Source organism: Tenrec ecaudatus, chromosome 7, assembly GCF_050624435.1.
Source record: "Tenrec ecaudatus isolate mTenEca1 chromosome 7, mTenEca1.hap1, whole genome shotgun sequence".
Taxonomy (NCBI): domain Eukaryota; kingdom Metazoa; phylum Chordata; class Mammalia; order Afrosoricida; family Tenrecidae; genus Tenrec; species Tenrec ecaudatus.
Window position 1 is genome coordinate 153,103,777 of NC_134536.1, and position 72,089 is coordinate 153,175,865.

At 42.9% G+C, this 72,089-nt stretch overlaps 1 protein-coding gene across 1 annotated transcript; it reads left to right on the forward strand.

The window, feature by feature from the left end:
• The first annotated feature begins 21,228 nt into the window (after positions 1-21,228).
• On the forward strand, positions 21,229-56,551 carry PXDC1 (PX domain containing 1). Its single transcript, XM_075555263.1, has 5 exons — positions 21,229-21,775; positions 45,344-45,435; positions 46,241-46,358; positions 50,630-50,741; positions 55,286-56,551. Exons 1-5 carry the CDS (start codon positions 21,520-21,522, stop codon positions 55,401-55,403), a joined length of 696 nt encoding a protein of 231 aa, XP_075411378.1. The 5' UTR covers positions 21,229-21,519; the 3' UTR covers positions 55,404-56,551.
• Positions 56,552-72,089: the final 15,538 nt, after the last annotated feature.

Below are 72,089 nucleotides of genomic sequence, written 5' to 3' on the forward strand. Positions count from 1 at the left end.
TTTTTTGGGTTATACTCCCTCATAGGTATACACGTGTGAGGAAAGTCGATCATTACATTACAGAGTGCTTATAAGCCCGCTTTCAGTTTATACTCTGATCCTAAAAGGAAACTTAAGAACTATCTAGAAAGAACAGGCTTCATTTATCATCTATTTATTTATTTGTTTATCTATCTATCTATCTATTTATTTATTTATTTGGGGACCTCTTATAACAATCCACACATCCATTGTATCAAGCACATTTGAAGATATGTTGTCATTATCTTTTTAAAAACATTTTCTTCCTACTTGAGCCCTTGGTATCAGCTCCTGGTTTTTACCCCTTCTTCCTCTACCATCCCACACTCATGAACCTTTGATAAATTATGAATTATTATTATTTTCATATCTCACACCATCCACTGTCTTCCTTCTATGCATCACCCTGGGGAGGAAAGGGAGCTATACATTGACCGTTGTGATCGGTTTCCCCTTTATCCCCAATCTTCCCCCTAGCCTCATGGTTTCACTACTCCCATTACTGTTCCTGAGGGGTTTATCTGTCCTGCAGTCCATGTGTCATGAGCTCTTACCTGTGCCAGTGTATATGCTCTGGTCTAGCTAGATATGTAAGGTAGAACTGGGGTCATGATGGTGGGGTTGGAGGAGGAAGCATTAAAGAACTAGAGAAATGTTTTTTGGGTTTTTTTGGTTGGTGCTGTACTGTACCCTGACTGGCTCATTCATTCTTTGTGACCCTTCTGAGAGGGGATGTCCAATTATCTACAGATGGGCTTTGGGTCTCCATGCTGCTCCCCCCCCCCATTCACATCAATATGATTGGGGTTTTTTTTTTTGGTCTTCCTGGTGCCTGATACTTGATCCTGTCGACACCTCATGATCACACAGGCTGGTGTGCTTCTTCCATGTTGCCTTTGTTGCTTCCCTGATAGATGGTTGCTTGTTTATCTTTAAGTCTTTAAGACTCCCAGACACTCTATCTCTTAGTAGGCAGCCACCATCAGCTTTCTTTACCACATTAATTTATGTACCCATTTTGTCTTCAGCAATCCTGTCATGAAGGTGAGCATCACAGAGTGCCAGGCTATTAGAACAAAGTGTTCTTGCATTGAGAGAGTACTTGAATATAGACCCAATGTCTGTCTGCTACCTTAATACTTAACATATAAATAATATGTGGGTAGACCTATATCCCCATTGTTACATAAAATATATTCACATATGAACATGCCTGCGTTTATACCTCTATAAATGTCTTTTGCCTCCTGGTTCTTTCATCTATCTCCTTTTACTTTCCTCCTGTTCCACTATCATGTTCAACCTTCATTTGGCTCCCAGTAATTCCTTTCAGCTATATTGCACTTGATGAAGTCCCACTAGGCATTCTATGCCCTCCTCACCATTGATTTTATATCTCTTGTTGCTCCCTTGCACCTGGGCTTGTTGGCTCCCCTCTTTTTTTCCCCCACCTCCACAATTTCTTCCCTGAACCATCAGTCCTGTTGTTTTCTCCTCAGGATTATGTATCCTGCCTGTCTGCTATACATAGACATGAAAAAAAGAAAGGAGAAGAAAACGTGTAAATATTCCCAGGTCTGTCTGTTGACCCTTATTTCCTATTGAGTCTAATAATGCCCCCAAAGTCTATTTTTGGAATTTCTTATCAGGGGAAGCCAGCCCCTAACACATCATTATGGGTCCGGTAGGTGCAATTGTACAACAATAATAAGTAAAGATCATAGTAAAGTTATAGAGAGGATGAGAGATATAACAGAAGTATTGAAATAAATGGAGTCAGTCACCATTCATGGTAGCAGGCTCACCTCAGCCCCACTTGATGGTCCATGTGGAGGGAGAGAGAGAGAGATTTAATGATAGCCCAGGCCTTTTATATTCTCTGGGGACATGCAAGCCCCCTAATTACAAGTGAGGACATACGTCACTGGAAGGGGCTGTCCTATAGGTAATCCAGTAATGAGAGGGGGGTGGTCTAGGGACATACACGCAATAGGAAGGGGAGGGATTGGGGTTATACATGTGACAAGATGGGCAGACCCTAGGTTTAGGATGGCGGCTTAACTTTGACCTATTCCCTAGATCTCCATAGGAACCATTATCAGTAGGGTGTAAACCCCACCTACTGGAACCAAATAGATGACTGCAGGCATCCATTGTCTTTAACAGCAGGGAGTGGGGCCTGCCATATAGTCTGGCAACTGATCGCCCTCTGGGAGGACTTCTGTGAGCATCTGACCTCCCCCCACAATTTCTCAGGAACTTCATTGCTTTGTTCACTTGCTGCTCTGTTGCACTCTCTTTGTGTTTTGCCCCAGTGTGTGTGTGTGTGTGGGGGGGGGAAGGCAGGGGGGTCAGACCGGACCCATTCCTGCACTGTCTCCAGTAGTGACTTCTCTGTTAGTTTTCTACTTTATGCCAGTGTGTTGCCTTCAAGGCTTGGCACACCAAGTTGAGGCCTGGTGATCCTCTCCTTTTCCCGTGGAGACATAAACAATGCCCTCCCCATGGGTGGGTTAGTTCCCTGTTCCCCCAATTCCAATGTCCTCCCCCCTCCTTTTTTTTAGTTGACTGCCATATGTATCCCTGGCTTGGGTCTGACCCCTGCCAGAATGAACAGCCTTCCTATCAGAAGAAAGAGTGCCCTCGAATGTGTAGATGTTGCTATGTCAAATTTTAAGCTCTAAGATCAAATTCTGCCTTTATTTTAAGCCAGAATCCTATGTAAAGTTGGAAACTTAGATGGGAACCAGTGTCCTACCCAGCACTATTTTGGGCTCTGTGTTGTGCCTTCTTCTTCCATTGCCAACAACATATCTTTGTGAAACAGGGTTTTCCAGCTTGTTGGTTATCAAGTCTAAATACTGAAGTAGACTTGTTGTAGAAGAGGATCTTCGTTGTGCTCTTGCAAACACTGCCCTGAGAATTTCTAAACTGGTGATGAAGCTATCTCAACCTTCCCCCTGATGTTGGCTTTTTATGCATACTGTTGCAAAATGTAGCAACGTAGTTTACTGTTGTTATATTAAGACTGTTACTCATGCAACACCATGCTTCGAGACAAAATTTCATTTATTTGTAATTAGAAATAAATATTTCACAATATATAATTGCATATTGTTTTTTTGATTAATCACTATGCTTTAATTATGTTCAATTTGTAACAATGAAAATATATCCTGCATATTATATATTTACATTATCATTCATAACAGTCGCAAAATTATAGTTATGAAGTAGCAATGAAAATAATTTCATGGTTGGGGGTCACCACAACATGAGGAACTGTATTAAAGGGTCTCAGCATTAGGAAGGTGGAGAACCACTGCTCTAAAACATAGGTTACTAAAATTATCTGGCCTATTGCCCCCTTTAAAAAAATGTTTTTCTCAGTGCCCCCTGGCAATTAAAAACTTTTGTATGATATCCCTTTATCCAGGATAAAGTATAGGTATCTGCTTTTGTAGCCACCCCTCCCTGGATCATTTCAGTGACCCCCCCAAGGGGTAGGATTTCTCACTTTTGGAAACACTTCTTTTTTTTTTTTAATGTTTTATTAGGGACTCATACAACTCTTATCACAATATATACATACATCAATTGTATAAAGCACATCTGCACATTTATTGCCCTCATCATTTTCAAAGCATTTGCTCTCCACTTAAGCCCTTTGCATCAGGTCCTCTTTTTTTCCCTTCCCTCCCCGCTCCCCACTCCCTCATGAGCCCTTGATAATTTATAGATTATTATTTTGTCATATCTTGCCCTATCCGGAGTCTCCCTTCACCCCCTCTCTGTTGCCCGTCCCCAAGGACACATGTAGATCCTTGTAATCGGTTCCCCCTTTCCAACCCACTCACCCTCTAATCTCCCAGCATCGCCCCTCACACCCCTGGTCCTGAAGGTTTCATCCACCCTGGATTCCCTGTGCCTCCAGCTCCCATATGCACCAGTGTACAACCTCTGCTCTATCCAGACTTGCAAGGTAGAATTCAGATCATGATAGCTGGTGGGGAGGAAGCATTAAGGAACTAGAGGAAAGCTGTATTCTTCATCGGTGCCACATCACACCCTGTTGGAAATACTTTTTTTAAATTTTTTAACTCTTGTGGAGTTGTTTCTTTATTGAGAGGGTTGGGACACACCAGGGAATGTCCATTTTAATCTTCCTGGACTGTTTTTTAAATTTTTTTCTTTTCTTAGTGCTGTTGCTCTTGCTGCTAGCAGCCGCCTCCTCGGGTCCACTGCTGGCGGGCTCCCCCTTTGTGGGGAGCTTCTTCTTTTTCTTTGGGATGCTCCCGCCATTTGCTGCCATCTGAGGGTCACAGGCAGGCTCCTCTCTGGGGAGAGGTTTCAGTTTCTTCCTCTTGGGGAGTGGTGTCCCTCTGGGTCACTGCTGACCAACTCCTCCTTAGATCCCTTCTTCTCAGAAATACTTCAGGGGACAAAAAAATCCTCAAGAAACCAAATGAAAAAGATGTAGATGACATCCTGGAGCACAAAGAAAAGGATAAAGATGTGCATCAACTCCAATGAGAGGAAGAGATTGAATGAAAACAGTGAACAAGAATGGTAAACTGTCAACTGGCACAACATGGCAATTTAGAATTATTGCAATCACAGCAGAACCAGATAACTAGCTCCACTTATCCAGAATTGCACCAGCACCCACATCAGTGATTGGTGACTACAGAAGTGTGACCTTCCTACTTATCTTGCACAACCTCCTGGTGACCCGAGGTGTTGCAATCCAGTCACCTGGTGTGGTAGTTACATACCGTATATACTTGAGTATAAGCCAACCTGAAAATCAGCCAAGGCACCTAATTTTACCATAAAAACGGCATAAAAATGTGCTGGAAAACTTGGCTTGTACACGAATATATCCAGTAAGCTGTTGTCAATTTGAGATTGAAGAGTGAAGCGGCGGAGTTTAGCCTGTCAATCAGGTCGCAGCTTGATGACCTCATTTGGAGGCGCTAAGGAGATAAATAGCTCGCTGGCTTACTCTGTGCGAGATATGCTTGCTGACAAGACGCATGGTGCTACGCTAGAGCCCTGGGGCTGAAGGAACCATGTGAACACCCCTGCCAGCGCTGAGATGCTGTGTTAGTCTGGGTCCTTTAGAGAAACAAATCCACAGACACTCATGTACAAGAGAGAGTTTTATATAAAGGGTAAGTGCGCATCAAGAAAACATCCCAACCCAGTGCTGCCCAAGCCCACAAGTCCAACATTAACCCATTAATCCATATGTCCAACACCAATCCACAAAGTCTTCCATCTCACAAAACAGATGCAATGACGCCGACTGCAGGAGGAAAGCTGAGTCAGTGAATGTGTAAGCATCTCAGCGCTGGCAGGGGTTTCCACATGAGTGCTCCAGCACCCAGGACTGCATTGGGATAGATCCATGTGATTTATCCTTAAGGATGTCTTGCAGGAAGTCAGCCTTGCAATCTGAAGCAGGGAACTGCTAAGGCAGCTGCACCCTGGTGCCACCATCACAAAGCAAGAGACCCGAGAACTCAAAAGGCGAGGCTCACTGAGCCATTTATCCCTCCGCCCTTCAATTAACTCCACATGTGTTTATCGGCCAGGTTGGCACAATAAACTAACTCAGATCCTCAAATGCCACTCAATCCACAAGCCTTTCCACCCACTGGCCTGTGATCTTCCTACATTTGGCATCATTGTATGTGTTTCGTGAGTCTGAGCAAGAATTTATAAATTCGTATCAGACATTTGGGCTATTATTGGACTTACGGAATTAATCTGGACTGGGCTGGGATGCTTTTCCTTTCTTTTTAAAATTCTGCAGAAGAGATACCTCTTCCCCACCTGCACTCCTGTGAACAGAACCTGCCCCAGCACCTCAGTTGGACGTATATGTTTCCACGGAGCGAGCACTGGCTGAGCTTCTCTCTAGCCGTGTTTGGTAGCTAGTAGTTTCACCAGAGGTAGACTGGTTTTTGTTTTGTTCTTTAAAGCTTCCCCTTTCTCCTTTTTACTTCTCACCCCTCCCTTTTGGTTTTTTAATCGCATGGAGGAAGTCACCACCTCCCCCCATAACTCCGAGTCAGTCACCTCCACTTCCTTCCCTCCATCAAGGACAGTGCATGTGCCTCTGGATTGAGCTTGTGGTCCCACCGCAATGTGTTGGACAGCTGGCATTTATTTACCTGTTTTCCTTCTCAGCTCTTTCTTCTCCATCTCTTGTCTTTTTCTTCTTCTCCCCATTATTATTATTTTAATCCAACTGATGGGTGCTCCACCTATCACCACCTCTGTTTTCAATAGTGCCTGCCCTGCTCCATTAAGTGGTGTGTTCTCTTATAAGCACAGTGCTTATATCCACCACGGCTGTATTTGACTATTGCTAATACCACGGCTACATTATTTTTCTATTTTTCTTTGTCTTCTTCTTTTATTTCCCCCTGCCTTGTCTTTTATTTTTCACTGTTTTCTTCCCTCCTTTTCCTCAGCATTCATGAGCCGGCAACCTTCTAGCCACCACATTAGTCACTCCATGCACCTGAACCAGTGCCACTGCCCATGGTGACATGTGGTGACCAACATCGGTTCAGTCTGTTTTCAACTGTATGCATGATCAGCCATGAGAGACCTGTACACAAGCTCAACTGCTAACAAATCCACCCGGTGACAAGTGATGGGCACCCTACAGCTGCCAAATGGGCGACCAGAATAACATGCTTGTTCTGCTGCCCACTTATATGAAAAATAATAATAATAAGGTGAAGCAAACCAACATATGAAGGAGTACCAAAAGAAAAAAAAGGATTTTTTCTCCAAAAGCTATGTATTTAGATTTTTTTTTCAAACAAAGCAACCTTATAACCTTCAAAGTACTCTCCATTGCACTTAATACATTTGTGAAATCTGCAATTCCATTCTTGGCAACATTTTCCAAACTTATCTGTTTCAATGGCTGACAGCACCTCCCTCATTTTTTTTCTTCACCTCTTCTATGTCATCAAATTGCTGTCCCTCTGCATTTGGGAAAACAAAAAGAAGTTGCATGCAGCGAAGTAGGTGAGTAAAATGCATGGGGCAAGAGAGACATGCTATTTTTTTACCAAAAAAAAAAAATGGCACAATGAGATGACTACATGAGCAGGTGCATTGGTGTGGTGGCAAAATCAGTCCCCCACCTGTCACAAATCAGGCCTTTTTGTTGCACAGTGTTATGCAATCTTTTCAGAACCTCTAAATAGAAAGCTTGATTAAGAGTCTGACCTTGTGGAATGATCTCCAAATGCACTATCTTCTTCATATAAAAAAAACCAGATAAACACTGCCTTAATTTTTTATTTCACTTGAGAAGCTTTTATTTGAGTGAGGTGATGATGGGGCCTTCCACTGGCTTGATTGGTATTTGCTTTCAGAGGTGTAAGCATATGAGTAGCACCATGTCTTGTCACCAGTAATGACCTTCGGGAGAAAATGTGTGGGTCACTTCAGAGCTGTTCTTTCAAAGCACAGCATGTTTCCACTTGACGTTATTTTTCCTGGTCAGTCAGAACCAGAGGCATAAATTTCATAGTGACTCTTCTCATTCCCAAATCTTCCATTAAAATTTACTTAACCAAGCTCCAAAATAGTCCAGATAACTTCCTCATCTCTTCAATGATTCATTGTCAGTCTTTGGGAAGTTTTCATTCGTTTGGGAAGTTGTCTGATGTCCAGAATGAGGTTTGTTATCAATCAACATTTCACCTGTTTGAAACAAGAAAAACACTTGAGTTTTCCCCATAATGCTGTCCTTGTAAGGTGTGTTCAACACCACAACAGTTTCTGTGGCATTTTTCCCAAGCAGAAAACAAAATTTCACAGCCTCATGTTGTTCTCTTAAATCAGCCATCAGAAAAAATGAGGTTAGAGCAAAACTGCTTTTAGGAAAAAATTCACTGTGACCAGAGAGGATCTGCCCAGGTGACGCCATTGGGATCACTAACTCAGAACAAGTTGCTTCATATTCACCTAGTGAGAAATACACACACCATGAACGATGTGCCCAGACAGGAGGAAAGTCAAGGGAACTAGAGGAAAGAGCTGGGAGGCAAATGGAATTTAAAGAGGTCTAGACAAAGACATGTACATATGAAAATATATATATATGAGGATGGAGATATAGATCTATGTGCCTATATTTATAGGTTTAGTATTAAGGTGGCAGAAGGACATTGGGACTCTACTCACATACTCCCTCAATGCAAGAATACCTTCTTCTATTAAATTGGCATTCTGTGATGCTCACTCTCCCAACACAACCGCTGAAGACAAAGTGGGTGAATAAGCAAATGTGGTGAAGAAAGCTGATGGTGCCTGGCTATCAAAAGATATAGCATCTGGGGTCTTAAAGGCTTGAAGATAAGCAAGCTGCCATCTAGCTCAGAAGCAACAGAGCCCACATGGAAGAACACGCCAGCCTGTGTGATCATGTGGTTCTGAAGGGATTAGGTATCAGGCATCAAAAACCAAAAAATCATATCATTGGGTGCACACCTCCATGATACAATCATTGAGGACAAACGGGTGCATAAGCAAATGTGGCGAAGAAAGCTGATGGTGACCGGCTATCAAAAGAGATAGTGTCTGGGGTCTTAAAGGCTTGAAGGTAAACAAGCAGCCATCTAGCTCAGAAGCAACAGAGCCCACATGGAAGAAGCACACCAGCCTGTGCGATCACGAGGTGTCAGAGGGATCAGGTATAAGGCATCATCAGAACAAAGAAATCTTACCATAATGAATGAAGGGGGAAGTGCAGAGTGGAGACCAAAGCCCATTTGTCAGCCTCTGGAGATCCCCTTGCAGAGGGGTCTAGAGGAGGAGATGAGTCAGTTAGGGTGTGATGCAACACTGATGAAGAATACAGCTTTCCTCTAGCTCCTAAATGCTTCCTCCCCTCTCCCCCTCACCCCCACTACCATGATCCAAATTCTACCTTGCAAGTCTGGATAGAGCAGAGGATGTACACTGGTGCAGATAGGAGCTGGAGGCACAGGGAAACCAAGGTCGATGATACCTTCAGGACCAGGGGCGTGAGGGGCGATACTGGGAGGGTAGAGGGAAATGGGGTTGGAAAGAGGGAACCAATTACAAGGAACTAACTACCTGTGACCTCCTCCCTGGGGGATGGACAACAGAAAAGGGGGTGAAGGGAGACATCGGATAGGGCAAGATATAACAAAATAATAATTTGTAAATTATCAAGGGCTCATGAGGGAGGGGGGAACAGAGGGAGGAGGGTAAAAAGAGGACCTGATGCCAAGGGCTTAAGTGGAGAGCAAATGCTTTGAAAATGATGAGGGTAATGCATGTATAGATGTGCTTTACACAATTGATGTATGGATTGTGATAGGAGTTGTATGAGCCACTAATGAAACATATTTTTAAAAAAGATTTAAATAAATAAATAAATTTAATTTGAAAAAAAAAATGTGTCTAGCGGAACATTTTTTTCTTTCTTTTTTGGGGGGTGTGTGTGGGGGTACCCCTCATACATTCAACAAATATATATGCTAACAAAACACTGTCTCAGAACAGAAAACTTCAAATCACTCCCACAAACAGGACAAGATGTATCAAACAAGGAACCAAAACACAGGAGCATAAAGTCATCCAGAGGGAGAAATGCTATCAGAACTATATGAAAAGGAATTCAAAAGAATTTTATTTGGGAATCTTCAAGGAATTGAGATAAAGTTTGAGGAAATGACAAACAAAACTCTAGAAGAATTAAATACAAAAACAAGAACAAATCAACAAGTAGAACATTAGAAATCATACAACAACAGCAGATAGATATTCAGAAGATTACTACTAAAATTTCAGAAATAGATAATGAGTTAGAAGGACACCTTCCACTAATGAGCCTGGAAGACATGATGATAAATGAGATTAGTCAAAAAGAGCAAAAATATTCTTTGGTTACTATTATAAAACGTCAAGAAAAGGTTTGCATGCAAGAATAAACATTCTTTGATGTTTCCCAAGAAGTGAGGCGATTTTACTATCAGGTAAACCCATATTAACTTGAGTGAAGGGAAGCAGACACATATTAAGGAGCAATCAGTACAAAATAATCAGGGCAAAGGAAGACACTGGGGGGGAGCACGAGTGTTTAAGATAATAAATGTATGTAAACTTACACACACAATACTGCATTAGCAGTAATAATCTGAGTGGATATTAGGTACTTAAGCTGAACAGAGGTGGAGAGGTGAACAAGAATACACCGATGAACATATATAGATAGATTTGGCAGGATAGTCCTATATATGTGTGTACTTCAAAAATATCAGGGATAAATGAATTTTAAAGATATTGGAATTTTTCCATGAACTTTTTGAAATCCCCTTGTATGATTTTTATATGTGCTGCAAATATATACATGAATGTAAGAGAGTTTAGGAAATATAATTATAAAAACATCTTAGTCATAACCAAATACATGGAGGGAATGAGATATTGGACTTGGGAGATCAGGATCACAGTCTCAGAGGACAGCAAGGTCAACTGGCATAACAAAGTGCACAAGACAATGTTCTCTATCCCAGTTTGTTGATTAATGACTGGGGTCTTAAAAATACTGAGGGAGGGGGGAGCGGGGAGGCAGGGGGAAAAATGAGGAGTTGATGCCAGGGGCTTAAGTGGAACGCAAATGTTTTGAGGATGATGAAGGCAATGAATGTACAAATGTGCTTTACACAGTTGATGTATGTATGGATTATGATAAGAGTTGTATGAACCCCACAATAAAATGATTTAGAAAAAATTACTGTGGGCCACGGGGTGGATCACAAAGGGAGCGCAACAGGCCAGCAAAGGGAGCAAAGCAATGAAGTCTCCGAGGAATCCCGAAAATAGACTTTAGACTTGGAGGGCAGGACATGGCACCTCATCAGACTCGTTTGGAAGATATGCATAAGGGTCAACGGAGAGACCTGGAACTGTTTATAGGCCCTCTTCCTCCTCCTCCTCCTCCTCCTCCTCTTTCTTCTTCATGACTATCTATATAAGCTAGGCAAGATAAATAATCCCGAGGAAAACAACGGGATGGAAGGTTCCAGGGGGACAAGGGGTGGGGTAGGTGGGGGAAATGGAGGGAGGAGCCAACAAACTCAAGGACCAGGGAACCAAAAGAGATCAGATCTAAAATCGACAGCAAGGAGAATGTAGAATGCTTGGTGGGGGTCGATCATGGATAATGTAGCCAAGAATTACTGAGAGCCGAATGAAGGTTGAACAAGAAAGAGGAAAGAAGTAGGAGGCAAAAGACATTTATAGAGGTATAAATATAGGCATGCACATATGTAAATATATTAATATATAATGATAGTGCTCTCTATATTAAGTACTAAGGGAGCAGACAGACATTGGTCCTCAATATAAGTACTCCTTCAATGCAAGAACACTTTGTTCTAATAACCTGGCATTTCTGTGATGCTCACCTTTCCAACACGATCCCTGAAGACAAAATGGGTGCAAAGCTATTGTGTTGAAGAACGCTGATGTGCCTGGTTATTAAAAGATATAGCAAGGTGCCATGAGCAGGCAGTGCCATAGACAGGAGGACAACTAGGGAATTAGAGTCAACAAGGAGGTAGAGATCTTGGGGGTGTCAGAGCAACAGCAAACTAGCTAAGAGGAAGTTCTAAGAGGAGGAAATAGGGGGAAAGTGATGGTTGGGCAGGAGAAAGGTCAAAGGAAACAGAAGAAGGACCTAGGAAGCAAAGTAATGAATAGAGGTATAAGCACAGGTGTGTACAGATGCAAATTCATTAACCGAGGTGTTGGCCCATGTACATACATTTATATGGCAATACACTGAGGTAATGGACTGACTTTGGGCCTCTGTTCATACCCTCCTTCAATACAAGAACACTTTGTCCTAACAAATTAGCATTCTGAGATGCTCACCCTCTCAAAATAACCTCTGAAGACAAAACAAGTGCCTAAGCAAATGTGGTGAAGAAGATGGATGGTTCCCGGTTCTACATGTGACCTCCTCCCTGGGGGATGGACAACAGAAAAGTGGGTGAAGGGAGACAGGGCAAGATATGAAAATATAATAATTTATAAATTATCAAGGGTTCATGAGAGAGGGGGGAGTGGGGAGGGATGGGAAAATGAGGACCTGATGCCAGGGACTTAAGTGGAGAGCAAATGTTTTGAGAATGATGAGGGCAATGAATGTACAAATGTGCTTCACACAATTGATGTATGTATGGATTGTGATAAGAGTTATATGAGCCCCTAATAAAATGATTTTTAAAAAGCTTAAAAAAAGATATAGTGTCTGGGTTCTTAAAAGCTTGAAGTTAAACAAGCGGCTATTTAGCACAGAAGCAACAAGGCCACATGGAAGAAGCATGAGGAGTCATTGGGTCTGAGTAATAGGCATCAGAAGACACATAACAAACAAACAAAAACATATTGTAGAGGATGAGGTGGGGAAGAGCAGAGACCCAAAGCCCATCTGTAGACACTGGAACAATCCCCCCCACCGAGGGGCCACAGGGAAGGGATGAGTGCAGTAAAGCATCGATGAAACACACAATATTCCACTGGTTCCTTAAGTCTTCCTCACCCCCCCACCCCACCCCACTATCGTGACCTCAGTGCTGCTTTTCAATTCAGACTCGACCGGAGCATGTACACCGGTACAGAAAAGATATGGGCTCGCAACACACAGAAACCGGGAACACGAGTGGGAATGACGATACCAGACATGTAGGGAGAAGGCGGGGAGAGGAAGGGAGAAAGGGGGAACTGATCACAGTGATTGACACATAATCATGCATTCCTCTCCAGGGGGAAGAACAACAGAAAACACAGGGGAGGAGAGACAGTGGTCGGTATAAGATATGCAAATGATAAGAATTTATAATCTATCAAGGGGGTATGAAGGTAGTGGGGAGGGAGGGGAAAAAAGAGGAGCTGATACCAATGGCTCAATAGAAAGTAAATGTCTAGAAATTAATGAAGGCCACATGATATAGCATCTGGGTCTTAAAGGCTTGACGTTAACAAAGTGGCCATCTAGCAGGGAAGCAACAAAGCCCAAATGGAAGAAGTATGCCAGCCTGTGTGACCATGAGGTGTTGACAGGATCAGGTATCAGGCATCAGAAGATTGAAAGAAATCATGCTGATATGAACCAGTGGAATTGGAGTGGAGACCCAAAACCCATCTGTAGACAAGTGAACATCCTTTCACAGAAGGGTCACAAGGAAGGGATGAGTTAGCCAGAGTGCAGTATACCCCTGACAAAACACACATTCCTCTAGTTCTTTAATGCTCTACCGCCTCCCCCACTATCATGACCCCAGCTCTGCCTCATAAACACCACTAGATCAGAACATGTACACTGGTACAGTTAAGAGCTCTGAAGACATGGAATCCAGGACAGATTACCCCCACCCACCCACCCACCCACCCACCCACCAGGAACAGTAATGGGAGTAGTGATGCCATGAGGGTAGGTGGAAGGTGGGGGGAGAAGGGGGAGAAAGGGGGAACTGATTGCAAGGATCAATGTATAACACCCTCTTTCCCCCAACCTGAGGGGGACAAACTATGGAAACATGGGTGAAGGGAGACAGCAGACAGTGGAAGATATAAAAACAATAATAAAGTATTATTTATCAAGGATTTGTGGGGTGGGGGAGCTGATACCAAGGGCTCAAGTAGAAAGAAACTGTTTTGAAAATTATGGCAAAATATGTACAAATTTGCTCAATACAATTGATGTATGGATTATAAGAGCTGTAAGCTCACTCAATAAAACTACATGGTGACTGACTAACAATGCTGACTCTCCTGAAAGAGTTCACAACAGTAAGTCCAGAATAGAGCATCAGAGTAATGTAAAACAAAACTCAAAATCATTGAAAAAAAAAAAAAGACCAGGCTTACTGGTTAGAGAAAGACTAGTGAAACCTCAAGATTATGGCCATTAGAGACACCCTCCAGACCTTGACTTAACTTACCCTACAGCTCAACTTTCAGCCAAATGACAGAAAAGCCTTTACTGTGCATGACAACAAAAGTTATATACTTATTAGAACAATCAGCCATATGAAGGCCAAAAAGGCAGCATTTTCCCAGAGATAAAGCTCAGAAAGTATAATGGGATAGAAATGTTAAGGAATGGGAAGTGGGAAGAATATTGATACATTTGGGAGTTTGCAATCAGTTATAAAATGTGTATGAATTATCGAATGCAAAACTAATTTCCTCTGTAAATTATTACTTAAATCATAATTGAAGAAAAAAATAACAGTATCATTAAGACTTTAGATTTTTCTCTTATATTTGGGGTATTTTATCTATAGGTGTACATCTACCTAGCTTCTTACCTACCTATCTTTTTTTTGGTGTGAGTGGAGATAGTGAAAAAAATGTTTCCAATATCATAACACTTTACTACTGAGTAATTCAGCACGCAAAACCTAAAAACAATATATTTTTTAACAATTATTGGGTCCCATTGAGCCAGTTCCAACCCATAGTAACTCTGTGCATAACGGAACGAACACTGCCCAGTCCTGTGCCATCCTCACAATTGTTCTTATGCCTGGGCCCATTGTCGCAGCCACGATGTCAGTTCATCTTGCTGAGGACCCTTCTTCCTCTTTTTTGCTGCCCCTCTACTTCCCCAAGAATGAGGTCCTTCTCCGGGAACTAATCTTTCCTGATAATATGTCCAAAGTCTGTAAGACAAAATCTTGTCATCTTTGGTTCTCTGGCCACTCTTCTTCCAAGACAAATCAGGTTGTTCTTTAAGCAGTCCATGGTACTTTTAATATTCTTCTCCAGCACCACAATCCAAATGCATCAATTGTTCTATGATCTTCTTTATTCAATATCCAAATTTCACATGCACATGAGGCAATAGAAAGTACCATGAGTTGGATCAGACGCACGTTAGTCTTCAAAGTAGCAGTCTTGCTTTTCAATACTTAAAATACTTTTCAGACTTATCCAATGCAATGTGTCTTTTGATCTCCTAACTGCTCTTTCCATGAGCATTAATTGTGAATCCAAGCAAGACAAAAACATCGACGACTTCACCCTTTTCTCCATTTATCATGATGTTACCTTATTGGTCAGTTGTGAAAATTTTGGTTATATTTACATTGGGTCCTAATCCATACTGAAGGAGAATTCTTCAATTTCTGTATTACTGGCTTTAGTGCATAAATTTAAGGAATAGTTGTACTGATTGGATTTCCTTGTATGTGCATAGATATATTATTCTATCACAGACAACACTGTACAGCCAATGTCCTTGTGAGACTAATCACTGCCAGATGAGAGTCTTTGCATGTAGAGAGGTCCATACTAGAATGTGCTCAGTATTTTTCTTAAAAGCAGCACATAGATAAGCTTTTTGAACAACAAAGACAAACACATATACCCTGTAGTTAACCTTAGCCATTTGCTTTTGCTCATGACACAGTGGTACCCAAAACAGATAAAGCCCCTTTCTCAGTGGGTTAACATGCTGCTGAGAGAAAGACTCCAAAATATAATAACAACAATAATGCTATATTCTGTGAGGAACAATAAAATATGGTAAGAAGATAGAGTGTGGTAGGAAAGAATGTATTTGTTTTAGGTAGAGAGTTAGGGAGCTTCTCTCTGATCATGTATTAGATGTGAGCAAGATGAGGCAGTCATACAGGAGGATATGAGTTCACAGCTTCAGGCCAAAGAAGAATACACACGTCACTTCAAGTCCTGAAGTGAGCAATTTTGGTCGTATTATGGGATGAGCTGGGGTGATGGGGTGGTTTACATAGAGCTCTAGTAAGCCATACTGAAGGTCTGGATTTTAACATTATCTGCATATTAATCCTGTGTCTCCTTCTTGCAGGTCTGCTGCATTTCCTGAAACCATACATTTTAATGTATTTTTTTCATTGTATTTTGGTAAGTCATCTTAAAATGTTTGTGACATGTTTGATTCTACGTCTTGGATCTATATCTATGTGGCAGAAATTATTTACTTGTTTTGAGCTACCAATCATGGTTAATATGATCATCCTTTTCTCTTTAGAATATTAGGACTAGGTAGAATCCTAATAGTAATCAACCAAACTCACTACCATTGAGTCAACTCTGAAGGGACCCTATAGGACAGGGAAGAATTTACCCTGTGGGTTTCTGAGATTGTAAATGTTAATGAGAGAGACTGTAAGTGTTAATGGGAGTAGAAAGCCTTATCTTTCTCCCAAGAGGTAGTTTCAAACTGCCAACCTTGTGGTTAGCAGCCCAATGGTAACCTACTACACCACTAGGGCCCCATCTTAACAAACACATGCAGTGATGGTGGCTGCAGGTGAAAAGAACTGCCCATCTGGGTTTCTGATGTTGTTAACTCTTTCCTGGAATTGAAAGCCACCTTTTCTCCCCTTAAGTCTTTTATCCCCATTATTTACTCTAGCTAATTGTGATAGGTAGGTTTATGGTGCCAACATGGCCAATGAGCACGTGGGATTAATTGAAGGGCGGAGAGATGCCTTGTCTCTTGTTCTTTGATGATTTGCCTTAGCTTGTTCTCTGCCTCAGTTTGCAAGCTACACTACCTGTGGGACACCTAACCCGTGGACTGTGTCGCTGTAGTTCGAGGTTTCTTCAAGACCTGCTTCCCCACACTACTGGAGTATACATCACTTGAGCTGGGGACTATCGGACCCTGTCATCTGACTGCCTGTTGATGACCTGCCCTCAAGACTTGAAGGACTGCCAGTGTATTAGCTGTCTGACAGAAGTGAGTTGCACTGAGCCATTTGTACTGCTTTATAGATTAAGTAGCTGTTTATTTCTAATGTTATATATATAAAATCATTAGTGTCCTGGTTTTGTTTCTCTAGAGAACCCTGTCTTACATACTAATCCAATTGAGGTATCTGGTTTTCAGTTCTAACCTACAACCAGGGCTCCTCCGCTGTAATTCTACACGAAGCTTGGAAGGACACATGACCCAAAGAGCTCCATTTTCACGTTCTGTTATGTAACTTCAGGCTCGCTAATCAGTTTGATTTTACAACCTGAAACCTCTGTAAGTTCTCAGTACATTACTAATGCTTATTTACCATATGTCCTCAATTTTGTTTATAGCATACTTTCTGCCACATATTTTAATTTTCACCACGAGGTGGTTTTTGTTGTTGTTTGTTTGTTTGTTTTGTGTGTGTATTTTTTGCTTTTTAACTCTCAATTCTTGAAAAGTCAAACTGAGGCAAAAATAAATATGTAAAGCTTACGAAATAAGTTTAAGATTATACAATGAGAGTTATTCAATGGCTGAGCAGGCTCAGAAGGCCTAATACTAATTGCGGAATTTTTTCATTATCGTGTATCAGAAAATTCCTATGACCCAGAGTCATGCGGTTAGCATCCAGTATATTTACTTCCAGAGTCTCATAAGCCCCAAATCCCACTGCCATTAAGTTAATTCTGAATCACAGAGACCTGACCTATGAGTCTAAAAGTGTTGTAAATCTTTTAGAAAAAACTTCACCTTTCTTCTTTGGGTTTGAACTGCCAACCTTGCTTTAAGCAACCAACCACTTAGCTAACAGTGCTATCAAGGGTCCTTATCAGCCTCCCATATGAAACCCATTATAGAGGGTCATAGCAACTATATAGGACAGAGTAGAACTGCCAACAGCGTTTCTACTACTGCAAATCTTTACAGAGACAGACTGTCACACCTTTTTCTCACTGAGCAGTGGGTGAGTTTGGGCTACCAATGTTTTGGGTTAGTAGCCAAGTGTTTTACCCAAGACGCTACCTTTCTTAATGACAGATCGCTCAATTAGGTGGTCGTCTTCCTGAATGCTTGCCCTAGTGTAAATCGGCTGGCAGGACCACAATAAAGAGGTTGCAAGAGATCAGGCACACTAGACACCTATGGGAAAATCCAACATGGACCCCACACAATATTAGGCACCAGCACACAGGTGCACCTAAACTCAGCCAATAAGATTAGCCAATACCCTCAACCACACCTCCCCAGCCATTGGGGGTAAAAGCCGGCCACAGGAAGGCCCACCCCCTTTTCTCTCTTGTTCTGATGTGCTCTGCGCATGAGGGTGCACATGAACCTGTGTGCTCACTCACAGCCTGCTCAGTCTCTTGGGATTTCCTGCTCTTGGTTTCTGCTCGTGGCTCCACACACTGGTTCCGCACGCCTGTCCCCCTGTCCCGGTATTCTTTCCATGTGTTTTTCTACGCTCCCTTAAAATGGCCATTTTCAATCTCGACCTTTCCCGTGGCCCCCACCACGTGGCCCTACAGCCCTGCACACTTTCCGAAGACAGCGTGTACTTTTTGAGACTGGAATACCCGAAACATTCTTTTCCTCATATAAACGTATTTACAAAAGTGCCTCTGCCTCCTGAATTATTTGTGTTTTGAAGCGAGAACTGAGGTACACCCCTTCAGGACCAGGGGTGTGAGGGGTGATACTGGGAGGGTAGAGGGTGAGTGGGTTGGAAAGAGGGAACCGATGACAAGGATCTACATGTGACCTCCTCCCTGGGGGATGGACAACAGAAAAGGGGGTGAAGGGAGACGCCGGATAGGGCAAGATAGGACAAAATAATAATTTATAAATTATCAAGGGCTCATGAGGGAGGGAGGAGCGGGGAGGGAGGGAGAAAAAGAGGACCTGATGCAAAGGGTTTAAGTGGAGAGCAAATGCTTTGAAAATGATTAGGGCAAAGAATGTACAGATGTGCTTTATACAATTGATGTATGTATATGTATGGATTGTGATAAGCGTTGTATATATAAAAAAAAAGAACTGAGATATACCATGCCAGAAACCTAACACTTATGGGAAAATCATCACAAGACTATAATAAGGAGGTAAAACAAATTTACCTCTTTGGGGGCACATACAGCAAAGAGAAAAGAGAGACAGCCACATCATCCAGACTTTGACCAACTCTGAAAAGCCATATAAGATTTGTTATTTGTATACAGGTGGTAGTGATTTGGATCTTATAACAACCGAGATAAATATAAACAAGAATTTTTTCAAAACCGTTGTCAAAAGCTTTATGATAATAGTCAGGAAGGATCTTTTGTTGGCACATTGGGCCTGAATTGGCGAGGTTTAAGGGGATTGCTCTCTTTGAACTGCATATCTTGTTGTTGAAGGAGACTCCATTATATCTACCCTTATCCTGCGTGTATGTTCCTCTTCCATCTACCTTTCCCTAAATAACCTGCTCCTCCCTGTTTTCCTGGATTACCAAGGAGATTGCTCAGGGCTACTGTCCTTTCCTGTCTCCTGCAAACTTCACATTGGCAGTCAGAAAGTGATTTTGGGGTTCTTTTTTTTAATTTTATTTTTTTAAACAATTTATTAGGGGCTGAAACAACTCTTATCACAGTCCATACATATACGTACATCAGTTGTATAAAGCACATCTGTGCATTCTTTGGGGTTCTTATGATGGCATTTGGATTCTTTTAAGGCTTAAGATGAAACCGGGGTTCTGTCAGAGGTGCCTTTGCTTTTAGGCACTCACCCACACCGTCTACTCTTCACATCTTTTAAAATATAGGGCACAAATAATATGTGTATTATTATTATTATTGAACAACTTTTATATGAAAGTTATGGAAATGTAAAAATGCCCTTTTAATGTTTCCTTTCTTAACTTGTCTACTACTCCAGAGGTATTTTTTCTTTTTTCTTTTATTACCAGAGATATTTTTGTAAGTTTGGCCGGTCTATTTCCAAATTTGGAAATTGTATATATTTATGATGATGATAGCTGCCAGTGAGTCGACGCCAACAGAAGAAAGGATGCCCGATTCTCTGTCACCCTCCAAATCACTGGCATCTTCAAGTCCATCAGCTACTGTGACAGTTCATCTCATTAAAGAGCTCTGTCACTTTTCACTGGCTCTCCAAAGAAAATCTGATGTCTTCCTCTGAAGATTGATCTCTCTTCGGGACATGTTGAAACCAAGGTAAATAATGCTTTATTGTGTTCCATAAGGTTTTCATTGGCTAATTTTTAGAAACACATAACCAGGCATATCTTTCCAGTGTGTTAGTCTAGCTGGAAGTTCTGCTGAAACCTGGCTGACAGGTATTTTGAAACTTCTAGCATCAAAGCAACACGTAAGGCCCTAAAGTACAAACTGACATATATCTCTGCTATTCTGGGAATGAACTCAGCCAGCTTTGGGCCCACTGCATTTGGCATTTAAAGCAATCCAGTGCACGCACTCAGGTAGCCAGAGGCTTGAGGCCTACATCACACTGCGCAATTTGTTAGGCGGGACTGCAGGCATTTCTGGAACCTACTTCAGTGGGCTGAGCTCAACTGCTAGCCCCAGGTCATTGACTGAATCCATTAGTCATGCTGCAAAGATCTAAAGTAGGAAACCAAAATGGACATTTTTGTTTTGTCCTATACGATCACTCTGAGTCGCAACCAACTGGATGGCAGTGAGTTTGTTTGTTTTTGGTCTTCCAATGAGTAAGCTGTCACTTGTCATCTCTCCACTAAGCACAGCCGGTGTGAATTATGCTTGCCGTGAGCTCGTTTTTAGTTTGGGCAGTTGCCCTCATTTGGGAAAATTACTCAACCCTAGTTTGCCCACATCACTCAAGTTCACAAGCAGTTTCCAGTGCCCGCGGAGGTCCTGTCCAAGAAGAGCCACATCACCAACGAGGCTTCTTATCGCCTCTAAGAGGTGTCCACCAATTTGACCCCCATCCTCTGGAGTCACCTCTTCCCCGCATGGGTCTATCCAGTCTGTTGGTCTGTCCAGCAGGCACCGCAAGCTTGCCCGGGCTGGCTGCAGAGCTGGGGGGTGGGAAGGCGAGGCGGGGGGGGGGGGGCGAGCGCTCCTGCCTGGATCCTGGACCACGGACCCCATCGGGCCCTGTCAAGCGCTAGGACGCCCCTCTCCAGCCGGGGCCCTGAAGGTCCCCCGATACTGCACACCCCACTCCGGAGTCTCCGCCTCGGACCGGAAGACGCCTAGGGCGTCCCTCCCGGCCTTGGGCCCAGCTCAGCGCGGAGAGTTCCCGGGAACTTGCAAACGGAAAGAGGAAAAAAAAAAAAGAAAAAGAAACGCCTCCACCCAGAAAGCCCGTCCGCGCGGGCCCGCCCACCCCGCCCGCCAGGTCCAGTCACGGACGAGACGGAGGGAGGGACGGCGGGCGGCCCTGCGGCGCGGGCTCCGGCGGGCGCGCTCCGCTCCTGGGGGACGGACGGAGGAGGGGATGCTGCCCGCGGGGCCCCGACGTCGACGCGACGCCGCCCCGCGGTGGGAAGTGCCTTTATCCGGCGGCGACGCGGCCGGCCCGGGACAGGAGGCCTGCTCGGCCGGCCCCGCGGGCTCGGGGGCTGGCTGCGAGGCCCCGCGGGGGACGGTGCGGGTGCGGGTGCGGCTCGGGGGCGCCCCCGCGCGGCGGGGCATGCGCACGTCGCGGGCATGGCCTCGGCGGTGTTTGAGGGCACGTCGCTCGTGAACATGTTCGTCCGCGGCTGCTGGGTGAACGGCGTTCGCAGGCTCATCGTCAACCGGCGCGGCGACGAGGAGGAGTTCTTCGAGATCCGCACCGAGTGGTCGGACCGCAACGTCCTCTACCTGCACCGCAGCTACGCCGACCTGGGCCGCCTCCTGCGGCGTCTGCGCGACGCGTTCCCCGAGGACTGGCCGGCGCTCGCGCGCTCCCCGATGCTGCCAGGTGCGTGGCCCGTGGGTGGGGGGGGCCCGGGAGGGGGACGGGGTGGGCACAGGGGGGCTAGAATGCAATCGGGGTGCCGGCTAGGGGACGGGTCCGCCGCCTCCTTCTTCGTCTTGGGCTTGGGGCCTCCGCCCCCCCAATCCCCCCTCCCGCGAAGGCGCCCACCCGCACTCTGGACACCCCTGTGCTCTTGTCCCTGCTGGTGGGCGAGCAGGGGAGGAGAGGGACTTGGGCGCGGCCAGCCGGTGCGGGACCGTCGTTGTCCAGGGGGGGCGAGTCCTTCTGGCGAGGGACACTCCGTCGTGAGGCGGCGCCAATCCAAGTGACGTGGCCGGTGGCGGCCAGGCTGGCGGCCCCTTCGCTCCGCCGCGGAGGGTCGCCGGCGGGAGCCCCCCTCCTCCTCCGGACGAGTTAGTTGCCTGGGATCGCGGACGTGGCCCTGGGCCGCCCCGAGTAAGCTGCTGGAAAGTTGGAGGAAAGGTTTAAGTGCAGGCGCAGCGTCCAAGTTGAGAGTCAAGTCTCCGGAAGGGAGGCTTCCTATCCTGCCCAGTGACCCAAGCAAGATGCCACGCAGCTAGCCTCGCCCCCGGGCGGAGGGGCCAGGGCCCCACTCCAGGATGGGGCAGAGCCTTTGAGTTTGACTAGCTCGCGGCGACCCCCTTCCAGCCTGGGGACTGAGCCGGGCTCGCAGCACTTGCCCAAGCGCCTCTGTCCTGTTGGCCTCCCAAGGTCTGCCTGGTGGCAGCCCCAAAAGATGGAGCAGGAGAGGCAGCAAGAGGGCAAGAGACTAAAGCTGATGTGCAAAGAATGGTGGATGAGGCACCGCTGAATTCACCCTCCCTGGCGGGGATTCCGAGTGTGGCTCAGGGTAAATGTGAACTGTGTATTCAAGGTGATCAGACCTGGAATGTCTACTAGAGAGATTAAAATGAGTACTTGCTTAAGAATTACAGGCCTGCAATATAAAACAAAAAGTTTTATGCAAAGCAATGTGCCGCTTTGGGTACAAAATTACGGACATAATTAGACCGCCAGGGAGGTTTGAAAGACTGAAGAGAGGGGCCTCAGGGAAGAGGGAATGGGCAGGGCGTAAGTGGGCTGTGTGTGCTGCGTGTGTTTCTGCCGCCAGGTTCAGAGACAGGCATTTCATCTGTGCCACTGATCTCTACCGTTCTCTAAGCAGACCTGGTGGAACTTCTGGATAGAGTTTACTGGGTGAAATCTAGGGCGACTTAAAGGACAGCAAAGCAAGGCTCTGGAAAAGGCGTGACCTGTAAATAAAGGTGTCCCTTGTCTTTCTATGGAGTACTGGGATTCGCCCCCCCACCCCAATGTGAGCATTATGTGCATAATGCGCCCAGTTCCAGGAAAGAACCTATTCTCTTGGCATTTCTGAGCTGGAAGCCAGCAAGGGAGAAGGTCCTGAGCTGGAAGGTATGTCTTCCAGCTGTTCTTTCTCTTCACGTAAATTTAAGTTTGTCTCAAGTTTTCCTTAAATGTTCTCTTTAACTAATTGTGTTGTTATATATTTTTAATTTGCAATACAGGTTCATTTCAGGAAAACATAGATGAAAGTAGCTTATTAAAAAACAGCTGATTCGGTGGTTTAGGCCTTTCTAGAACAACGTGGAAACCAAACATTCCTGAGCCCTTGAAGTCAGACACATTCAATCCCCACTCCCCACACCCAAATCTTGCAGAGACACGTTGCAATTCTGACTTCCCATTCTGTTTTCCCCTGTCATTGGATCCCTGTTATCTGTGTTTTGGGGGTAAGGATTAAAGTTGTGGTGGAGTGTCTGGAGCACAGGAAAACAAAACAACCCAAATGGACTTTCCTTCCAGTTGAGTCTGGCTCATCGAGTGTCCACAGCTGTTCATCTTTAAGGAAGCCGACTGCCGCATTGGTTAGCACCTAAAGCATTTCATTATCACACGACCAGAGCTTGTTAGAATACAGTATCAAAAACAAATAGACAAACAAAAAATCCCCCGCTGCCTTCAAGCAGATTCTGATTCATAGATAGTGGCCTCGTGTAGGATTTCCAAAGTAGCATGTTTCCATTATGGAGCAGCTGGTGGGGTTTCAATGGCCAGCCTTTCAGTGAGCTGGACAAAAGCGACTCTGCGGTGCCATCAGGACTCCTTTAGAATATGGTACCAAACTCACCGTCCACCCTGGTGACACATCTATAGGTTTTTTAAATTATTGTAGTAAGGTATATCATTACTGATGACATGGATCTTGGGTATAAGCGGAGAATAACCGAAAGATGTTAACTTACGTCTTACTGATTATGCCAACGCATTTCACTTGTGGATCATAACAAATTATGGAGAGCCTTGAGAAGAATGGGAATTCTAGAACACTTCATTGTGCTCATGTGGAACTTGTACATGGATCAAGAGGCAGTTTTGCAGACAGAACAAGGGTTTAAAATCAGGAAAGGTATCCATCGGGGTTGTGTTTTTTCACCACACTTATTTAATCTGTATGCTGAGAAAATAATCAGAGAAGCTGGATTATATGGAGTGTGGTAGTAACATAATTTAATGTTCACTGGATAATAAGAATGAAGGGGTGGAGTGTAGCCTGTCAATCAGGTCACAGGCTGGTGACCTTCCTTGTGGGCATGGCCTTCTCATGAAGATTCTGGGACCTCCTCCCTGGAGGCAGAACACACTCTCTCTGCTTCACCTCTCTGATGAAGAGCCACATGGAACCACACTGATGGCAGCCAGAGCCCTGGAGATGCTTCTACTGCCTTTGGATCCACAAGGCTTTCCACCCACCAGCCTGTGATCTTCCTGCATTTGGCATCATTGCATGTGCTGCGTGAGTCTGAAGAAGAATTTACGGACTAGATCAGACATATGGGCTAATGTACTTGAATTTATGGATTTGATCTGAACTGGCTGGCATATTTTATTGATGCATAATTTCTTCTTGATATAAAGCTCTCTCTTACACATGAGTGTCTCTGGATTTGTTTCTCTAGTCAACCAGATCTAACACAGGGAGGAAGACTTCAATCAAGAGGCAATCAATCAGGAAGCAGCAATCAATAGATCAAGTGACCCATTGCATTGAGTAAATCTGCTACACAAGCTCTCTTTAAAGTGCTAAAGAGTAAGGATGTCTTAAGATATGCCTGACCTAAACCATGATGTTTTCAGTTGCCTTAAATACATGTGGGAGTTGGATGTTGAATAAGTTGGAAGTTGAATAAGGAAGGCTGAAGAAGAACTGGTATATTTGAATTGTTGTGCTGGAGATGAATATTGAAAATACCATGGACTGCTGAAAGGACAAACCAATCTCTCTTGGCCAGAGGGTTCCTGAGAGGCAAGGATGACGAGACTTGTCTCCCAAACTTTGGAAATCTTATTGGGAAAGACTATGCCCTGGAGAAGAATGAAGGACATCATGCTTAGTAAGGTAGAGGGGAAGTCAAAGAGGGAGGTCCTCCCTCAAGGAGATGGATGTACAGGGTGGCTGCAACAATGGGCTTAACTATAGGAACAGCCGTAAGGATGGTGCGGGGCCACACAGTGTTTCGTTCTGCTGTGCTTAAGTTCGCTATGGTCAGAGAACCAACTCAGTGGCACCTAGCAATAAGCATTGTGGTAAATTGTACAAAGTTCATGGGAAAAATTAAATTAAATATGATTTGTTCTGCATTGACTTTTTGGAGACCCTCCCTCTGTATAACAAAAAGTTCACACCATTTTTAAGTGTGAAATTCAGTGACATGATTTACATTCACTGTGTAGTACAACCATCACCCCTATTGATTTCTAAAAGCATTTTATCACCTGAATGAGAAGCTTTCTGTAGAACTGTCTAAGGCCTTGCATAAGGTATAACACAGTACTCCTGCTTCTTTTCCTGAACATGAGGCCTGTTTTCGGTCCAGGTCCTCTGAGCCTTCTGTTTGGTGAGATCAAGCAGGGTTGGTCTCAAAGACTGTGCTTGCTTCCATCTTCCCTTTTCCCTGGAATCTTGATATATCTTCATACCCTCTTCTTGATTGACTGGGATCTGCTGTACCCCACCATGTCCTTTTATGCCACCTGGCCCCAACCTGAGGGTAGGGAGATGCAGCCTTCCCACTGATACATTTTCTGGGCTACCCCTTTGTGCCTTTTCCACACTCTAATACTAGTGTGGCCAAAGACCAGACCAAACTCACAGCCATTGACTCAATGCTGATTCATAGTGACCCTGTAGGACAGGGTGGAACTGGCAATTTGAGTTTCTAAGACTGTAAATCTTTACGGAAGTAGAAAGCCCTATCTTCCTCCCACAGACCAGCTGGTGATTCCAACTGTTGACCTTGAGGATAGAAGCCCAGTGTGTAACCACTCCATCACCAGGGCTCCTCAGTGTCGCCAAGTCTCTGTTGTAAATCCACTTCAGCCCTGGTGGCTGCTTGGTGGGTTATGAGTTGGGCAACTAATTTCAATGCTAGCAGTTGGAGCTCACCAACTGCTCCGCAGGAGAAAGACCAGGCTTTCTGCTCCTGTACAGGTTTACAGTTTTAGAAACCAAAAAGACACAGTTTTATTCGGCCCTATAGGGTCTCCAGGAGTCAGAACTGATACAAAGGCAGTGAGTTTGGTTATTTTTAGTGTCTGCAACACCTCTGCCACATAAGAGGGTTTAACTTTAGACAGGGTAGCCAGGGAGTATGGACTACGGAGCAGAGTCATAAAGAATGGGCAGGAGTATTCCAGGCAGAGGGAAAAGCTCAGGTAAAAGTTGAAAGAAGGTAGGCAATCAGTGACATTGAGTCAATTCCTATGCATAGTGACCCTATAGGGCAAAGCAGAATTTGGGTTTCTGAGACGTGAAACCTTGACAGGAGCAAACAGCCATATCTTTCTCCCCCAGAACCGCTGGTGTTTAACGAGCTTCATAGTTAACAGCTCAACTACGCCGCCAGAGCACAGGACGGAGCAGATCGCGGCAGGCCTTACTGAGTCATCCTTCAGTTCTGGTCTCTCCCCACCCAGGGCCATTTGGTCAGTCTTTCTGAGCCACAGACCTAGTTTTGAATCATTGCTAGGCTCTTGGCCTGGGCTTTATGTTATTCCAGACCCCAGATAGCATGCTCTACTCTCCTAGCCCTGTACTGGGGTACCCCCCTGGCTGCGAAGTCAGCCTTTCAGTACAAGCAGCCTTGGGGTTGCCCGTGCACCTGGTCATTCCCTCTCCCCCTTCTGGTTTATATTTCTTTCTCAACCCCATGCCACTACCACCCGAGACGTTGCTCTGATTTTCGGCTCTCCATAATCCTAGCTTCTTTATCCTCTGTGAACGGTCAGTTTGCTGAGTTGGGTTTGTGATCCTAGATTTCATTCCATGAGATCTCAAACTGTGCCCCTGGGCTCCATGTGACCTGAATTAACTTTAAGAGACATGGTTTGGGAGCTAACTTCTAGGTCGTGGTGATTTTCCACCAAGTGTCCAACAAGGAAGCTTGTGCTCCGCTCCTCAGATCAGCTGTCCTTGCTGCCCTTTGGGTTGTTCCCAGAGGCACAGGTGTGCATTCTCTCTTTAAAACAAGTCTGGATTTTATATTTCCCTGCTCTCTGTTACAAAAGCACTTTTGCCGCAGGTGAAAGATAGTTCTGCTTTGTGAAGAGTCAAACGAAAATGCTAGAAAAGGGCTAGTGGAAGCTATAACGTATGTAAACCTTATAAAATGGTAGTAATTTAATCAATTTGTCACCTTTTATTGTCACTAGTTATTTTTAAATTGTAAAAAATACATATAACACAATGTTTGCTAATATAACAGTTTTCAATTAAACAATTAGTGATATCAATTTTATTAATCATGTGGCCACAATGACATTGTGAATTTTAATTAAACTACCTTAATTTATTTTTACTTTTTTATGAGTTTACAGAGCGGTTCATCATTTTTACATTCACCAATGTACGAATATTTTTCTTTTGTTAATATTGATTTTTAATCATTTTATTGGGGACTCTTACAGCTCTTATCACAATCCATCCGTTGTGTCACGCACATTTGTACATATGTTGCCATTATCACATTCAAAATATTTCTTCCTACTTGAGCCCTTGGTATCAGCTCATTTTCTCACTGCCCCCCTCCCTCATGAACTCTCGATAATTTATAAATTGTTTTTTTCATGTCTTAGAGCAACCACTGTCTCCCTTTACCCACTTTTCTGTTATGAACTTTTTCCCCCTGTAGTTGAGTCATTTTAATGTAACACCATGTTTCTCACTTCCTCCTTGTTTCCTACTTCCATTCACCCTCCAACACTTCTGAACTTTGTCCTGAGGTAAATGCTGCCCTTTGGATCTTAAATGGGTCGTTATTCTAGGGTGTGAGTACCTGAAGAATGACTAACATCCGCAGTCTTCCAAGTCCACCAGTCTCTAGATAGCTAGATGGGACTAGTTTTAGGAGTCCCCCCAGCCCCACTCCTTTTGTGATTATGGATTTGGTTCCACCTGTGTCTTCCTCTCTAGCCAGGATCTTCTAATGTGATCCCTTTCTGAGCCGTTGGTAGTGGTAGCAGGCACCACCATCTAGTTCTCTTGCCTCCGAGTGGTGACTCATATTTTCATGGTCCATTAGTCCAATGGGCTGCTTGTTTCCACGTGTCTCCAATTTCCATCATTCTTCTTTCCCCCAGAGGGAGGGAGACTGTTAGTTGTACCATAGATGGCTGATCAAGATCTTTTTCAAAAAATCATTTTATTGGGGGTTTGTATAACTGTTATGTCAAAGGCAGTGAGTTTGGCTATTTTTAGTTTATATAATACCTCTGCCACATAAGAGGGTTTAACTTTTGACAGGGTATTAACTTTAGACACAGGTATGCATTGTGTCAAGCACATCTGTACATTTGTTGCCATCATCATTCTCAAAACATTTTCTTTCCACTTGAGCCCTTGGTATCAGCTCCTTATTTTCTCCCCTCCCTCCTTGCCCCCCTCCTTAATGAACCCTTGATCATTTATAAATTATTATTTTGTCAGATCTTACACTGTCCAATGTCTCCTTTCACCCACTTTTCTGTTGTCCATCCCCTAGGAAGGGGGTTACATGTAGATCCTTGTAATCGGTTTCCCTTTTCTACCCCACCTTCCTTCAACGCTCCTGGTATCACCACTCTCACCACTGGTCCTGAGGGGTTCATCTGTCCTGGATTCCCTGTGTTTCCAGTTCCTATCTGTACCAGTGTACATCCTCTGGTCTAACTGGATTTGTAAGGTAGAATTGGGATCATGATAGTGGTGGGGAGGAAGCATTAAAGAACTAGAGGAAAGTTGTATGTTTCATCATTGCTACACAGCATCCTGACTGGCTTGTCTCCTCCCCATGATCCTTCTGTAAGAGGATGTCCAATTGCCTGTAGAGATGGGTTTTGGGGCCCCATCTGCACACCCCCTCATTCACAATGATAGGATTTTTTGTTCTGATGATGCCTGATCCCTGATCCCATTGACACCTCATGATCACACAGGCTGGTGTGCTTCTTCCATGTGGGCTTTGTTGCATCTGAGCTAGATGGCCGCTTGTTTACCTTCAACCCTTTAAGACTCCAGATGCTATATCTTTTGATAGCCATGTGCCATCAGCTTTCTTACATTTGCTTATGTACCCACTTTCCTTCAGCGATTGTGTTGGGAAGATGAGCATTATGGAATGCTAGTTTAATAGAACAAAGTGTTCTTGCATTGAGGGAGTACTTGAGTGGAGGCCCAATGTCCATCTGCTACCTTAATACTAAACTTATGAATATATGCAGATAGATCTATTTCCCATCATCATATATAAGTGTATTTACATATGTACATGCCTGTATTTAGACCTCTATAAATGCCCTTTGCCTCCTAGCTCTTTCCTCTATTTCCTTTTCCTTTCCTCTCATCCCACTACCATGCTCAGCCTTCATTTGGCTTGCAGTCATTCCTCTCGGGTACATTGCCCTTGGTCAAGCCCTACCAGGCCTCTTACAGCTACTCACCAAAATGGGGTGTGAAACATTATTTTTATGTACTATGTCATGTCAATTGACCTTAATGACAAGCTCCCCCCAACCCCCTGCAAGATCATGACCCTGAGCCCCTAAGTTCAGTGACTCATTCTCTCAAGGTATTTGATTCTATCGAGAAGTTATCTAAACTAGATGCTTACCACATTTATGGGCATATTTGATGCAGAGGTAAATACCCAGATCCTGTCAAACCCGTGTGTATTTGGGATATGCTCCCACATTCGTCCAGCCACATAGATCACAGTTACTCCAGGCTCGTGAATATAATAGTTACATCTGTTGCCTTCAAATTCTGCATTGTGTCCTCACTGCTCAGTGATGAAGCTTCTCCTGGAGACAAATAATGTTCCCGGGATAGGAGCTGAGAGATTCAGGCAACGGCAGGTGGGGTGCCGCAGGATTTGGCAGCCTTCTAGGAGGCCCTGCACAACCACAGGCTGTTGGGGGTTCTGTAGGGACAGAGTGAGATGAAAGTAGCCAGGAGAGCTCTGCTAAGTTCTACTCTCCCACTAAAGCAGTTTGTATTTGTGGTTTCATTCAACTTTGACTTGCTTGGGCGATAGTAAGTGTCCATGGACTTCTTTTAATTGTACACACACACACACACACACACATCATCCTCTTGTTGCAGAATGTGCTTGAGAAGCTCCTCCGAGCCCTCGTTCTGAATTCTGTTGTGTGAACAGAGGGGTTCTCCATTCCACAGTGGCTGCAGAGCAGCGTCACGTCAGAGAAGGTAGCCTGTGGATGGTGACATCATTGCCTAGACCGCCGTTGCCATGGTTCTTTTGCTAACTTTCACTGGGACTTTTATTTTCAGAGAAAAAGGTCTTCCTTTTTCTTTCCTGATCTGAAACTTAAAAATCGAAGCCCCTGAGTGGCTCACACGGTTCGCATGGACGCGCCCTGGTGGTGTAGAGGGATAAGCTTTGGACTGCTAACAAACTGCAAGGTTGGTACTTCAAATCTACCAGCCCTTTGCTGAGAAAAGGTTGAGGCCGTTTGCTCCAATAAACATTACCGTCTGAGAAACCCTAGGGAGAAGTTCTTCTCTGTCCTATGGGGTCACTACGAGTTTGTTGGCTTAACGACAAGGAGGTTCTTGGTTTTTACTCGTCAAAAAGTTGGTGATCAACTTCAAGAAACCCACCCCGAGGGGATTTTGAAGGTAAACATCCAAAGAAGGTTGAAAGCCCCGTGGAGCAGTTTCTCTTCATCACGCACAAGGTCAGCATGAGTAGGAATGGTTCAATGGCAGCTAACAGCAACAACTAACCCGACGGTTGACGGCTTGAACCTATACTGCGGTTCCATGGGGGGATAGCTTGCTGGTCTGCTTCCTTGAAGATTACAGCCATGAAAATCCTATGCAGCAGATGTGCTCTTTAACAAAGGAGGTGACCAGGAGTCAGAATCGATTGCGCAGAAATGGGTTTAAACTTAAAGTCGGTTGGGGAAAAACCATGGCAAGCAACGTGGAGAGGGAAGGAACAAATGTGTGATTAAACCGACAATATGTTCATCACTTCTCCAAGCTCAAACTCACCACCATGGAGCCTGTTCCAACTCCTAGTGACTCCATAGGACAGGATCGAACTGCCCCCCGGGAGTTTCCAGGATGGTAACTCTTCATGGGAGTAGAAATGCCTGCCTTGCTCCCTCGGGACAGCTTGTGGTTTCAAACAGCTGACTGTGGTTTGCCATAAGAAAGAATTGCCAAATCGTCATGAATCCCCATGGTCAGGACCTACGTGGGAGGCCACACTTCCTTTGGCTCTTCGGTCAGTCCTAGTCATTCTGACCTCCTCTGGGTCATGACACTTCCTGATCTCACTGTCCCCGCCTCCCAACTTCCTCCCCCCTTCCACTCACCCTGCATGTCTCAGCCAAGTGTCACTTCACTTCCCATCTATCTTCTGGATGGACTGGAAGCCCCATGCAGGGAGACCTTTGTTTGCAGTTGTGTCCTCGCCATCTGAAAACACCGCCTAGCTCCCACTGGAAGTTTCATCAACACTTAGAATGAGTAAATAAGCACGTGACTGAAAACCCTGTTGCAGTATGCTCTGGGTCTCTTAGGTTTGTTAATGCAGATTGGCTGAAACAACTGGCTCTTTAAAACTGTTGAATGAGGCCATTTGGTATACTGTACAGGGGAGTCAAGAAGAGGTCTAGGGAGGACAGTGTTATGGGAGAATGCAGCAAAGATCGCTAAGTTTAAGTCAAACCCAATTTTGCTTTTTCAATCCGATCTATATCTTAATCACATAAGGCACATCTCAGAGATGAGAACATCAGTATGAGAGGAAGACATAAAGTTCCTCCTCACCCCTTTCCTGAGTCCTCGAACTGGAAACCAAATCCAGGGCTGGGGAGTCGATTCTGACTTATGGCAGTCCTAGAGGACCGAGCAGAACTTCTCCTCAGGGTGTTTGAGACTGAATATATGGGAGCAGGCAGCTAGATCTATTTTCCATGGAGCAGCAGCTAGTGGTTTTAAACTGCCAACATTGTGCTTAGCAACCCAATGCTTAACCCACAGAGACATCAGACCTCTTTCCCCACATTCTCAGAAATTGTTACTTCATCACCACTTCTTTTATCTCCTCTTCCCTTTACACCCTGTGCCCTGCTTTCTCAGAACGATGTAGAGGATCAACTAATGCTGACTACCATTCCCCAACCCTGACAGTCAGGGTGTAACTGCATGATCTGACTGACTAGGTACAGAGTCCAGGTGCAGGGAGGAGCAGAAATCCTGGCATAAATAAGACAGCTGTGCATAAGTCACACTTGTGCAAATGTGCAGTTTGACACGCACAGATTGAGCAGAAAAGAAGAAAAGGCTCAGGTTGGCTGAGCTTTCCCAGGTAGTTAGAACTTTCATTGGGATGCTTAATCAGACAAAATAGAACAGACTCTGTTATGCTATTAAGCTAACATAAAATCAAGCATATAAGAAACAATTTAGGAAAAAGGTATTTAAGAAGTGAATGCTAAAACTTTTCCTAGAAAATTTAAGAATTTTCTCCTCAAAATGTGTATGATCCTTTACTTTAAAAAAATTGTTTTATTAGGGGGTCCTACAACTCTTTTTTTTTCCTTTTTTTAAAAATTTTAACAATTTATTGGGGCTCATACAATTCTTTTCACAGTTCATACATATACATACATCAATTGTATAAAGCACATCTGTACAGTCTTTGCCCTAATCATTTTTTTCTCTTTTCTTCTTTTACATTTTATTAGGGACTCATACAACTCTTACCACAATCCATACATATAGGTCCTACAACTCTTATCACAATCCACACATACAGCAACTGTGTGAAGCACATTTGTACATTCATTGCCCTCATCATTCTCAAAACATTTGCTGCCCACCTAAGCTCCTGGCATCACCGCCTCATTTTTCCCCTCCCTCCCCGCTCCCTCCCCGCTCCCTCATGAACCCTTGATAATTTATTAATTATTATTTTGTCATATCTTACACTGTCTGACGTCTCCCTTCACCCACTTTTCTATTGTCTGTCCCCCAGGGAGGAGGTTATATGTAGATCCTTGTAATAGGTTCCCCCTTTCCTTCACTTAAAAAAATCATTTTATTGGGGGCTCATACAATTCTTATCACAATCCATACATACATCTATTATTGTGTCAAGCACATCTGTACATTTGTTGCCATCATCATTCTCAAACATCTGCCTTCTACTTGAGCCCTTAATATCTGCTGCTCATTTTCCCCCCCTCCCTCCCTACTCCCCCTACCTCATGAACCCTTCATCATACACTTTTAAAGAACTTATATCTCTCATGCAAGAACTTATATCTCTCATGTGATTTTCAGTTATTTTTGTACCATTTTTGTTTTGCTTTTCCTGATTTTATTTTTATTTATTTTAAAAATCATTTTATTGGGGGCTCGTACAGCTCTTATCACAATCCATACATATATACATTGTGTCAAGCATATTTGTATGTATGGGGCCATCATCATTTCCCCTTGATATCAGCTCCTCATTTCTACTTGAGCCCTTGGTATCAGCTCCTCATTTACCCCCCCTCCATCCCCCTTTGTACAGTATATATATGTGGACACATGTTAGAAGAAAAAGAAGCAATTTCAATGTTATTTATATTCGACTCCATTGGAAAGTTCCCTTTACATTGAAGTTCCCTAAGCTGTCTATTGTATGTGAGCCAGAAAGACTTCCTTTCTCCTCTCTCTTTTCAAGAAATATCTTGTGTTGGTCATAAAGTGCTCCTTAGTGTCCTCTGAAAAGAATAGCTTCTTGTGGGACTGAACCAAGAAGCACCTTGTTTTTATTTCCAATGTGTTATGGCAGGAGCAGGATGCACTCAAGTTAGATCTGAACTTCCAGAATCCTCCGAGGTAAAGCTGGAGTCAGCAGAATTGTTTCACCGAGGCCTCTCTTACTCCACGGCGAGACTTTGGACCTGCGCTTGTAACATTAGGAAACCAAGCTTGTTTACATTTGCTCACACTGAGAACTTGTCCAAGGTGAGCCAGTCAGGGTGTAGTATAGCACCGATGAAAACATTACAATTTTCCTCTAGGTCTTTAATGCTTCCCCTGCCCCCAACTATCATGACCCAATTCTACCTTACAAATCCAGCTAGACCAGAGCATGTACACAAGTACAGATAGGAACTGGAAACACAGGAAATCCAGGACAGATGAACCTCCTCAGGACCAATATTGAGAGTAGCCATACCAAGAGGGTAAGGGGAACAGATCATAATGATCCACTTATAAGCCCCTCTCACAACAGAAATGTGGGTGAAGGGAGACATCGGTCAGTGTAAGATATAAAAAATAATCATTTATAAATTCTCCAGGCTTCATGAGAGAGGGAAGGTGGGGGAGGGAAGGGGAAATGAGAAGCTGATACTAAGGGCTCAAGTAGAAAGAAAATGGAAAATGATGATGGCAACAAATGTACAATGTGCTTGGCACAATGGATGGATGTATCAATTGTGATAGAGTTGTACGAACATCAATAAAATTATTAAAAACAAACTTGTCCAGTTTGGGTTCCAAGAATCAATCAAGTATTTACAATAAAGAAACTAACCCTGAAACTAACAGAAACACTTTTTGTACTTTCAAACTTCAAAGCTAAGTTGAAGGCTGATTCTGATCCCCAGCGCCCACCCCAGATGTATGAAAATTCACTCTTAAATTGTATGTCTAATAGGGTTACTGATTTTTGTTTCAAGAGTTTAAGGGTTCGGGCCATATGTGGGTAAAATAATCACATCACACATTGTATCCAGTGCAATTTTAAAATTTGAGGTCATACGTGTGTCTATATTTTATCACAAATTAGAAAGGTTTTCTGGGGGCTGTGAAGTACACAGAATTAGTGTCCTCGTGAACTTAACTAGTTCTTAAACTCACTGCTCTTTCCTTTCACAAGCAGAGTACGGCCCCCACCGTTATGGTGAGTTCCACATTGGACTGCTAACCACTAGGTCAGCAGTTTGAAACCTTCTGCCGCTCTGCAGGGGTAAGATGAGCCTTTCTACTCCACTGGAGGGTCTCTATGAGTCAGAATCAGTTCTGTGGCAGAGTTTGGTTTGGGGGGGGGGGGGCGGGTTATCCCTAGCAACAAAGGAACACCCTACTGGCACAATGATTAAATGCTGAACTGTTGTGCAAAGGTTGGCAGTTCAAACTCACCACATGGCTTGATAGGAGGAAGATTTGGCAGTCTGGTTTCATCAAGATGACAGCCAAGAAAACTGGAGCAATTCTGTGTGCTTATTCAAGTCACTCTGACTTGAAATCCATTACAAGGCACCTAAATACATCCCATCTCACGTGACATCATCAGTGACTGAAGCCCTGCTGTTTTCATGGAGTACTCACACACCCTGCTGGCCAGTCTCTGAAATCACAGTCAAAAGAACTTTAATACCAGAGGTTTGCCATATGGAAACCCCACTAGATGAACCACATCTACAACCTGTAAAGTGAAGACTGGACTCCATGGTGTGTGAAGAAGCTGAAGACAGCTATACCAAGAGAAATGAACTGTCGGTAGGCGGACTAACAATTTGCTTACTACTTCAATGCCTACTTGCTGTTTTACCCTGTTTCCCTGAAAATAAGAGTGTCTGATATTAGTTTTTGCTCCCAAAGATGCTCTAGGTCTTATTTTCAGGGGATGTCTTATTTTTCCATGAAGAAGAATACGGTACACATTTATTGTTTTATTAAAAGAGACCTCTCACTTCCTGTCTGCTCTGGCTGCGCTGCGGCCAACAGTGAGTTGTGCGGAGGTGCCCACCGCTACGGTCCAGAGTCAAGTTATGGTAGCTTCAGGGGGCCTTATTTTTGGGGGGATGCCTTATATTTCAGAGAGAAGCAAAACTGTAAGTAAGTCTTATTTGGGGGGATGTCTTACTTTTGGGGAAACAGGGTAAGATATGTATTATTCTGGTAGACCTGTGTCTGATATTGTCAGCGAATATCATTGTAAGTTTTGCCTGACCACCAACTCCCATTGTTTGTGCAAATGGCTTCCAGTCACATATGGATTTATTCTTTACAAGTGAATAATTCAGGCATTGTGATATGCCATTCTCTCAGTAGTGTTTTAAAATTGATTAATCAATGACGCTGTAAACAGAAGGTCCTTATGCTCCAGGGAGATGATCAATAAGATTCTCTAACACAAATTAGCAAGGATGAACCAGAAGCAGATAGAAAACACAACTTCAGGAATGGATATAGGGTTTGCACTTAATCCTAGCTCCAATCTAAAAACAATTCGTTCTTAGGACACGGCCCTGCTCAATATTTGCCCATAGGAAGGAAACACGGGAGATACAGATGCTATAACAAAGTGGTGAAGAAATTAGATGGTGCCCAGCTATCAGAAAGAATAATGTCTGGGGTCTTAAAGGCTTGTTTTCAAACAAGTAGCTATCTAAGTGAGATGTCCACTAAGCCCACATGGAACAAGCCCACCAACACCCACAATTCAAGGATCGTAAATTACACAATCCAAAGGAGGGAATAGTATCCGAGAACAGTTGAATTGGTAGGTGCTTTGCTGCATGTATCCTCAGCAACAACACAATAAGTATCTAAAATAAGTTTTAGATAGTCCTACATTGTGATATTTATGTGCATTAAAAATAAGATTCGAAGCTGCTATTTACTATAAACATTGATATTGAAAAGCGATTGCACCCATAAAAGCCAGAGCTCTGAATCACGAGGAAGAAAGTACAGCACACAGGAAAGAGAGAGCACCAATGAATCTTATTTTCAAAAATGTGCCTAAATATTATGGTTTAAGACTATCTAAAAGTTTAGCTATATTTAAATTTATTTCATTGCTGAGAAGATACGCAACAAAGCATGCACCAATTCAACTGTTACAACATGGGCCATTTAGTTACATTTAGGGACACTTGAACAACACCGGAGCGAGGTAGGAAGACCAACCTTTCCAGCAGTTGACCATTTGCTTATAATTTGCTGGAACATCGTGGGTTTGAGCTGGGGGGTTCACTTCTATGCAGAGGTTTCTTCTTGTTGCCGTGAGCAGTAAGTTCCAGGTTGCATTGATCATATTGCAGGACCAGAATGCACTGAAATAGCAACAGGATGAAAAATTTGCTGATAGGTAGACCCGTACAGTTCAAACCTGTGTTGTTCAAGGATCAACTGTACCCAGTTTATATGATAGTAGAAATACTTCTTGGGCTTATAGATCTTGTCATCTGTCCCCCAAGAACAATGGATTTGGCTCTAAACTTCACCTCTCAGCTCCGTGTCATTTTGAAGATTAGAACAATAATTTGGGCCATTCATTGACAGGAGATGTTTGAGGTCTTGACCAGTAGTAAAATTGAGACATCTGTGGGACCACTTAATCTCAGGGAGCATGAAACAGTTAAGAACGAGCATTTATTTTATTTTTCCACTGGGGCCCCAGGATACAGGTTGTTTTTCTTTTGGGGGTTGTTTGTTTTTAAAAATGTTTTCCTTCCGCATTCACTCCACTCATCCATTTGATGGAGAAGTATTTTTAAGATAACCGTGATGTCATGATCTGCAGAGATTAGGAAAATATGGCACCCGTGAGCCACCGTACCCCAACACTTCAACTCTGCAATATATCCTAGGTCTACCTTCTTGCCCTGTTCTGTGTGACTGTTGTCCCAATACTGCCTGTGTGTGGGGCTGTGTCTATTCTTCTCTCCCTGAATCTCGACTTTCTCTCAGGAAGGGGCTATGCTCAGTGCTGTCTGATTGGATGAATTTCCTCAGAGGAAAGGGGACAGCACCCTGAGAATGCTGAGCCTGATGATCCCAGTGTAATTGTCCCCTGGGCAGCTGTGATGGAAAATTAAGTGACTAATCCCACAATGCTAAAGAACTATGAGGTTATTTCTGTGGGTTTTTTAACTTTAGAATTCATCGGCATAATTCATATTGCATGCCATTCGGTAGTTATACATGAAAAAGAGTGTGCAATCGCCACCATAAACAATTTGAGAACCTTTTCTTCTGTCCTGTGGTCATTATTATTAGCTCCTTCGTTTCCCCACCCTCCCCTGTCATAACCCCAAGAAACTATTCATCCAGGTACGGGCCCTATAGATTTACCTTTCCTGGATCTCAAAACATACAAAAAAAAAGAAAGACCATATAATAACAAAATAGACAGGCAGGGTGAAGAGGGTGAGGGAATTTGGAAGAAAAGCGCTAGAACTGATAGTGATGATGTATATACAACTCTTTACAAGTGGCAACTGTAGAAGTGTATATGTGCCCTGGGACCTGGATGTCCTTGCTTTTACTGGCTGTTAAAGAAATTTGAAGACGTAGCTGTGCTTTTAAAAAATGTGAGCAGTAAAACAGCCTTGCAATGTGATGAAGCACAAAACAGCTAGAGTTTTGAGCATTGAAGCACTATGAGAACTTCAAGCAAGCCGTTTTATAGGCAGAAAATACTTTAAATGTTTCTGGCTTAATAAATAATAAGACTGGGGGAAAAAGAAGTATATATGTGAATTTTATATATATCAGAAAACTACTAAAAAATAAAAAGAAAGAAACCGAAGTTGACCAGTGGTTACCATGGGTAAAGGAGGAAGAGTTTTTTGCTTATGGGCATTCCGGTTATGTTAATGGTGGTGGAATAATTTGTGGAATGGTGGTGGAAAATTTTATTGGAATAAAATGGTTGCACAACAAGAAAAGTGTAATCAATGGCACTGTAGAGGTTGTTGAATTGGATGATATTTTGCTCACATTTTCCCACAATTAAAAAATAATAATTAGGGTAATAACGAGTACAGAGAAGAAGAAAAGGTTCTAAAGTTGTTTGTGGTAATGATTACATAACTCTTATTGATATTATTAAGCTATTGAATTGCATTAGATGTGGAAGATGGGCCAACAAAACTTTAAAAATCAATAAAACAGGAAAGTATATGTATATATAGGGCAGCTTTTGGACCAAGATACATAAATTATTGATTATACAGATCAAAAGTAGCTCAAGTAACTGAACAGTATTTATGCACACAATGAGGATTGGAGACAGGCAAAACTTTCAGTAAGGCTCGTTCACAAAGGCAGAAGCATGCCTGCTAGACTAAACATAAAAATGCAAGGAGAAAAATAATACAAAGGGAGCATGACCATAGCAAATATGTCACCATCCCGAGCCGCAAATCCTTGGACACTCTCAAAGTCAGAGATCTGAACCGGGGTCCAGTGACCTCCAAATCCATAACCTTGGGTAGAGCAGTCATCAGACTCCTCTATACCGGGGAATTCCATCTTAAGTCCAAGGTAGTATTTTAGTTCCTTAAGTCTGCTACAGGTAAGTTTAAAGGAAAGTTAGTGGGGCTGCCCAACCAGAGTCTTCTTGTGTGGGCCATGAAAGCTCTTGTGCATCTTGCAAGGACAGAGACTAAAGTTTTGGTTGTCTATCACGTGGCCCGAGTTGCCAAGGGCTGGATAGAAACTAGGTCAAAAGTGTCCAATTAGACATTTCATACTGGGCAGATTCTTCCCTTGGGAGAACATTTGCTTATGTAGATAAGTGATGTGAAGTGTTTTGTTTCTAAAGGCAGGTTGCCCCACCTAATTTGTCCTTCTCAAAGACATATTTGCCCCACGCTCACACCCTAGTACTTGAATTTCTACTAAAGTTCACTGAGCACCCTTGTAGGCGTTGACTTGAAGTAACCGTAGAACAATATTATGTAACAGGAAATAATCAGTCTGCTTTTTACCCCAGCATGACAACCTGACCCAAGCTGAGGGGAGGGCTCTTCTGTCGAAGTGGGTGTTAAGATGTGCAAATAATACTAGCCCCAACCCAAGAAGAGTTAGTTCTTAAAACATGGCCCTGCTTGCCTTCATGAAGAGTTCATGGAAGACAGGGTGTTACAGCAAAGGGTTGTGGAGAAAACAGATGGTGCCTGGCTACCATTTGGAATAGTGTCTGGGGTCTTAAAATCTTGTGTGCAAACAAGCAGCCATCAAAGTGAGGCATCAGCTAAGTCCACCTGGAAGAAGCACACCTGCTTCTGTGATTCTAAGATGACGATAACAAAAGCCCCATATGATGAAGGGGGAAGTATTCGAATTTAAAATGTGAACATCCAATTTGTAGAAGGGTATGGAAGGGAGTGGGATCCCAATGTCCATATGCAGAGTACCTACTCAGACTAAGCTCCTGGCAGATTCCCTCCTGTATGAAATGGTGAAAATGAATGTGATTTATGTATATTTTGAGCTCAGAGGACAAAATCACCCCTTGGATTTCTCAGAGCTGCTTAGTAAAAATTGCTGACAGAAAGTCAAAGTGGCTGACAGAAAGCCTGGCTCTGACTTGCTGCTGTCAGAGGCCTAATCCCATATTTTATATCAATGGCATAGTTTTGATAAGGATTAAGATAATCTAAATAAGGATGGAATTTGTCTGTTTCTAAGAATTGAGATTAGTATCTGATTCTACTTTGTTTATACTGATTTCTTCTGCTTATTATTGTTGATATCATGACTGAAAGGAATGATTATTGGGAAGTTTCAAAAGAGAGACAGCTTTGGCTTTTTGAATCTTTAACTAGTGGTTTTTGTCAGAAGCTGGAAAAAATTTGGAACCATGAAGAAAATTCTTCTCTAGGATTAAACGTTAAAGGAATCTGGTGGGCAGGCTGGAATGCTTGCTAGGTGACCACCTGGATCCACTGATTGAGTGGAAGTGGGAGAAATGCAGCAATAAAGAGATGGGTTGAGTCTGGCCACTGACGCCCGTGGACCTGGTTCACAGGGACTAGAGAAAAAGAGAGCAGGTTAACTGGTCTGAAGTTCATGACCTAGCCCAAGGGAGTAGTGTTGTTGAGAATTTGTGACAGTGACTATGGTCTAAAGGCAATGTGACCAATGGGCATCCTGGGGAGGCTAAATGAGGCAGCCCATGACCAGAACCCAACCAGAGGAAGAAAAGATACTTGAGTCTGTGAACTGGTACATATTGCTGCTAACTTTATGGATGACCTGGCCTGATTTGACTTTACTTATGGATGCAGACTTCACAAGGTTCCAAATGGAATGAAGATTCTTCACATCAAGGAATATGATAGTCTCCTCAGATCACTGGTTTAATGTAAGTGGGCAGTATAGAAACTGGATACCCCAAACTTGGGGGGAATAAGGACATGAAGTGGTTGGCTTACAGACTTTCATAGGTGGGGGAATATATTCATAGGATTATAGGATTAAGGTGTAGGTGTTATTTAACTGCAATTGTTAGACATAGCATAGTGTTGTTTTGTCACTTATAGAATATTATGTTTAAATGAGGATGGCACATATTGAATTGTATGCTTTTTAGTTTTATCCTGTTAAGTACAGATGATTTTATTATTTTGTTAAAAATTATGTATGACAAAAGCTGTGTAAAAGTGTCGAGTTGACAAGGGGTGGTCTGTGGTTACATATTCTGGTGTCAACTTGTGGAGGGGTGGAGTCTAGCCTGTCAATCAGTTCACAGATGGATGACCTTATTTAGAGGCGCTAAGGCAATCAATAGCTTGCTGCTGGGAGGAAATACACACACGCCCTGTGAGACATACTGACAACGAACCTGATGGAGCGACACTAGTGCAGCCATAGTCCTGGAGCTGGAGGAGCCACGGGGAAACCCCCGCCAGCGCCGAGATCCTTCTACAACACTGGATCTATAAGATTTTCCCACCCATTGGCCTGTCATCTTCCTGCATTCGGTGTCATTGCATGGCTGCGTGAATCTGAAGAGGAATTTATGGACTAGTGTCCACATATGGGGTAATATCGGACTTACGGACTTGATCTAAACTGGGCTGGGATATTTTCTCAATATTCAATTGCTGTTGTAGCTAAAGTTTTCTTACACACATATGAATGTCTCTGGATTTGCTTCTCTAGTCAACCCAGACTAGCACATAGGGTATTTCCGTTCCCAGTTTATTTTAGGTAGTACCATATCACTTTCTATCATGGTTGTGCATGTTTACAAACCCATCAGTAGTCTGTAAAACTTCCAATCTCTCCATACCACCCAAGCATCTGGTGGTTTCAGTTTTTTGTTCTTGTTTGTTTGTTGTGGGAGGGAGGGAAGGGCAGGGATGCTATTGTGGTGGGTGTACAGTTATATCTTATCCTTATTTTGATTGACACCTCCCAGATGGCTAGTGATCATGAGCATTTTTCTCATGTATTTGTTAGCCATTTGAGTGTCGTTTATGGTGAATTGCCCATGTATTTCCCCCCTATAACTGGATTATTTGTTTGTTTTTTTCTTACTGAGACGTTGCAGAATTCTATAGATTTTAGTAATTAGTCCCTTGTCCATTGTGCCCATGCTAAAGGTGTTTTTCAACTCTGTTGGCTCTCTTTTCACTCTTCTGATGAAGCTTTAGCTGTACATAAATGTCTCAGTAGATCCCAGTCATCTTCTTGTTGTCTATAATGTGTGCTCCTTTTATTATACTAGGTAGTGTGTGTAAGCTCTACAGTGGGGTTTTTCAGTTTGCTCCGATTTCCTCATTGAGACATTTCATGGCTCTAGGGTTTGCATTTATGTCTCTGATCTGTCTTGAATTCCTGTTTGTTCACAGGATGAGGTATTACTATTGTTTTGGAGATTGTGATTCAATTTTGCCAGCACCATTTCTTGATTTCTTTCCCATTGAATGATTTTTATCCTTTGAAAAAATCAGTTGCCTATAGGTGAACGGGTTTTTAATTTATTTCTGGGTTTTCTATTTTGTTCCATTGGTCTGTGAAGCTCTCATTGTACCAATATGAGACTATTTTGATTACTGTGACTGTATAATGGGTTTTCAGATCAGGAAGTGAGACACCACCTACTTTGATTTTATTTATAAGGAGCTCTTTGATTGTACTAGGTATCGTCTCTCCATACGAAGTTGATCATTCATTTCCCATTTATTTAAGAATAAAGTAAGGATTTGGATGGAAATTGCATTGCATTTATAGATTGCTTTGGATAGCATTGACATTTTCACAATAGTAAGTTCTTCCCATCCATGAACACTGGATATTCATCCATTTATATAGTGCTTTGTGTTTTTGTAATAGTGCTCTTTATACAGGTCTTTTGTTGCTTTGGCTAGGTTCATTCCTAAGTACTTCATCTTCTGTGGCTATTGTAAACGGTATGGTTTTCCTGATTTTTTTTCGGAGTTCTCTTCACTGTTATACAACAATCTAATTGATTTCTGCTCATTAATCTTGTATCTTGCTACTTTACGAAATTCCTCTGTTGTTTCCCAAAATCCTTTTTTTGTAGAGTCTTTGGGGTTTTCTGGATCTCTGGAAACTAGATTGTAGGAAAAGGAACTTGGCATCAGAATTTGGGGAAGGGTTATTAACAATGTGCAATATGCAGATTGTTATACAGCCTTGCTTGCTGATGACTGAAGGCACTTACTGATGAAGATCAAGGACTTTGGCCTTCAGTATGGATTGCATCCCAATGTAGCCAAGCCACAATCTTCACAACTGCACCAGTAGTTCTCATGGGTTATGTTTTACTTAGATTCATAATCAGTGCTCTTGGAAGCAGCAGTCAAGAAATCAAGCAACACATTGCATTGAGCAAATTTACTGTATAAGACCTCTTTAAAGTGTTGAAAAGCAAGGATGTCACTCTGAAGACTACGGTGTATCAAGTATTTTCAGTCGCCTCATATGCGTGTGAAAGGTGGACACTGATTAAAGAAGACCAGAGAAGAATGGATTTATTGAGCTGGCAAAGAATATTGAAAGTACCCTGGACTGCTAGAAGAACAGCCATATGTTTGGGAAGAACTTTCAGAATGCTCTTTCATTTGACTTCTTTTTGGCACTTCCTATTAGGAGAGACCAGTCCCTGACAAAAGACTTCATATTTGGTAAAATAGAAGGCCTATGAAAAAAAGGAAAACCCTCGATGAGATGATGGGTGCGACAGTGGGCTCCAACACAAAGATTATGAGGAGGGTACAGGAACGTGCTGTGTATCATTCAGGTCACTATGGTTGGAACTGACTCAATGGCACTTAACAAGTTGGGTTTTCTATGGACATGATGTATATGGTTATTTTCTCTTTAAAACAAAATTCTGGAGAATTTTCAGTTGGTCTTCTGTTTTCCTGTTGACTTGTCTCTAGCAAGCATAGGATCTTTTTTAATGCAAAACCTGGTATTTTTAGAAATTCTAGCATATAAATGTTAGAAATTCTAACCCATGCATTGTATGAGTCTTATATTTCGGTCTTTTCTTTCTTTCTTATCCCTTTTCACTACGCAGACTTACGTGGTGGAAACCAGGCATTCTGGGGAAGAGAAAGGGAAAGGGTGGCTCTATCCTTTTCTTTAGGATGGTTTGGCACAGTGCCGCTATACATTAAGCATGTCAACCGCCATATCTACAGCCTGTCAAGACTTCTGGGAACCACAGCAGGAAAGGTGCATGGATTTTTTGAAAGCCTCTTAACTGATGCCCACTTTGGTTTTCTCTGAGTACAAATCTGATCCAAACACAGCACTTAAATTACTGGCCTAAATGTAACTCCACTTCGTGGATCTGTTGGCACTCCGGCAATGCCAGAAGGGTCCTTTGTGGAGCATGCGTATCCGGGTTCAACTACCTCTTTCTCCCACTCCAATGCCCCTAGCCTAGCAGAAGACTCCTTGTAAGATAGAAAACATTGACTTCAGCACAAATATAAACCATCCATTGCGTCGTTAAAAGTTTATGTGATTAATGTATGTATGGATTGTGATAAGAGTTGTATGAGCCCCTAATAAAACAATTTTTTAAAAGTTTATGTGGGATTTAGAGCTGGATTTGGAGAAAGGGCTAAGTAACTATTCCTACACCCCTTGTTATGGTGGGGGACTGCTATTTTGTACCTAATTTGTGGGTACACTTGCTAGTTTCCTTTCTAACTTTGGGCTTCCTGTTTCCAATCTAGGACTGGTTGCCATAAAGGATGCCCATGACATGGAGACCAGACTTAATGAGGTGGAGAAGCTTCTCAAGACAATCATCAGCATGCCATGTAAAGTGAGTATGGCCAGGGCTGGGACAGGAGGTGGGAGGTGTTCTACCATCTGTAGAATTAGAAGCCTCTGTCTTCCCTAACAGTCAGCCTGCCTAATCCATCTCACTTCTCCACTTTGCTTCCTCCCTGGAATTACCAGGGAATGGAGAAGGTGGGGAAGATATAATCAGAGGAAAGGAAGATGCTGTAGACTTTAGTGCCTCTTTTTTAGGTAGTAATGATGGGCCCCAAGAGGCATTGGATAAAAAAGGACATGGGGCCTTTCTGACTCAGTGCTGTTTGCGTTCTGATATATACCAAGGCTCCCATTTGCTGAAAGGATTCTAGGACAGGTGCGTGAAAATCTTGGCATCTGCACCAACTGCCATGGGCAAAGTTGATATGGATTTCCCTTCACTCCGTTTCAGAAGATGTTTGTAAGCTTGTATTGAGTCATGATCAAGAATCTAACTTGTGAGTTTCCATTTCCTGGAAAGAATAGACCCAGCTCATCTTCAGGGTAAAGACCAAGTAAAGACCCATGGTAAAGTCCCAGCTCCTCTTCACGGTAAAGCACATACAAAGTATCAGGAAGCAATGCCATTGCTATTAGGCACGTTTTACCCATAGGCCTTCATGTTGGCAGCGTGGGGTTATCAGTGGATTGGAAGTGGGTGGTGGTGGTTGCCTCACCGTGGTGCATCTCGCACACGCCAGCTCAGTGCCCGCCACCTCGTTGTCAGGTGCTGCTTAGACTCCATCTCCACTGCAATGTGTGCCACTTAGTGGGAAGTGTTCATTTCTAATAAAGAATGTGTTTCTCTCCAGTACTCCAGGTCAGAAGTTGTACTCACCTTCTTTGAAAGATCCCCGCTGGATCAAGTATTGAAAAATGACAATGTCCACAAAATTCAGTCCAGCTTTCAAAGTCCAGTCAAAATATCAGGTAAGACCTACTGTGGCAGTGCAGGAAAGTACTGCCATTGGAGGCTATGGTTTCCCAGAAACTTCTCTAGTTTGTTATCTCAGTGGTTGGGCATACCTCTCCTTGGATTCCAGAAAAACAATCCAAGAGAATATGGAATTAGTGAAGTGAAAGACTACAACATCAGATGTCTATCAAAGTCTGTTTTCTACAGACCAAGCTGTGATGTGCACTTTTTACTTGTAAAGGTTTTACTTGGTACACATGATGGAACCTAAGAAGTAACTTAATGAGACAAACACACAGACATTTTGAAGGGAACTGTTGGAGCCAACAAGCAAAAATCTGGCTTTGAATTTGGTTCTTAGTTTTGAGGCTTGTTGTGGGGTGCCCTCAGGTCAATTCCAACTGATAGCAACTTTATGTACAACAGAATGAAACACTGCTTGGTCCTGCACCATTCTCACAATTGTTCAGTTGGGCGGGTAGGAAAAAAGAGGAAGTATAGTTTCAATAATGCTTGGTGAGTAGTTGAAACTGGCTGTGTCCTCTGGCACTATAGGGGCAAAGCTCCTTTGGTCAGGAGCAGGAAATGAATCAACATTGACCAAAGCGACCCTATAACCCACAGGCTAGATGACAAGGAAGGGACTTCACTTGGATTGGCACCTTTGGAAATGTCTGGGTCTCATGTATCATTAGAATATTAGAGTTTTATTTCTGCAGGACTATTTTAATGAAGGGCATGAAAGAAGTATTTTATGGGAACATGGATTGTCATCTGCCACCATCAGCAAGGGACAGTCATCTTTGTTTTGGCTCAAGAGGTGATTTTGAGTTGGGTTTTTTTTTGGCAAGAGTTTTGCAGATGAGGAAGGGAGCAGGGCAGTCAGAAGAGGAGATACTATATAGCACAGTGTGAGGTTCTCAGCGGGTCTTCATACCGGCTCATTGTAGTTCAACTGCCTACCGAGAATCTTCATTTCCACTCCAGATAGACTGAATCACATGCGACATTTTAACAATTTACAGGTTTTAAAAAAATCATTTTTACTGGGGGTTCTTACAGCTCTTAGAACATTCCATACATCAATTGTTTCAAGCATATTTGTACATATGTTGCCATCATCATTTTCTAAATGTTTACTTTCTACTTGAGCCCTTGGTATAAGCTCCTCTTTCATCCCTCCCTCTTGCCCCCTCCCACCCAGTGGCCCCTTGATAAATTATAAATTATTTTCATATCTTACATCAACCACGGTTTCCCTTCACCCACATTTTTGTTCTAAGGCCCCCTCAGGTGGGGTGGGGTGGGGTGTTGGGCAAGTTAAGAGTCCATCATTGCGCTTGTTGGTCTCCCATTTCTCCACCCCCACCCTCCCCCCCACCTTCCTCTTACCCTCCTGGTATCACTACTTCCATTTCTGTTCTTGAGGGGATGATCTAACCTGGATTCTGTGTGTCATGAGCTCTTATCTGCACCTGTGTACATGCTCCAGTCTAGCCAGAACTGAAAGGCAAGACTGGGGTCATGATAGTGGGGGGTGAGGCAGCCTCAGAAAACCAGAGGAATATTGTTTGTTTCCATTGGTGCTATACTGTACCCTGGTTGACTTATCCCTTCCTTGTGACTTTTCTCTGAGGGGATGTCCTGTTGTGTACAGATGGGTTTTGGGTCTCTGCTCTGACCTCCTCTCGTTCTCAACAATATGTTTTTAAATTGCTTTGGGTCTTCTGGTGCCTGATTCTGTTGAAACCTCATGATCGCATAGGCTGGTGTGCTTCTTCCATTTGAGCTTGTTGTTTCTCTGCTAGATGGCTACTTGGTTAACTCTATGCCTTTAAGACCCCAGATGCTGTGCTCGCTAAGAACCCAGATGCTATATCTTTTTGATAGCCAGGTACCATCAGCTTTCTTCACCACATTTGCTTAAGTACCCATTTTGTCTTCAGCAATCATGCCTGGAAGGTGAACATCACAGGATGCCAGGTTGTTAGAACAAAGAGTTCTTGCATTGAGGAAGAGCTTGAGCAGAGGCCCAAAGTCCATCCACTTCCTCAGTGTATTGTCATATAAGTATATGTACATATACCAATTCCTCTATTTTTATGAATTAATATATTTATGTGTCCATCTCTGTTTATACCTCTTTCCATAGTTTTGCTTCCTAGATCTTTCCTCTGTTTCCCTTTACCTTCCATAATACTTGCCATTCTTCTGCCTCTTAGTAATTCCTCTCAGCTAAATTGCTGTTGCTCCAACACAGTTCGGGATCTCTACATCCTCCTCGTTGTTGCTTTTAGTTCCCTAGTTGTTCCCCTGTGGCATTATTTGCTCACCACTCCTTTTCCCAACCCCCCACCCCCAAGTACCTCCAGAACCATTGGTCTCATTGGTTTCTCCTTGGGCTTGCTTCCCATGCCTATCATATATAGCATGGAAAAACAACAATAACAAAACAAAAGCTTGAATAAAAAGAGAAAACTAATGGGTAAAACACACACAAAAAAGCATACATAATTCCAGGTCTATCACTGACCTTTATGACTATCTTCCACTGGTCCTGGGGGATTCTGGGAACTACCTCTCCTAGCCTGAAGTCTATTTTGGGGGTTCCTTGGGAGTGTTGTGACTTTGCTCTGTTGCTGGATGTTCCCTTCTTGGTTTTCCCCACCAGGGGGCGGGAGTCAGACCAGACTCACTCCCCGCTGTGTGTCCCCAGTACTGTCCTGTGTGGCGGTATGTTCCAGCGAATGTCGTAAGCTGTTGTCAGCCCCACAGTCCTCTGTGCCAAAGCAGCTCCATGCAGGGACGTCATGCTCAGGGCTCAGTGTGCCAGTCTAGTCCCTCACTCTCTCTTTTTCCTTCTTGGTTTGTTTCTGTATGGATGAGGCAGGCAAGATCACCTGGGGATCTTTTGGGGAGACTTCGGACAGTGTAAGATATGACAAAATAATAATAATATATAAATGATCAAGGTTTCATAAGGAAGGGCGGAGCAGGGAGGGGGAAAATGAGGAGCTGATACCAAGGGCTCAAGTAGAAAGCAAATGTTTTGAGAATGACGAGGGCAACAAATGTACAAATGTGCTTGACCCAATGGATGGATGTATGGATTGTGATAAGAATTAGATGAGCCCCCAATAAAGTGATAAAAAAATAAATAAAACACAAGTAAAATAAAATAAAATACAGCTTTGATTGAGTGTATCTGGGGTGGAAATGCACTTTCCTGCAGGGGTGTTAACTCAGAAGGAACCAGCTTGAAGCCCTGCACCTATGTAGCACCTGTGTTCTAGGAGTGAGGGGGGGGGGGTGTGTCATAGAGGACTCAAAATGAAAGGCACACAGAACAAGTGAAATGAGAGTCACCAGCTAAGCCCAGAGTTGCCTGCTGAGAAGGGATCCGGTTGTGGTAAGGCAGAGGTTATGGAGAGGCAGAGGTGGTGGAGAGACAGTGATCGGTACCTGTGGGAACACAAGAATCTCGCTGAGTTACCCAATTCCTAATTGTGTGCTTGGTGAACTGGGCAGCGTGGTAGGAACCTGGAATGGGGAAGAAGCTTTCAAATAAGAGTGTGTGTGATCAGGGTGTTCTTAGATCCTACGCTCTCTTTGTGCAGGCCCCTTGACAACTACCCATGATGGTTTTTAGAAAGAGGTTGAAAAGGAACACAGATGAACGGGGCCTGCGGTGTTGAAGCTGCCACCCAGCGGGACCAGTAGTCACACACTCACACATCTTCCATTCCAAATTCTTGAGCGGCCTCAGGCATCAGTATTACTCTCTCCGGTGTTAACACTTAACAGCCAGAACTATAAATTGTTTCTCTTTGCTGCTTTTTCTAAATGACCCAAATGTGAAGTGTCAATTTTTATACAGAATTATATAAAGCAAAAAAGAAAGTGGGGGAGGGGGAGCTACCCATTTGGTTTCAGATACACCTTTATTTCATTTGATCCCCAGAGAAGTCCAGGGTGGTGAATATATTGTCTGCCTCATCTGACACAGTGCAAATTTCAGAAAAGCTCATTCATTATCTAAAGCCATTCAGCTAGTGTACGAGAAGCTGAAGTAGAGACCAGTCTTGAGGCCTTGAGACTTGAAGCAGCACTTTTCCATCCTGACCGGAATCCTCCTCGCTGCGAGGGGAAACATCAGAGATGCTGACAGGCAAGAGCAGCTGAAGCAGTAGGTAGAGGGAGGCAGGAGTGGAGGATGTAAATGGCTGTCCGTAATGTTAGAGACATCAGCACCTCAGACTCTAACCCTTCCTGCTTTGATTTTCAGAAATCATGAGGTCCAATGGCTTTTGTTTAGCAAATACAGAGACCATTGTTATTGACCACAGTATACCAAATGGGAAGGACGAACACCCGGATGTGGACTCAGCAGACCACCTGTAAGTATGGTGGCTGGAATTCCCACCTACACAAGAGAACCCTTGATGCTGGTGTGCCCCGACTTGGGCTCGTGCCCATGGGATCTTCGAGCTCATGGTCTGCAAGAAGTAGATGCGCCCATGACTCTGAGCATCCCTACCCGCATTTTGGTATTTATTTGTCATATTCACTTTTCCTAGAGTACAGCGCGGCCTGTGCCCAAGTCACTTGCTTTGAGATCATCTCTGGGAGGATCTGGGAGGCCCAAGGTTCTTCTCACACGGAGCCTGAGAGCACATGGTCACTTTGTCCCAGGCTGTGTGTCTGGAGAGTAGTGGTACATTGACATTAGCCCCTGCCTAGTTGACAGGGGCAGAGGCGTCTGGCCAGCTCAGCCCTGCTCTGCTTGGGAGGATGAGCCTAATGAGGCCAGTTGAAACAGTCAGAGATGCCAAGTCGCCTTGCCTGCCATGCTAGTCGTGTGTTTAGGTCATATCTCACAGCTGCCCTGAAAAAGCACCAGGACCAGGGCCGCCTCCTAGGCCATCTCCTCAGCACCTTGCCAGAGTGGCTGGGCCCCAGGCTGATTCGGGACTCACAGCCTGGTTTCTAGTCTGTCAGGGCCTGGTGGTATGGGCATAGAAGGTGGCCAGGCCTTGCCGGAAGCTTCAGACATGGCTCTCTCTCTGGGTTTTGTGATCTTCCCGTAGCTGCACTCACTTCGAGAGTGGGTTGTGGGCTTCCTGCTAGTTTGGGATGACTCCTACACTTGAGGGAACTTGGCAAAAGCACCCTGGCAGCTCCCTGTGAGCCCTGGGGATTGCAGGCCCAGCACTGCAGACAGAGCAGTTTGAAGACAGATACGTTTTGGGCCCTGGATCTTCTATGCCTGCCCTCCAGGGTTGGGCTACATTGACTGGCTAGATGATCACTTTAGCTGTCTGGCCGCATCTCTTGGAGAGACAGTGCAGGGTCCTGGTGAGGAATGGTGGTGTAAAAAGGAGTGTCAGCAGGGCAGGAGGTAGTCTCGCCTCGTCCACCAGATTCCTTTGGTAAGTCTTGGCATAGCACCACCAGCAGGCTGCCCTCTGCTGGGGATTTTGAGGTCAGGGGTTCTGTGTGTCTTTCGGCTTCATCACTGGTTCACTAAGTGTGGGCTTGGTGTGGCCGTGCTGGCTCTTTGCAGGTATGAGATTAGTGAGCAAGTGGAGGATGGTCGGTGGGCTTCAGGGAGCAGTTCCTGCCTTTATTGGTCTCGATGCAGAAGATGAATGGGGAATGGTCCCTCTCAGAAGGTACTGCTATAACCCCTGCCTACATCCATAGCACTCACTGGGTCTCCTTCTAATGGGAATGGGTCTCGGTGTAAGACCTAATTAGCCTGTGAGTGGAGCTGAGCTTTGGAGAAACCCAGGGAGAAAGAAGAGAGTCCGGTAAGGGGCCACTCCCTCTGATCTTGGACTTTGCCTGGTGAGGGAATACTGTATCAACAGGAAAGGTCAGAAAGAAGTACCTTTTTGTGCAGATAGTGAAGGACCTCACAGGGGTTCATCCTGTTGTGCTTAGGATCATTGTGAGTCACTATGAGTTACTGCTCAATGGCACCTATCAGCAACAACTGTCTTCGTTCATGTGGCTGAGGGCACTGCATATCTTCCTGATCTTAACTTACATATTGCAATCCCTACCTTTGGTTGCTGCCAGGGTGCCCCGTCTGCTAAGGCAGCTGATCTAGCAGTCGGACTGTCCCTCAGGAGCAATTGGTTCGGCCTAGTGTGGCACCTTCGTGGGACTGCCCCACAGAAGTACTGGCATTGGAGAACTGACATTGGAATGATGAAGCGGCATCTCCCGGGCTGCGACTACGCCCGCGGGCCCTGGCGGGGGGCTGTTTAGCCTGTGCCTGTGAATCGCATGGGTCAGACTTGATTAGGGAAGTTCCTGCCATCATGGAAGGGTGCTTGCCATCGCCCCAGCACAGAACCTACTGCTTGAGTGGTGGGGGAACCCTGGTGGAGACGTGGGTGGGCTGGGCTCTTGGCTGAAGGCACTCCCAGACGAGGAGGTTGACACCTGGACTCCACCCTCACATGCCAGGGCCAGGACAGGGGGAAAGGGCTGACAGCGACTTGGGGAACTCAGTCTAAGTTCATTTCCCAAAGCACCTAGCTTTCCCTTCCCATCCCTCCTGTTCATCTGTGATTCAGGACGTCAGAGCACGGCTTTGCGTCCCTCCTGTTTCTGTGGCAAAGAGAGTAAGACCCTCAAAAACTAAACAAAAGTTGGAATATTGACCTGGTCCTCAAGATATGATACCTCAAAGGGTGACCAGTACCTGGGCGCATGGAAGCTCTGGGCTGCCTCAGACACACGACTCCTCAGGGTGGCATCAGAGGGGGAATCTACCCCGCATCCCTTTCTACTCAAGCACTTTAGAGCTCTGGCCTCCTAATTGGCTCCGTTTTACTTTTAATTTCCTACTCGAAGTCAGCAGGCTTCCAGTGTGGTGCGCTTGGTCTGCAGGGGTAGGGCATATTCCAGTAAGCTCATGTGGTTACTGCAAACTGTCCAAGTGAATCTCCGGAGTGTCTACAGCTGTCTCTCTGGCCCATGACACCATCAGGCATTGGGGAAAGACTAGGAACAATGCCCACTCTTCTGACAGCTGGGAGTAGACAACCTGCCTCCACTTCATCTCCACATCCTGCGTGGTTTGGACTGAATCTGAGGTTAAGGGAAATAAAGTACAAACTCTGTCTTCCAGCTCCCTTCCTGGGGAAATGCACTGCATGAGTGTGATTCTCTGAGAGAGGTTTTTTTTTTTTAAATTTGGAATCTTTTTTTAGTAAAAGATGCCACATCTGAATTGGATAGGGGATGGAAATAGTTTGTGTTCATGAGGGAATCAAAACTAGGAAGGCATTTATGGTACTTTTGGGCAAGGAGCCCTGGTAGGGTAGAGGTTATGAGTTGGGCTGTGATATACAAGGTCAGTAGTTCAAAACCACCAGCTGATCCTTGGGAGAAAGGGCTTTAGAAATGGAAAATGAAAAGCTGTATCATTCTTTTTTAAAAAATAAATCAGTTTATTGGGAACTCCTACAACTCTTATCACAATCTCTCCATCCATTGTGTTAAGCCTATCTGTACATTTGTTGCCATCATTTTCAAAACATTTTTTTTCTACTTGAGCCCTTGGTATCATGTCTTCATTTTTCCCCTCCCTCTGCCACCCTCCCTCCCTCAGGAGCCCTTGATAATTAATAAATTATTTTTTTTCATGTCTTACACTGACTGATGTCACCCTTTACCCACTTTTCTATTGTCCATCCCCATGGGAAGGGGTTATAGATAGATCATTGTGTTTGGTTCCCCCTATCTCCCCCCACCTTCCCTTTAAGCTCATGTTATGGCTACTCCCAGTATTAGTCCTGATGGGTTATCTGTCCTGGATTCCCTGTGTTTCCAACTTTTGTCTGTACCCATGTACAAGCTCTGGTCTAGCCAGATTTGTAAGGTAGAATTGGGGTTATAATAGTGGGGGGGGCATTAATGAACTAGAGGAAAGTTGTATGTTTTTAGAACAAATTTTTTAATGGGGAAAAGGGAGAGCAAATGATAGGTGTTAAACCCACCCCCACCCCCGAAAGTTGTATATTTCATCAGTGCTATACTGCACCCTGGCTGACTTGTCTCTTCTTCCCCGACCTTTCTGTAAGGGGATGTCCAGTTCCTTCAGATGAACTTTGGGCCTCCACTCCATACTCCCCTCATTCACAATGATATGTTTTTTTTTTTGTTCTGGGTGTTTGATGATTGATACCTGATCCTATCAACACCTCGTGATCACACAGGCTGGTGTGCTTCTTCCATGTGGGCTTTGTTGCTTCTCAGCTAGATGGCTGCTTGTTCATCTTCAAGCCTTTAAGACCCCAGACCCTATATCTTTTGATAGTTGGGAACCATCAGCTTTCTTCATCACACTTACTTATGCACCCACTTTGTCTTCAGCGATCATGTCGGGAAGGTGAGCATCATTGAATGCCAGGTTAATAGAACAAAGTATTCTTGTGTTGAGGGAGTACTTGAGTAGAGGCTCAATGTCCTTCTGCTACCTTAATTCTAAACCTATAAAAATATGTACATTGATCTATTTCCCCATTGTCATACATATATTTACATATGTACATGCCTGTATTTAGACCTCTGTAGATGGCCTTTGCCTCCTAGTTCTTTCCCCTGTTTCCTTTTAATGTCCTCTTGCCCTGCTATCATGTCCAGCCTTCATTTAGGTTTCAGGCTATATGAGTCTTTGTGTTTCATTGAGTAATGATGACGTTGGCTATTTCCACACTTTGGGACTATGCACTGAGGAGAACATTGTCTATTGATTCAGCGAAGGTTGTGCATTCTGAAGGCATGGCGGAGAACCTCTCCATAGAGTATTTGAAACGGGTCCCCGAGTGTCCTCCTGTGGTTGGACTCGTGCCCCTTCTTCCTTTTGGGGGGTGGGGTGGGGGGGATGTCTGTTAGCCTGCCCTCACTCTGCTCTTTCTCATTTCAGGTATGAGAATGTCAGTGAATGTGTCTCAGAGTTGGAGGATGGTGATGACCCCGCAGCGTATGTCACCAACCTTTCTTACTACCATCTGGCTCCCTTCGAGACTGACATTCTGGACTGAGTGCTCATTGGTGCCTTTGTCACAGGCCTTATTGCTGCCCCTCCATCCTGGACATCAAGGGCCAAGAGTGGCCCTCCAGCTTCAGATTGGAGATGGCCTATGATGCCCCAATTGGGGTGTTGCTTCTCAGAGCTGCTAGGCATAACCCACACACACACACCCAGCAGGGACTGGGAATGAGAGTATGGCATCCTATGAGAGTAGGCATGGGACTTCTGGTTGTGGACCGGTGAGGACAATAGCTCCAACCACCAGCAGCGCTCGTCACACATGCTCATGCTGCGTGTTGCTTCACAGGAGTCTCTCCTTGTAATACCATTGATCTGTTTGACCTCTCCCGGGACCTGCTGTGTGTGCTGGTCTATAAGATCACAAGCAGTACCCACTGCAGGCAGGCCCTCATGGCTATGCTGACTTTCTACTTCCATTGTCCCTCCTTCCAGAAGAGGAGCGAGGCTGGCCTGAAAGTCCCGCACTCTCCACCATCCACTCCCACATCAAGTGCACAAAACATTTCAAGGGAGCTTTGAGCACCTCTCCAAGCTTTGAATGAGATGAGATGGCAAGGGAAAGTGAAGTGGTCTAGGATGTCTCAAGGAATGGAGGATTTTTATTCTCATTTTGTTTTTCATCATTGGTTTAGAAACGTAGGCTTTGTCAGCCTGGAGGCATGTTTACAGAAGGCTAGTCACCAGTGGGAGGAGGCGCTGTGGGGAAGGGATCATTGATGGGATGCCTGTGGTAGCTTGGGCTGAGAGGTAATGGTGCTCTTTACAAGCGTGAGTCCAGAGCAATATAGTTCCTTCTGACCTTGCGCTATTTTCTCATGCTTTAGTGTGGAGGGGCAGGTCCTGCCCCCAGCAACCAGTAGTTCCATGTTCACCTCTATCTGTTTACGTGGCCTTTAGTGGAACCATTGCCATAATCGTTCTGAAGGACACGGATGAAAGGACAGAAGGACAGTCTGAAGGGACAGGAGTCCCTGCTGCCCACACCAAAGGGCTTGGGCTCCATGGGTTTCTCTTCACACAGTGTCTACTAACAACCAATGCTTGGTAATGTAAATAATCATAAATTATTGAGCATCCTAATTCTTTTGCACTGTCTTTTATTAGCTTATTTTAAATAAAATATATTACTATACTTGAGTATTTTTCATGTATGTGTGGATAGCAGTCTGGCTCTTTTTTATTCCCCACCCAGAGACGGGCTGGAAACCTCTTAGGTGCTGGCTGTGAGCCCTCTTTTTACCAAGATAAGTTTTTCAGGAAATTAGAAATATAATTCTCTAATCATCGTAAGGACTCTGTCTAAATTGAAAAATGAACCAGGTATTGGATTTTTGTTTGTTATTATATTTTTAAATCAGGGGGTTTTCCTTTGTCCATTTTTCTCTTAGGCAGCCACGGTAGCCCTCTTTAACCAGCTGCAGAGCCAACGGAATGTCTGCTGATTTTACATTTCCTTCCTGTCTTCCAGCTATGCCCAGTTAAATGCAGAGGGCTTTCAAGTAGGCTATGAGGTGACTGACTGGAGTTAGCCAGTTGCCTTTATTCTCTAGAAAATTAAAATTCTTCTTGCCGAACAGGATCAATCAACCTGTTTCCTTAATGACCGCCCAGCTGTCAATTACTGATTCGTTGATAACCCACGTGATCCATGGACCACAGAGATGCCTCTCTCCAATCCTTTCAATCATTCGGGTGGTGTGGTGGCTTATTCACTTCCTCAAACTATTTCCTTGTCAAGACCCGGGGGGGGGGGGCTCCTCAACCCCTCCTCTCATCTTTCACTCAGGAAGTTTTACTATTTCTTATCATTGCACAATAAGGTCCCTAACGTAACTGGACAGATACTGGAATATTGGTAGCCAAATGGCCTCGAGTGAGCAGTGTTGCCTTACCTTTGCCAATTCTTCCTCTTGGGGGCAGAACACCATCTTGGCCTTCCTATAAGGGAGTGTCCTGTCAAATTAAAAGAACTTTTATTGAAGCTAAACTTTCTGTCTCAATATAACTCCTACTGAGCAGTAGGCCAACTCTACACATCCCTGTTGACTCTCAAGCCACTGAAGGATCTGGTTTGATCCCCAACGGTGGGCATACAAAAAACCCCAAAATGTGGCATGTTTGCGTGCCTTAAATACTTTCTACAGGAACAAGGCTCCCTGTAGATATTATTGTTGTCTATCGATAAGTTGATGCTCAATCATAGCAACCCTATAGGACTGATTAAAACTGACCCATGAGGTTTCCTAGGTTGTCATCTTGAAGGAAGTAGATGACCAGATCGTTTCTTCCTGGAGCAGTTTGTGGGTTTGAACTATCCACCTTTTGGTTATTAACCAAGCACTTAACCATTGTACCATCAGGGTTCTTTGCATGTATATATAGATGCTACTTTTTCCTCATATTTTACATGAGTTAATCTAAACATCAAAACAATATGAAAACTTTTCAACAGAAGCTGTCACTCCAGTTTTAACACGTATTCCACACCTCTAGTATTTCTTTGTTTCTGGTGTATCTTTTCAGTGTTTCTTCATGTAAATATGAGCATACATTCATTAGACAACGAAGATACTTTTTCTAGGGTATAAGTGATCAATAATTTTCTGCACGCTCTGTGTATGTGTGAATTGTTTCAAAAATAGATCATTTCCTCAAACTTAATTTTACTTCTAATGAAAACACATGAATGACTAAAAGGCTAGGTTTTTGTGTGATACAAAATATGCTTAATTTTAGACTTGAGGAAAGAAGAGGATTTATTCTATTTTCTCCTGTCTATTGCAGGGGTGAGGGTGAGGATGGGGCAGTGAAGCACGGGGGAAAAACGGATAGTAAGTTTCTCATAAGCTAGGACCTACCCAAGGTCTTAACAGATAGTAAACCCTGAGACCATACATCTCTCCTCTGGGCAAACTCATATTAAACCATCTTAAGATGGGGGGGGTCTAAATGTTATAATACATGATTATTCTTATACAGTCAAAAGAACTAACCCAGAAAGCAGAACACTTTCAAATCAAGTGAGGAAAGCCAAATCAGTCTAAAGCAGCTCCAAGAATATAGAGTTTGAATAGAGGGGATTCATTAGCTTAAGTACCATGAGAACAAGCCTTTGGAGTTTCGTAGAAGGTATTTTCACACCACAAAAGTCAACAAATTAGAAGTTTGAAGAAGTGCCACCACTTTATCACATTGTTGTGGCTTGTGTGATTTTGGAAGATATGTCACTGAAATTTAAAATACCAGCGAGTTGATTCAAAATGATTAATTCAGCAGAGCTTACAGACTAAGAACAGACTACAAAGAAGGAATGTCTGAGGTATTAACCACTAAAAACCTTATGAATGTCAGCTGAATATTGTTAGTGAAAACCTCATTAATAGCAGCACAACATTGCCAGGAAATGAGCCCCTTGGGTGAAAGGACTCTGTATTACTGAGAGAGAGCTGTATGACTGAGTACGACTGAGGGAGAGCTGCCTTCTCAAAGACTCAGGGTTGACCACAATGAGATGGATAGAATAAAGCCTTTAGGACTTTGTTTCCTAATGGGGCACAACATTTACAATTCACATTTGGAATATACCATGTATGAATCTAGGGAAATTGAAGTTATCAAAAGTGAAATGGAATGCAAAAAGCAATATTGGGCATTAATGAGTGGAAATGGGACTAGTATTGGCCATTTTGAATCAGAAAATCACGGTTTGCTATGGTTGGGATGACAAATTCAAGAATGGCCTTTCAGTCAACGACATTTCAAGGTCCAGAAGTACAATGCTGTTTGGCAAGATAATATCTATCCACCCATTAGGCAATCCATAAAACATTCAAATTTACACACCAACCACTAAAGCCAATGATGAAGAATTGAACTCTACCAAAGTCAGTTGGAAATTGATCAAACAAGATGCATCAGAGGAAGGAACAATTGGGAAATATGGCCTTTGGGATAGAAATGAAGCTGGCAATCACATGATGGAATTTTGCAAGACCAAGAACTTCACCATTGCAAATACCTTGTTTGTTTGTTGTTTTTTTAAAAACACAGAGTGACTATACACACAGAATTCTTCAGGTGAAATACATCGAAATCACATTGACTACAACTGTGGGAAGAGACAACGGAGAAGCTTAATAACAACAGCTTAACACTCATGCGTAAGTTCAAATTGAAGCTAAGTCCACGAGAGCTAAAAATGGAGGCAACTTTGAGTATTCGCCACCTGGATTTTGAGAACATATGAACAGATTTGATACATTGAACACAATGTGGGGTGGCCTTAACATAAAGAAAGTGAAAGGATGCTCATTTTAATACCCTTTCTTATGTTTAAGAGAAAAAAACCCAAGGTCTAAAATTGGGGATAACTTAGCTTGTCAGTTTTGCTGCACTTAGTGCAGTTGTTTGCGCAAGCGTTTGACACCTAAGATTGCATCTGATTGGCTGTGCTGTATATCAGTTAAGTGGCGGGATTGATGATAGGCTTACATCTTTTTTTAATGCCATGCGATCTACCCACACTACATTCGCGATCGAGGTATTGAGCACCCCTGTTGTAGGATAAGGTAGAGCTACTCCTGTGGGGTTCCAAGACTGTAACTGTTTTCCCGGAGTCAAAAGCCCCGGCTTTCTCTCGAAATGCTGCTGGTGGTTTCCAACTGTTAACCTTGCAGTTAGCAGCCCAATAGTGTGGCCAAGAAGGCTCCTTGTGAAAGTCTCTACGGCCTTCACTACAAAGGCGTATCCGAAGGGAAAATGACTTACAGGGTTGGACTTTGCCCTCCAGGAAAGCTGGGGTGGTGGTGGGGAATTGCTTCCCCAGTGAAGACCCAGTGCCCCACCTGCAGTGACGCAGAGATAGATATCTCCATGTGTGGTTGGGCAGGTGAACTCTGTTGAGATACTATGGGGGTGCTGCAGGTGAAACGGGGCGGGGATGGGGTGGAGTGGGTGACTTCACAAAGTTCATTGGAAAATGGAATGAAAAGGTGATGGGATTACTAGAAGAACCCTTTGAAGCCTCCTTCTGCTGTATACTGGCCAGTGCTCAGGAAGGAAAGCCAGTGGAAGGAGGAGTTCTGGTTACCAAGATGTCTCTGGGATTGAGCATTTTAAAGGTGCCAGCAAACTGGCAGGTGAAAAAAGACACAGAGCAAGAACAGTCTGGACTTGGATACCGCGGGGTCATCCCAGCAGAAAAGTCATTCAATGTGTGTTTTGAAAACACCCAGCTTGTATCTCAACAGCTGGCCCGGGGCTTCCTGCCGGAGAAGGAGGAGAAGGAGCAACAGCACCGCCAGCACTGCTTAGTTGGCACAGCACAGGTGCTGTTAGGGATGCTGTCGGGTGTTGGTAAAAGGCGTATTAACAGTAGAACGTTTATTTTAAATTCCGAAAAAAAAAATCCACCTTCACTAAAAAAAATAAAAAGTGAAAGGTCATTAAAGACAAGAAAGAGAAGATCAAAGTGGATGTCAAGAAACTGAAACTTGCTCTTAAGCCTAGAGTAACTAAGGTAAATGGGAGAAATGTTGAAGTCAAAGAGCCGAACAGAAAATTTCAAAGGGCAGCTTGAAAAGAAAAAGTACCATACATACTCATGTATAAGCGGAGTTTTCCAGCACATTTTTAATGCAGTTTTTGTGGTAAAATTAGGTGCCTCGGCTGATATTCGGTTGCCTTAGTTATACTCGAGTATATATGGTAAATTATCGTAGTGAAATTTGAAAAGACTTAGAGTTAGTAAACCAAAGAGTTAGGAAATCTTGAGTGGCAAGACTTACAGACTCTGGACAAACTACTGCAGATGCAGAAAGCATCACAAAAATATGGGACCAAACAGGACTAGTCGATATTTAATGCTTTCATAGCATATGATCAAGCATCACTGGTGCTGATGGAAGAAGGCCAAGTTGCATTGAAAGCATTAGACAAAAACAAGGCCCCAGGAATTGATGGAATGCCTACGGAAATGTTTCAATAAGTTGATGAAGCATTGAAAGCACTCATCTATGTCAAGAGGTTGACAACAGCTACTTGGCCAACCAACGGGAAGAGATCTATATTTGAATCCATTCCAAAGGAAAGTGACCCAACAGAATCAGAAAATTATAGAACAACACTGTTATCATATGCAAATAGAATCTTCCTCAACCATTGTAGGGAGCATCCAGAAATTTCAGGCCAGATTCAAAAGAGGATGTCAGATGGGCCTTGTCTAAAAGCAGAGAATATAAGAACGATGTTTACTTGCTTTTTATTGACTACACAGAGGCATTTAACTGTGGATCACAGAAAAACTATGGATAACATGAAGATTGGGAATCCCAGAACACTTAATTTTCCTTTTATGGTACCTATTCATAGGCGATTGGTTGAACAGAACAAAGAATTCTTCATGATTTGAAATCAAGAAAGGTTTGTGGCAGGTTTGTATCTTATCCCCATACATATTCAATGTGTATACTAAGCAAATATTTGAAGAAGCTGGAGTATATGAAGAAGAACATAGCATCGGGACTGGAGAAAAGCTTACTAACAACCTTCTATAAGCAGATGACAAGTTTGCTTGCTGAGAGTGAGGAGAACGTGAAGCACCTGCTGGTGAACACCCAGCATTGCAGCCTCCTTCAGTGTAAAGAAAACAAAAATCTTCACAATTGGACCAATAGGTAACATTATGATAAAAGAAAATCAAGGATTTTATCTTGCTTGGATCCACAGTCGATAGTCATGAAAGCTGAAGTGGAGATCAAACAATACATAGTATTAGGTAAATCTGCTGCACAAAACCTCTTTAAAGTGTTGAAAAGAAAGGGAGTTGCCCTGAAGAATAAGATGTGCCAGACCTAAGCCATGGCATTTTCAATCGCCTCATATGCCTGTGAAAGTTAGACACTGAATATGGCAGACTGAAGACAAATAGACACATTTGCTGGCAAAGAATAAAATACCATGGACCACCAAAACAACAAACATCTGTCTTGGAATAGTACAGCCATATGCTCCTTCGAAGCAAGGGTAGCAAGAATGCATCTTGTATATTTTAGACATGTTCTTAGGAGAGACAAGTCTCTGGGAAAAGACTAGAAAGGCAGTGAAAGAGGGGGAGACTCTTGATGAGTTGACATAGTGGTTACAACAGTGAGCAGAAGCATAACGACAATTGTGACCAGGTGGTGGTCCATTCTGTTGTACATATGGTTGCCATGAGTCAGATCCAATTCAAGGACACTGAACAACAATTGGCACAATGGTTAAGGTTCAGCTTCTAGCCAAAAGACTGGCAGTTTGAATCCACCAACTGATCCTTTGGAATGTAGCTATCTGCTCCTATAAAGATTACAGCCTTGGAAACACTATGCAGCAGTTATACTGAGTCCTATAGAGTCCCTGTGAGTTGTAATCTCCTTGATGACATTGAGTTTACTACAGCAAAACTTGCAGAAGCAAGAACCTGTATTAGATGGAAAACTGTCAGAGAAGGAAAACTCAAATATTTTCCACGAAAATGAGCAACAGAAAAGTGATAAGACTAGACTTTGTCAGAGGTGGAAATTTCACACCTGAAAAAATAAGACAATCCCATCGAGTTCATACTGCTACCGGTTTCAATGAATTTTTTCATTATTATATTGATCTGGAGGTCAGGGGAGAGATCAGATCTGGATATTGACTTGGGAATTTTCAGAGCAAAAAAAAAATTTAGGGATTTCTGGGAAGATGATGAATTCCCTACTTTGACCTCTTTGTGTGGCTCAGAGAGCACAATTAGTAAGTAGGCCAAGTCTGGGATCTTAGATTCAGGGCCTAGATTCTCAGAACTGGATTCTGTTCAGATTTCCCAACCCAATTCTTGCCTATGGAGAACACAGCGGAGCCCTGCTGAGGACTCCACCCACCACCCCACACTACCCCCTCACCAGTAAGCTGCCCCCTCTAACTTCCCTCACTGGTTGTGGTGGGCTCCCCTACCCTCTACCAATGCAAGCTAATCCAGGTAATTTAGAAGAGTACTTAGACACAGAGCACATTGCAGGGTTGTTTCAGACTTCCCACTCAGTTTGTTGACTAAGGGGGAATGTAGCAAAACCCTACTGAGGTCGCCCTTTTCCTGCTCCAGTAAATTCCCTTCTCCACATATGGTGGGCACCCTGCTCCTCTACTAAACAGTCCAACCCAGGGAATTTTAAAGCAGGACCCAGGCAAGCACACAGTCAGACTCTCCAGACAGAATACCCCAGCCTAGAGAGGGGCCAGGCACCAGTGAGACAGAAACACAGCTCAAACAAGCAATGGGCTCCAAGGGGTAAATTTGTTTTTATTTTCAGCTGAGAAGGGAAACACAAAATTCCTTTCCCTGCCAGAGGAAATGGAACCTAGTATTTCCAGGTTTCTAGTGGGGACACCCAGTCCATAGTCAAGCGCCCTCTGATAAGAAGCCCCTCCTCCCGAGGTCATCCACTACAAGAGCCTAGTAAAATCCTTGGACCATATGTAAGGGGGAGGTAGTTCTGAGTTGTGCAGAAAACCACTATAAATGTGCTTCCTGTTATAAAAACAATAATGCAAAAACTGCACTCTCCTTTAACTTACCAAGTAAAATCACATCTCCTATAATCTCTTCACCAACATACTAAAAAATTAATATACTTAATAGCAAGGTTTTCTATGATTAATACTGCCAATTAAAACATACTCTGGATCATCTGTATCCTATTCCTTCTTCTCACCCAACAAACACTCCTTTATCTTCTGCCCACAATGTTTTCCAGCCCCTATCTGAACCTCTGATAACCTATAGAACAGTGGTTCTCAACCTGTGGGCCGTGACCCCTCTGGGGGTTGAATGACCCTTTCACAGGGTCACCTAAGACCATCGGAAAACACGTATTTCTGATGGTCTTAGGAACCGAGGCACCACTCCTCTATCTGTCTCCAGGCAGGTCTGCCCACATACAGATAATGCTCACATACCTCATCGTGCCAACTCCATCACATACACCCGTACAAAAACAGGTGTATGTGACAAGATGGTGCCATAATATACTTATGCGGACCACTCACATGTGTAGAGAGAAGCTACTGTGTAGAAAGCAGCTGCTGTGTTGAAAGCAGCTACTGTCTTAAAAGCAGCTACTGTGTTGAAAGAGCAGTATTGTAGGTAAAATGACACAATGAATTATAATTACTGGGTAAATGTAAAATAATGTACTGTAAAATCAACAGCCACTGCAAAAAAAAATCTGTACCATGGGAACTTAATCTGGATGCTTATTGGTTTTTTATATTCAGCTGTGGTTGATGTGACTACTGCCCCCTTGAGATAGTAACAAGTATGTTTAAAAAATGGTAACTCATACTGCCATGTATCATCTTTTGTATTATTAACGCTCTCGTTATGTATTCTCATTAGCCAACCACCCCATGACATTGGATTGTATAGAGCAGAACATTAAGAAAATAAAATATCGTGAGGATTTTTTACAGTATGGTTTTACCTCAATTACAGCAGGAATTAAGAAACATCATTGTGTTATTTGTTGTGAAGTTCTATCAGCCCAATATATGAAGTTGAACAAACTAAAACACCATTTTCATAGCAAGCATCCGAGCTTTGCTAGCAAGAGTATCAACTATTTTAGAAGCAAAGCTGATGGACTCAAGAAAGCCAGACTTGACACTGGTGGCAAGTACCACAAACAAAACATGGCAGCCGTTGAAGCTTCATATTTGGTGGCACTCAGAATCTCCAGAGCTATGAAACCCCACACCATTGCTGAGGATTTACTGTTGCCAGTGGTCAAAGACATGGTTCGAATTATGATCAGAGACCAATTTGTTATAAAATTGAGTGCAATTCCTTATCTAATGGCACTGTCTACAAAAGAATAGATGACATGTCTGCTGATATTCTTGATCAAGTAATCCAGGAAATTTAACTTGCTCCACTTCCAATATTTATCATTCAGTTTGATGAATCTACAGGCGTTGAAAAGTGTTCATAGTTACTGGTTTATGTGAGGTATATTAATGATGGCAACTTTAAAGATGAGTTTCTTTTTGCAAACCTCTTGAAACGACAACTCCTGCACGTGATGTATTTGACATGGTTCATTTCTGAAAGAGCATAAGAGCTCTTGGGAAAAGGTTTGTGGTGTTTACACAGATGGTGCTCCAGCTATGCTAGAATGTCGATCTGGATTTCAACATTTGGTACTAAATGAATCACCAAAAGTCATCAGAACTGAAGACACTGCCACAAGAGTTACAAGAAGTAATGAAAAGCGTCATAAGTTCTGTCAATTTTGTAAAGGCGAGCACTTCAGCCCACCATTTCTGCAATTGTGCAATGAGCTGGATGCATCGAATAATGCTCTGCTATTTCACACTGAAGTGAGATGGTTGTCTAAAGGAAAAGTTTTAAAACGTGTTTTTGCACTACGTGATGAACTCAAAACGTTTAATCAGAAAGCACTTCGAAGCACTTTCAATGATAAAAGTGAACTGCAGAAAACAGTTCACTTAGTTGCCATCTTTGCCATCTTGAATAAGTTAAATTTATCAATGCAAGGACCAAATGCAACATGCCTTGATTTGTCTGAAAAGATTCAATCATTCCAAATGAAAATTCAGCTTTGGCAAAAAAAAAAAAGATGAAAATAAAATTTACATGTTGCCTACCTTATCTGCTTTCTTCGAAAAACATGACATTGAACCAGAAAAAAGGAATACGATGATAATTTCTGTGAAAGAACACTTGCATGTGCTTACAGACAAAATTTCATTGTGCTTTCTGAATCCACCTGCCACCTCATTTGCACTTGCCAGAAGCCCATTCACAGTCAAAGTTGAAGATGTTCCTGAGACAGCACAAGAGGAGCTCACTGAACTTTATTAACAGCGATGTAGCCAGAACTGATTTCTGTACAATGCCAGTTACAAAATTCTGGATCAAGTGTTTGCAGTCATATCCTGTTCTGTCTGAGACTGTGTTGCACCTTCTTCTTCCATTTCCAAACAACATATCTTTGTGAAACAGGGTCTTCCAGCTTGTTGTTTACAAGTCTAAATACAAAAGTAGACTTGTTGTGGAAGATGATCTTCGTTGTGCTCTTGTAAAGACTGCCCCGAGAATTTATAATCTGGTGATAAAGAAGCTATCTCAGCCTTTATACACTGATGTTGGCTTTTTACGCATATTGTTGCAACATGTTGCAGTGTAGTTTCCTGTTGTTATATTAAGGCTGTTACCCATGCTACACCATGCTTCAAGACAAAATTTCATTTACTTGTAATTAGAAATAAAGATTTCACAATATATAACTACATACTGTTTTTTTGTGATTAATCACTATGCTTTAATTATATTCAATTTGTAACAATGAAAATATATCCTGCATATCAGATATTTATATTACAATTCATAACAGTAGCAAAATTACAGTTATGAAGTAGCAGCAAAAACAATTTTATGGTTGGGGGTCACCACAACATGAGGAACTATATTAAAGGGTCGTGGCATTAGGAAGGTTGAGAACCACTGCTATAGAAATATCACACACACACGCACACACACACACACACACACACATCCCAGAAGCTGACACAGCACTTTAGCTCATCCATAATTTGGTGCAAACAACAGCCAACAAGAGCAGCTACCAAAAAAGATCTTGAGAAACGCCATTTACTGAAGGCTACCCAAACCTAATGGCTCACACAGAAGAAGCGCCCCTTGAATGCCAGATAGAGAACACAAGAGAATGTTGTTTTGATCCTGACAAGAAATTGGGGAATTGATCCTGAAAACAGTTGGAAAAATAGAGATACTGGACTTTTCATACTGAAGGGAAATCTAGGAGTTAAGGAATGATGTAGCCGAAATAAAAAAACAAGTGAATAACCTCACCAATGGATTGGAAGAAATGGAAAATTGAATCAGTGAACTTGAAGATAACCAAGCAGAATTCAGCAAATGAGAGAAACAAGCAAATACAAATGCAAAAGAATCTGAAGAGAGTCTGAGGATAATGTGGGGTAACATGAAGCAAAATAATATTCAACTTACTGGGGTGCCTGAACAGGAAGAAATGAGCATACAGCTAAAATAGTAAGGGAGTTATTTAAGAAAATTTCCTGAATATCAAAAAGGAGAGCATTACCTCTCATGAAGCAGAGAGAACCCCAATTAGATTAACCTGCCCCCCAAAGTACATCAAGACATATAGTAGTCAAATTATCCAATTTCCAAGTAATGGAGAGAATCATGAGAGCAACTGGGGAGGAAAAAAAGCAGTCACATATAAAGGTAAACAGATAAGAGTAAGTTCAGACCTCTCCACAGAGACCATGAAGGAAATAAGAAATTGGAGCAACATATTCTGAAAATTGAAAGACAACTGCAATCCAAGGATCTTTTATCCAGCAAAGCTCTCTATAGACTTTGAAGAAGAAATAAAAGTTTTCTCAAGGGAATCTTGAGAGAATTCGTAAAAACAAAACCAGGATTACAAAAAATTCTTTCCAGTTCTTTCTGGTCAGAAAATCAACAACCGCAGCACACAAACATGAGACCACCACAGGAAATAGCACCACCTGGAAAACAGCACACTGGACCATTACCCCAAATTACAGATCTCGTGGAGAAACGAAGGCAAGAATAAACTCCTCACACACACATTCCCCTATAAAATGTGAAGAATGGAAAATATCAAACACAAGTCATATGATTTGTCAGTGACTAATGTACATTTAGATTTAATTACACTGAATGTTACTGGTCTAAATGTACCAATTAAAAGACAAGCAGGTTGGATTAGACAACAAAATCCATCAATCTGCTGCCTTCAAAAGACACATCTCAAACTCAGACAAAAATAGACTGAGAGTTGAAGGATGGTGAAAATTTTACCAACCTAATGGCAGTTAAAAAAAAAGCAGGGTGGTAATATTAATCTCTGATATTAAACCTCAAGGTACATGATATAATGAGACATAAGAATGGACATTACATAACACTCAAGGCATCAATAGACCAAGAAATCATAAACATATGCATCCAATAAAAGACCCTCAAAATCCATCAACCAAATCCTCAAAGAGATTAAAAGGGAAATCACCAGATCAACAACTGTTGTACCTGATTTCAATACACCTCTTTCTAAGAAAGATAGATCAACAGGTAAGAAACTCACTAAAGAAGTGGAATAGCTGAACAACACAATTTAACGACTTGACCTCCTAGATACTTTTCAGAGCTCTGCAACCAACAGCAAAACCAAAACAAAACAAACAAACCCACATTCTTTTCCAATGCATATGGATCATATTCTAAAATAGATCAATGCTGGGACATAAGGCAAGCTTGGGAAAATTCAAATACATAGAGATTATTCAAACCATCTTCTCTGACCACAGTGCCATAAAGCTGGAAATCAACAATAGAAAGAATAAAAAACAAACACTTGGAGATTCAACAACACATTTCTCAAAAAAGAATATGTAATAGCCTAAATTAGAGAGGAAAATTAGGAAGTTTCTCGAAACAGTAAGATGAAAGCACAACATACCAAAACCCATGGGATGCACCAAAAGCAGTTATCAGAGCTCACTTTATTGCAATAAGTGCACACATGTTAAAAGAGGAGAGAATCATGGTCAGCACCTTTAGCAATTACCACAGAATCAACAGCATAATCCTTCCAGCGGCAAAAGAAAAGAAATAGAAATTCGAGCAGAAATAAATGAACTGGAAAACAGAACAATAGGAAAAATCAACAAAGCAAAAATTTGGTTCTTTGAAAGGGACAAAAAAAGAAAAGACAGGAACAACCAAATCAACAAACCACTAGCAAACTTAACAAAGGGAAAGAAGCAGACATCAATATCTAGAAATATGAATGAAACATGAAATCACAACAGACTAAAGAAATAAAAGAATTAATAACAATACGACAAAATACTATATCCCAACATATTCAGTAATTTTGAAGACATGGACCTAGAAAATCACTCTCTCCCCAAATTAAGGCATATGGACATTAAGAACTTGAACAGACGCCAAAGAAGAAATAGATAAGATCATCAAGAAACTCCCAGGCCAGATGGCTTCATGGAGAATTCTACCAAGTATTCAGAAAAGAACTGTCACCAATCCTACACAAACTCTTCCAAAACATAGTGAGGGACAGCAAACTCCCAAACTCATTCCAGGAAGGCAGCATAATCCTGGTACCAAAGCTAGACAAAAACCCCACAAGGATGGAGAATTACAGACCAATGTCGCTCATGAACATACATGTAAAACTCCTCAACAAAATCTCAACTTATCAAAAAAACAAAACCCAATACATCATGACTATGTGGGATTCATACCAGGGTTGAAGAGATGGTTCAACATTCAAAAAAGAACACAATCCACCACAATAACAATAAAAAGAATAAGAACTGCATGATCATATTAACTGAAGCAGAAAAGGCATTTGATAACATTCAACACCAATTCCTAATAAAAGCTCTCAAGAAGATAGGATTGGAAGGGGAAATCCTCAATACAATAAAAGCCACATATGAAAAACCAATAGCTATTATATTACATTCAATGGAGAAAAGATGGAAACATTTCCACTGAATAAGGGAACCTGAGAAGGATGTCCCTTGGCTCCACTTTCATTGACTATTGTACTGGAACTTCTAGCCAGTACCATAAGACAACAGCAAGATATTAAGGGAGTACAATTGGGTAAAGAAGTGAAACTTTCACTATTTGCAGACGATATAATTTTATATCTTGAGAACCTTCAAATGTCCAGAATAGGATTGGTGGAAGCAATAGCAGAGTTTAGTAGGCTAGCAGGATGCAAGATTAACAAGCAGAAATTAATTGGATTCCTATATACCAGTGATAGGAATACTGAAAAAGATATCAAGGAATCAATAGCATCCACAATAATCTTGTAAAGGCTTGTAATACCTAGAAATAAACCTAACAATAACCAAAAAAGACCTAAAGAAAATACAGAACATTACTACAAGAAATCATAAAGGATCTACAAAAAGTGGAAGATATTCCATGTTTGTGGAACAGAAAACTCAATAAGGTGAAAATGTCAATACTACCTAAAACAGGTTGTCAAACTGGTGGCCCGTGGGCCACATGCGGCCACTGAGGTAATTTTTTTGTGGCCCACGATGTTCAAAAATAAAATGAAAATAGAAAAAATGTTATGAAGAAAATAGCGCTTAGGGGAGATGAGGCAATACCGTACACACAATTCCCTCATTAACCCCTTAACTACTGAAGATGAGTATATGCGTGGCCCAGTGTCTTTCCTGGGGGCCTCTGGATGTGTATAAATGTGCTGACTCAGTTCCGGCGGCGTTTGGGAGTGTTATGTCTGCCACTCTCAGTGTCTTGTAATGTAAACAGATCCCAATAGCAGAAAAGGTTGCAAAGAGCACTCTGGGTGGTGCTGTTATGAATCATACCTAGCGGCAGCGCTAGTTAACAGTTTTACAGGGAAGCCATTACAATTATGCATCACGTTTGTCAGCTGTCCAACATTTTGTGTTTTTTATTAGTTATTTTGTTATATTTTCTGGTCATAACATAAGAGGTAAGTGAAAACTAGTAGGAGGAAAGCACTGGCACGTTTCTGGTAAAAAAGAATAATTTTAGTTTTATAAATACATTAAATAAAATAAATGTTCAAATCAACACAATTATATAGTGTTTTAATTATCCTATCCATATTCCTGAATCCTCACTTAAAAATATAAATTTAACAAAATTTGTCAGTGTGATGTGTCCGCGTGAATTTTGCCTGTGGCACCCAATGGCCCGCGTTTTCATTGAGTTTGACGCCCGTAACCTAAAGCAATCTACAAATTCAATGCAATCCTGATTCAAATTCCAGCATCATTCAAATAAATGGAAAAACTGATGATCAACTTCATATGGAGAGGGAAGAAACCCAGGATAGGCAAAGAACTCCGCAAAAAGAACTTGCTATTCAGCCATCGTTGTTAAAACAGCCTGGTACTGGTATAATGATAGATACACAGATCAATGGATCCAGAGAGAAAACTCAGAAACAAAAACACCTGAATACAGACAACTGATTTTTGCAAAGGCCCACAAAACATTAAATGGGAAGCAGATGCCCTGTTCAATAAATGGTGTTGGAAAATCTGGATATCCACCTGCAGAAGAATGAAACAAGACCCATATCTCACTCCATGCACAAAACCACACTCAAGGTGGATCAAAGATCTAAGTGTAAAACCCAAAGCTATCAGAATCATCAATGAGAAAATTGGGACAAACTAGAGGAATACACAGTGTGGGGAACACACAGGCTATCAGAAATAACAAAAGAAACACTGTGGAACATAAAATAGATGAGTGGGGTGTATTAAAAATGAGACATCTGTGTACATTGAAAGATTTCATTAACAAAGTAAAAAGAACACACAGACTGGGAAAAGTTATTTAGTAATAATATAATGGACAAAGGACTAATTCCTCAAATCTGGTATTTTACAAACCTACAACAAGAAAAACCACCTGCGAAGGTAGGCAAAGGACCTGAACCGACGATTCTTGATGGCTGACACTGAGTGGCTAATAAACACACGAGGAAATGCTCCCAGTCACTAGCTTTCTGGGAAA

What these genes read in the sequence shown, in the direction of transcription:
- PXDC1 (XM_075555263.1), top strand. Translation starts at nt 21,520, where the DNA reads ATGGCCTCGGCGGTGTTTGAGGGCACGTCGCTCGTGAACATGTTCGTC. An exon ending in GCGCTCCCCGATGCTGCCAG is followed by an intron (nt 21,776 to 45,343) that starts GTGCGTGGCCCG and finishes TTTCCAATCTAG; the next exon opens with GACTGGTTGCCATAAAGGAT. An exon ending in TCATCAGCATGCCATGTAAA is followed by an intron (nt 45,436 to 46,240) that starts GTGAGTATGGCC and finishes GTTTCTCTCCAG; the next exon opens with TACTCCAGGTCAGAAGTTGT.